This window comes from Protomyctophum parallelum (assembly GCF_964188405.1).
Source record: "Protomyctophum parallelum genome assembly, chromosome: 2".
NCBI lineage: Eukaryota > Metazoa > Chordata > Actinopteri > Myctophiformes > Myctophidae > Protomyctophum > Protomyctophum parallelum.
Genome location: NC_139699.1, coordinates 62,536,729 through 62,608,817, shown reverse-complemented (window position 1 = coordinate 62,608,817; position 72,089 = coordinate 62,536,729). Strand labels below are relative to the sequence as shown.

Genomic DNA, 72,089 nt, shown 5'->3' with positions numbered 1-72,089 from the left:
GGGGCACTCTAAGATGGCCGATTTAAAATATAAAAATATAAAAGCCTAACCTACCTATATCCTATAAACAAACTAACCAAACAATAATCAACAACTCTTAAAACATACTGTTATCAAAATGTGCAACTTGCAAGGGGGGCAATTAGTCTATTGGGGAACTTCTAGTCTTCTGTTCTTCTCAGCATGTGAACACACAACAGACCCACTCCTCCAGGCTTTCTCCCTTTACTGTTCTCCCTTGAATGAATTATCTGGCCCCATTTATAGCCACTGGAGCTCCACCCCACTCATTGACAGGGCTGGCACTGGTCAGGTAATTAAGGGCTTAAAGGGGACGTTCAAGAACACAACCATTATATGATATCACACAACAGCACAGCCCATTATGACAGTAATATAAAGGACACAAGGGAAAACAATATTACTGATTAACAGGTAAATAATAAGGCCATTATGAAACACAAAAAAGAAAGAAAAATAACACTTGACCCCCGTTACACATGTATATCACTGGTTACAATTATGATGATCAAGTATCACTTCCTGAACTTAGATTGAACAAGAACTGACTCAGCCTTAGACATCAGCCTCCTGCTGGTCTCCTGAGCCCTGATCCCTCCATCCCTCGTTTCCTGAGAATGAGAGAAGTATGTAGCAGAAGCCTCAGTCACCATGTTGACAACCCTCTCAATGCTCTGAGGCCAAAGCCAGTTGGGCACCTTCATGGAGGTGACAATGAAGGTCTTAATCGCTGAGGTGTTTAGTGTGCATGGTGAGAACAGAGGTGGCTCTGACATACCTTCTGACCAGCTAATCAATCCACCAATGCTGGAAGCATCATAATTGATCTGGTTCTTACAGGGTAGAACAATTACCGATTTAAAAATGCAAATTGATGTAGGTTAGAGTTGTCCTATCCAAAAAATAATGACATTAGGCAGTAGAGGCAGTTGCCTTGGGGCCCGTGGGGGGGAGGGCCCGCCCGGCCGGCGTGGTATACAGAGTATACAGTGGTAAACTGTATACTCTCTCTCTCTCTCTCTCTCTCTCTCTCTCAAACACGTTGTTAAAGGGATTGTGACATTAAAAAAAAGGTTTTGGAATTGTTCTTATTTCTTTTAGGTTTTCTAATCTCAATTGCACCCAAAAAACATGAACTTTTAACATTCAGTAGCTTTTCTGTGATCTGGGGTTTTCTGGCTCAAACAGGTGCTCTGATTTGTGATGTAAGATCCTGCAAATCCCATAATATGTCAATGGGATTTGCCAGCAGATGTCACTGTTTTCACTGTTTTGCCTGTTTTCATTGTAGCTCAAAAGGCTTCCAAACCCCAAAGAAAACTTCAGACCACAGAAAATCCACTGAATGTTCAAAAGTTCAGGTTTTTTGGGTGTAATTGAGGTCATAAAACCTAAAAGAAAAAAGAAAAAGAAAAAGAAATGAAAATGAATGTCATAAAACCTTTAAGAGTTTAATACCGTGACTAAGACTACATTTTCTGTCAATAATAAGCAGTGTAAAATGTAGTTAATTGGGAGGTAAAGGGAGACGATTTAGTAAGTATAGGGAGGCCCGGGCGGTCAATCTCACCTCAGGGCCCATGGAACATTCTGACCGCCACTGGACATGCAGTACATATACATGTATACATTTCTACATAATGGAGTGATTTTTACCCGGACAATTATATTTTTTGCAATTTTCATAATGTTGCTGATGTCTGAGGTGGGTGGGTCTTTCGGTATACCTTCATGATGCTCAGTGACATCATAGAAGGTTTTGTTTCCCTGCCCACGTCCCTGGTTTTTTCCTACAGGCACGTTTTACACTGATTTTGCCTCCCCATGATAGCCTTATGTTAAAAAGGGAAGATGGAACAAATGTTTTTGGAGCGCTGAACGTTCACTTTGACATGCTTGAGATCATTACCGTATCCTCAGGGTGAGAGCCCTCTTATCTCCTGCACTGAAGCTGACATGAACATGAAAGCTCAGGAGGGAAATTGAGGCATAATTGCAGAGTGGAGGGGAAAACGGTAATCCCTGAATCATTAGTATGGACTCTTATACCCCTCCTCCGTCATGTTCACCTCCTCCCGGTTGCTATTGGTCCCGCTGAGCCGGGCTGTTTATGCGAGACAGGAAAGCTCTAAACTCTCCCACACCCCCGGCTCACGTTGGGCAAAAGACCTACACTGTAGAGTGTATCATTTTTTGGGGGCGCAAGTTGCGGGACTGTGGGCGGAAGTACCGCTCAGGGAAATTACGTTGACTCTTTACAAATCAGTTCTCCGTGAATGAAACAAGTGTTGTGATTGGTGGAAAAAATATTGTATCCGGGGGAAATACATCTGACAGATGTTCTGGACTGACACTTCCGCTGATACGCTCTCTGTCTTAGGTTGTGACCAGGCTTTTCTCTTTGCAGATGAGTATGGCTGGGGCCGAGGCTATACCTCCGGCTCCTTTGTAAGCCAGAGGGCCTGGCCGTTAAAACAGGAGAACAAAATGCCACACACACACGCATGCATGCACGCACGCACGCACGCACACACACACATGCATCCACAGACAAGAGACACATTACGCATGGTAGCGAAGAAAGAAAAACTAAAGTTGAATAAAATAATTCATATTTACGCAATATGCACGCATGCAGATACAGAAGAGTGCCCAAACATGAACCCACACATGCATAGAAACATACAGTCCAAGAAATAAATACATAAAAAAAGTGTGTGTGCGCGTGCGTGTGTCCAGCGGTGTGGTTTCCGAGACACAGTGGCTGAGCTGATCCCCCCCACTACAGCTTCAAAGACATGGACCTTTCCAATGGAGGTTAGGTGACACACACACACACACACACACACACACACACACACACCACACACGTCATAAGTCTATACAGTACATTCACTCCTATTGTCACTGTCACTCTGTCACTTGTCATTTGTAGTTTTCAGGAATCGGGAGAATATGGAAAGAACATCACATCACATCACCCAATATTATTCTCTCAAGAACAGATTCCGAGCAGCGCTACTGAATCTAGCAGGGGCATTCAGAACGTGTATACATTGTTGTATACACTGACTATTGAAGAGGAGGGCAGAGGGTGGACCAAACAGGCCAACATCCTGTTATCCACATTCTATTGGGCGGCGCCCCCAGAGGCAAATTCAAATGGAAACATGCGGAAAAAAGCATAGGGTGCTGTTTTTTCCCTTCTTCTGCTGAGAGGCCCAATAAAAACAACCTGTCACCATGCTGTGATGACACTCTGTCACCCCTTCATTACACTGTGTTCACCCAAAGTAAACACTCGTCATGAGGAAGTGTTGACAGAGTGTTGGAGTAGTATGTTATTCGGACCACACTGTCACCCAACTCAAACAGTGTCACACCCTCTGTCAACTCCCGGTCCATCCTCCAAAACAGAGGAACACATCTCTCTCTCTATCCCAGGCACTGATGGAAGTACAAACATGCTTTACTTTAAGTAAATGTATTAATACCAATAAGTATTGGCATCAAAGTGTACTTAAAGTAGCCTACATAACATACGGAAGTCTTGAAATAGCAGGTCACCTGAGATGTACTGTAGTGGAGTAGAATTATTGAAAATGGGACTCCAGTAAAGTAAAGATCCCTAAAGATTGTACTTAAGTACAGTAGTTGAGTCAATCCTATAGGGTTTCTCTCACTTGCTGTTGTTTTCTGGGGCGACACGTTGCACTGCACCATGACCTGGCATAAATTAATGCTATATATACTACTTTCACTTCAGTAACTTTTGTTACTTTTGGGTCAATTTATTAATTTATTTATTGAGTAGCCGTTTAAAGCTTTGCGTCGGAATGTAATCATCCCATCGGGGCTAATTTCTCAACAATCACCGGCAACAATCCCTTCGATCTCAGGGAGTCAGGGATAATGTTTCTAGTACTCTGCAAAGTATTCTGGGCCACTTCTGAGACTTTTGTCTTTGTGATGAAACCAAACAGCAGTTGTGTCACTCACTGCACTGGCCCTGAAATAACAAGCGGACGTGTTAACCTACTAATTAATAATCATGAAATCAAAGAGACAAAAGCAGAGAGACGGACAGACAGTAAACCTACCATTTTCGTGAGGGCAGAGCTGCCCACAGCGCCGACCAGGCATATAGCGACTTAAATAAACAAACGCTTAATGTTTACATTCCTGTGGTGCCAACGAGACACCAAATGAACATGTCAACACCCTGAGCTGCATAAACGGATGTCTCTGTCCTACCAAATATTCCAGGACGGAGATTAATCAAAATACGGAACATTAATCATTTCATAACCGAGCGCACTGCTCCACATGCTGGGAGCGCCTGTCGGGCAACATTCCATGTCATTTCCGGTTGGAACGTCATCCAAAGTGGTCCCCCTCCATTTTAGTGGATGAGATCGAACATCTTAAAACGTGAATCTTGATCTAAATCAATGCTTCCAATTCTAACCAAAGATTGTTATTTTGACGGCCCATCGCGGTCCCGTCGCTTGTCGCGTTAGAAGTAATCATACCTCCCGTTATTGTCGATCCCCTCGGGGGTGTTTTGGCTGCCTTAATACTGGTAACAATCATCCCACTGAAGAGTGTGGCCGGAGGATTGGCCCTGGGCAGCGTGGGAGCCAACGCACATCCTGCTACACCTATTGTCAGAGTCTGCACTTATGTACTTTTACACCGGATTTGAATTTGAACCACGGTTTCCTGACATCTCAACATTTCTACTAATGAGCTAATTATCATTAATACCTTGTCTGCTTGCTCAGGGTATAAATTTAATCTTGACCATCAGGTCAACATTTGTCAGATCCTGCATGTCTAGGTGAGACATAAGCTTTGACACGATCCGAGTGGAATAGTAAGAGAGTGGCGACACTAGCGTTGACTCCTACTGTAACAATGGAATGCGGAAGTGCTCATTCTATCTCAATGGAATAGTTCCATTGTTTTTAAACTATAGCCCATAGGCACCCGCTTTGCAGCGAGATCAAAGCATGTCGCCACTCTCTTATTATTCCACTCACGAAATGTCTCAATAGAACAGTAGGGAACTAAATATAACCACGCCGATTGGACAAATTGACATTTTATTCATTAAAAAAGGTTACATAGGTGACATTCACACCAGAAAGCTTTACTGCGATTAAAACTAATCCTGCTGCACATTATAGGAAACTGCGCTTCGTTTGGCAGGTGTGAATCATCATTCGAATCCTAATGCGTATCAAATAACTGCATTCTACTTCGACCAAAAACGGGGGTTTCGCTTCACTTCCAACAGCACTTGATTTCGATTCGGTGCAGGTGGGAATGCAATCCGCAGCAAATAAAGGAAATGAAGCAAACAATGTGGCGGGTGAGGAGCTGAAGTGCTGAACACAGTTGGAGACGGAGAAGGCATATTTTACGCAGCGCAAAGATGTCCCGTTACCGTGGATAGACGTGGTCGAATGAGGAGCCTGAAGCCCTGATCGAAATGAGGACGAGTACATTAATCAATTGCTTAAGGAAACACATAAAAACACTGCAGTGTATAGACTACAGAATATTTTGTCTGTGCGTGCCGTAAACATGGACTGCTGTCACTGTGTGGGGACTGTGGAGTAGGGACTTTCATCTCGATAAACTTGTAAACATTTTGCGCTGCTGTCTGTTATATCAGTGCGCTCAGCGCTGTGCCTCCATGCCCAAAAGAACAGTGCGTGGCTGCGTGCGTATAGTGTGTGTGTGTGTGAGAGAGAGAGAGAGAGAGAGAGAGAGAGAGAGGGAGGGAGAATCCCAACTTCTCCGCCCATTCGCATCGAGTCTACCGAAGTATTAGGTGGTAATGACCTTACTGCCGCTTTAAGGTTTAATTTATACTTACAGCACAAGACATTCAACAATAATTTTAAGTTGAACATATGTGTAATATTTGTTCAATTAAAGGGTCAAAGTATAGACTAGCCTTAATATCACAGTTTACATTATTATTTTTCTAATAATTGACAAAAAAGTTTCTCTCCAAACTTCAAGGTCTGTCACTTGTTGTCTAGATTATCATGTCTGGTGCTGATGTCCTGTGGTCTGCAAACTGATGTTTTATTCATTCGAATGTGTGGTTGTTCAAATGTTTTTTCTCAGAATAATGGATAATTTGAAACAGCACCGAGGTGAAGGCTCCAAGTTGAACAGATTACCCAGTCGTATAAAGGAATGCTGAAGTGAAGCCCCTCCACTCTCTTTTTTTACACTTAATGAGACTGGATGTTTTTTAAGTTTGGGAGCGTATTACAAAATATCCTCTGGGGTTTGACATTGACTATAATAGTGAGAGAACAAGATGAGACAGATCTAAGGATGAAAAAAAAGTACGAAAAGAAGAAGGCACACGGATAAACAACGTACTCCTTCTCCATTAGGTTGACTGGATGAGTGTAGAGAGAGACAAGAAAATGACGGCGGTGAATGTGAGAGAGAGAGAGACAGGAATACAAATCATTGTTTATACCATACACTGCTTACAGCAAATGACCTCGGTACATAGAAATTCTGTTATATAAACAGAGCAACTAACTGTCATTCAGTTACATTTGAATAAATTGCTGCTACTTGTCGCAAATGTTTTGTATACTAAGTGAATGCAAAAACATTGAAATACTGCTGTCAACTTTCAAAAGTATCATAATGTATAACTATATCTGACAGAAAATGCACAATCTTTTTTATAGTTTCACAAGATAGTATTACCCAAAGTGTTAATGTAACACAGCTCTTATTTAATTCCTATTTATATATATTTATATCCAATATTTATTTGTAAATACATTGTTTTATTTTGATTGTCTTGTCTTGGCAATGTAAACGTATACGTTTTCTCATGCCAATAAAGCTCCTTTGAATTGAATTGAGAGAGACAGAGAGAGACTTATAGACCGATTCACAGAGGGGTGCCCTGGGCGCGGCCATTACTGAGGTGTAATACATGGAGCAGGTGCACCGTAGGCCAGGTGTAGCTAATCAGTGCTGCTGCACTCAATGGTACACCTCAGTAATGGCCGCACCCAGGAAACCCTCTGTGAATCGGTCTATAGGCAATTCACACTGAGACGGACTGAATCCGTTTAATTGGAACCGTTTCCGAATACGGTTGCCTGGTCCCCGATGGCCATGATTCACATTACCCAAGGTTTTAACAGCGCACCCGGGTACACTTGCATAACACACTTTAATCCTCCTGATGACGGTGTGCTTGATGGCTCGCGCGCACGGACACTGACCATCAACTGTGCGACATTGTCTCAAATAAATCCAGACACACTGCACTGTCAGCCTGCCTGCTATTCACTGTGTCAGTCAGTTCTGTGCTCCAGTGTATTAGTTTGCTATGGATTCTACTTTAGCATTATTATTATTTTGTTTTACTTTGGAAACTGTGCCAAGCAAAGCCCAAGAGCCACGTGTAGTCCGCAGAATAAGATCAGCGCGTACTGCGGTGCTGCGCGTATAAGCAGATTAAACAGGAGAAGGGCGGCGTTGAGAAATGCGCTGGTGTTACGCATCGTGCAGCGGCTGTTTTCTTTTGTTGACACTTGGCTCGTCGACTAGAGATTATGTCACATTCTTTAAAAAAAACAGTCCACTTCCTTCTTTAGGTACGCATGCATTCACATTGGAACGATCCGTATCTGAATACACTTCAACGGTCCAGAGACCCGCCCCCCATGCGGTCCCGGATCCCGGTTGGGCGATCCGCTCCCGGGAACGGTACGCATCATTCACACTACCACAACATCTGCCAAGTGGTCCCGAGTGCGCACCCGGGACCATAGTGTGAATCGCCCCAGAGAGACAGAGAGGAGTTATGCCGGACACGACAGGAATCAGATTTTAACTCAGACCCCTACACCCAATGAGGACCAGCGATTTACTGACAGCATCACAGTCAGAAAATAAGTGGTAGGAGTTCAAATGTTTCAGCCGAACGTGATGTTTGTCGAGTGACAGTAAAAGTAAAAAATAAATAAGCCTTAACACACATACCACAGTCTCCCTGATCAACTCTTCACTTGAGAGGTAGTTTTTGAAAGTGCACCTTTCTTGAAATGATTCTGAACCCATTCCAGGCATTAGTTTTGCATGTAAAATACTACTTGGGCCCTATCCACACAGCCCAAGGAGTGTTTTTCTTAGAAAACGAATGCTTGGAATGGATTCAGAATAATGAAAACCCTCTAGTTGGTCACATGCTACTTAAAGCATAATGAAATTTAGAACATTTTGCCATATACTGCTCGTTAATGGTACCCCAACTTTCAGCAGCTGTCAAAACTTCCCCTAGGGTGGCTGAATAGAAACCAATGTGGGATATGTAGTAGATTGTAGACACCTTTACAAACACATTGGTGAAGACAATTATTGGTAAGAAATGTATTCCCAAATTTGACATTATTATGACAATATTCTCCGACTATGATCAGAAATAACACGTAAAAAACACACAAAATCCCCATCAGTATATATATTGCGGCTTGAGAATCCACCACTCCTGAATAAAGTGCCTGGTGCTGGGAGTCTGGTGCAACGCACAGGGCCTGGCAGGAGTGGACCTGGTGAGACGTAGGAGGGGCCCGGACAGGTGTCAACCCACAGAGCCTAGTCCTTCCATGTGCCAGAATGGTACCTCCCAGTCCCGGCAGAGTAGTTCAGGAGGAACGGATTGTGTGGCCCTGGTTTTTCCCTAATGGGACTTATCAAGGGTAGCTACTGGGTCACCTGAGTGAGGGGTATGATGTTGCGAGACCCGAAACCCCGATGACACACATTATCTTTCTGGGGGAAAAAGCACTACAACTAAATGGACCTCTGTTGAATTGTGGTCACTAATTTAAACATGTGACCAGTGAGGACAATTTCCCTTCTTTATGATATCATGTCTGAAAAATGCTGGGATAAAATGTATTATGTATCCGGAGGCAGCCATGATGAATGAACAACAGTCACATAATCTTTTTTTTTTGGTTATCAAATGTTTTTTTATTTTAAGACAAAAATCACAATAATACACGTTAACAACATGAATGACTTAAAGAAAACAAAACACATATAAAACAACACATAACAGCAAAAGCAAGGAACACAAAAACAAACAATCCCCCCCCCCCCCGAGACCAAAGATGCCACAAAATGTCATTACTCCTACTACTGTGCAATGGAGACAAAAAATAAATAAATAATGATAATAATAATAATAATAATGATTAAACCATGCCCTTAACCAAATCTGCAATACCAGACCAAATCTCAATGTTTTCCTCTTTTGCACCATGCAATCTTGCTGTAGACATTTCTAGATAAATGATGTCTAGAAAGGTCAAAGCCCATTGGCGAAATGACAATGTATGAGGCGGTTTCCAGTGCGAAGCAACCATCTTCTTTGCGGCCGTTACGCCAGCAAAGAAGACACGAATACGGGTGTTATTTAATGGCAAATGGCAATTAAACATCATTTAATAAGAATAGAGATGGGGAAGGTGTGATGTTAACTTGTAGAATAGTCGAAAGGTTATCTTAATATTCCATTTGGTTGGTATACTGTCTCAGTTGCCACCACATGTTTAATTTGGCCTATTTGGCCTAATTTGGCCTATTTGTCAAAATATGTCTGTGGTGCCTGCTTAAACAGAGTGTAGTGAACTGTGACATAGATGATAGGAGAGTGGCCAAAACAGAGGGAATAGATGTAGTAGGTCATGACAGCCATGAGCAAAATAAAAAACCTATTCTAATAGAACAATAGCTGCCTGATTATCAGACTAAAGCATGAAGCTTAGTCCACTCATTGAGTGGGCAGGGTCTATGGTCTGGATCCATAACAATATTGTGCTCTTCATAACATTAATCCATAACTAATGGTGAACATGCAGGTCCCATGCTAATTGGACCTAATTGGAAAGCAATTTTATAGTAGGCTGCTTGGGTCGCTATGGAGGCTCAGAGACATTCCCATTTTAACTTATCTCAGGTAATCCATGCATGGGTGTGTTTGTCAAATGGGAGCTCTATTGTCTTTCTCTAGAGGTGTGTTGTGTTAAGTAGTAAATGTGTGTTCTGTCAGGTGTCATTAAGGAGCAGAGGGAGTCTGAGGAGAGCTGTCAGGTTCTGGAGTAATGGACGTCTTCTCCACTGATTGCTAATGCTAACAGGGATGGAGTCAGCACAAACAGAAAATTGGGAGCGATAACTTGATGGAGGTGAACAGACAGGCACAGCTGGTCACACGAGTGAGAGGGAGGATTGTGTGTGTGTGTGTGTGTGTGTGTGTGTGTGTGTGTGTGTGTGTGTGTGTGTGTGTGTGTGTGTGTGTGTGTGTGTGTGTGTGTGTGTGTGAATTTCTGTGGTCTGGGGTTTTCTGGCTCAAACATTTTCCTGTGGAGTGTGATGTAAGAGCCAGCCCATATGACAATGGGATTTGCCAGTAGATGTCACTGTTTTCACTGTTTTGCCTGTTTTCATTGCAGCTCAAAGGCTCCACAGACACAGAGAAAATCCTAGACCACAGAGAATCCACTGAATGTTCAAAGTTCAGGTTGTTTGGGTGGAATTGAGGTCATACAATAAATGAAAATTAATGTCATGAAACCTTTAACATAATTCTGATTGAAATGTCGAATACAGATACATTCTGACTGCATAACCACTGAACAAGAAAGATGCATACAGGTCAGCATTCCCCCACAACCCCATGTTGTCTCTACTGTAGACTATAGTGTTTGTTCTGTAAAATTACAGAACAAACACTATCCGCTTCAATTGTAATATCAGTCAGACAACTCACAAATAGATTTAACCAATATTTATTATAGAATGAGAATACAAGTGTGCATATGATATTTATCTTTGCATTCAGCTCTGTTGCATTTTCTCCCTGCTCGACACGATTAAACACCATCATAAAACATTGAGAGCAGGGAGATAGATACAGCTGTAGGCCTATACAATAAAAAAAAAAACATGGGGAACATAAATAAAACTTTCAGTCTTTGAGACTGAACCCTGCCAATCTGCCATGAAGCTTACAATGTCAAAAATGTGAAATAACAAATCAAATCAAATTTAAAAATAAGATTGTAAACTATAGCTACTAAAGACAACATGCGGCACAATATGTATTTCCTTAAAGCCTTAGTATTAAACAAATGTCCCTTTTTAGGGCATGCAGTCCAAATTGTTGCTCTTCAGTCTTCACCTGTCAAATAATGTTCCTACTTCCTGCTGGTGTTGTTGTTATTATCCGGGGGCTCAATGATAACCAAGGCATCACTGTAACTGTCTTCTTCTGCTGCTGCTGGGACGGTCGCAGTCTTTTTCCCAAAAAAAGGGATGTAGTTGTTGGGCGGGTTGCTTCCTTTTCAATTTAGCCTATAGGCTACTGACAGCAGCACACAGTGTAAACACAACTCTCTCTGCCTGACATAATGTTGAAATTGTGCACCACTGCAAATTAACAATTTGTTGCACCTGCGCCTTGAGATAGGGGATAGATACCGTCCGTGCTGCTAAAACATGATGGAGGAGGATGACATCGTCGGCTCTGGGCCGTGGAATAAACCTTGTTTTGACCAGACATGCTGATGGCGCGATCCAGTGTTATTGACAACACCAGCTAGCAACCCAATGCTAACTTGAGTAGCATTACGACTTGATCAATCAAAAGCACTATAAAAGACCAATATTGCCGTACATCAACGGCAATGGCGTTAAGCATAACATTTATCAATTGCCGTAGATCAATGCCAATTGCGTTTTATGTCTCTCTGTGGCTGATCGGTGCAGATTATTGAAGATCGATGAAAAAAAGGGAATATGCGCACTCTCTTGAGTATAGTTTCTTATGAGTTTCTTTATTAATGAGATGAGTACACAGCAGCAGCTCTACCTAGAGAAACGAACGAACATTACTGTTAATAGTATCATATGAGTTATGAAGATTTAAATTGTCTCCTGCTTCAAGGTGAAATGAATTAATTGGCAGGAGCAGGACGTACAAGGAAGTGGAAACAGGTGTGCAGGTAACGGTGACTAAATTAGACTATGGAGGTGGCCAAAGGGAATGGAGCAACATTAAGAGACAGATCATGACAGTCAAATGCATGCTGAAGGGTTGTAAAAACATTGTACTCGATCATTTCATCTTGTGAGAATCCTCATTTAGTTCCATTTAAATGAGAAAACAAGACAAGATGAGATATGAGATGAGATGCAATACACTTCATTAATCCCTGAAGGGAAATTAAGGTTACAGCAAATCAAAATGTCAAACTAGCTGCACCTACTGTAGGCTATTCTTGTATGCTCATGGGCCTGGCCTCTAGGGTTGACATCTCATAGCCTGGAGGAACAATTACTTTTTGGGATCTGGGATCACACTAGAATGGTTGGCACACCACGCCCCCCGAGGCTCAGTTAGAGTCCAGACCGTCTCCAATTGGCTGGCTGTTTCCAGAATGTATAATAACTAGAATATGTGTCAAGGTGCATCCTTAAAACTGCTTTATAAATAAGAGTTTATAAATAGATGGATAGAGATGGCCGTCATTATTCTTTTTACGCAAATTTGGAAGTTAATTCCGTTCAAGTTCAGTTTACGCTTCTCCCTCCCTCCTTCTCTCTCTCTCTCACACACACACACACACACACACAAATGCACGCACACACGGCAACCACATAAAGTAGCATAGTATTAAGTAGCTATAATTCTCAGCCTATTGCGGGCAGAAGCCTCTGGATTTTCTACCACGCTGACAGTGTGTCAGAGAGGCTCGCTCTCTAGGTACCGGCTGGCCCACTGTAAGAAACCAGATCACTGGCATCCAATTCGGCGAGGGTCAGCACTCATTTCAAGCAATTCATTTTTAATTGGGCTCAAATCTAAACCATTTTGTGATGTCAGCTCGGGCCATGCCTTTGCTGAGTGATTATATTGATGCTGTTCTTGTTATGGCTATGAAACGTTTGCTGTGTGGATGTGTTGATGCTCTGTGGTGTGACATAATAATTATTGTCAGTGATGAAACAATAATTTGACACGGTTGTTTGCGAGGAGATAAAGGCAGGTGGAGACACTACAGCAATGATTATTATCATCACTTACCTTTAATTTGTTTATTGTGAGTTTTACTTCAGAAAAGGAAAAAATATATATATTGTGGACATCATTATGGCAACTGTAGAGTAAGATTATAGGACTAAATGAACATTTCAGTCATTTTCAGTACGCTCGCACACACACACACACACACACACACACACACACACACACACACACACACACACACACACACCTTGGATAGGAGATGAGGTTAGCTGAGCATTATAGTCGAGGATGGTATGAAACGACCATGGTACTGTATATGAACCTCCGTCAATCTTTGAGATATGAGTTGAAGCTGGCAGTTTTTTTTACTTTGAGGTATCTAAACATAATTCTTTGAATCTCTTATGTGTATCACAAAACATGTGGATGGTATATGCTCTCAATGTTAGGTCAGCACCTTGAGTTGTTCAGTTATACAGTACTGTAGGTAGGCTACTTGTATGTTCAGATTTCAGTCCAGAAGGTGCACTTCCTCATTCCACTGACTTCCACGACTCGACTTCCTCAATGATGAAATGTGCATTTTCTCCCTGACAAGATGCTCATTTAATGGGAGTGGTTTAAGCAGGAGTCTATAAAAGCCTGCAGGTAGGCGAGATGTAACGGACGTGTGTGAGTTGCAGTAGCGGCAAGGGTCCCAACATGGGTAGTTGGATTATCAACCATGGATTTACATATCTCATACTGGTACGTCCATTTTACATGCCAAAATTGTACAAAACAAAGATTTGTAAACATTCAAGTGTCCAAATGCCGAACTTATTTACAGGCAGAATGAACCAATAAGCTTTTCCTATTGAACAAACACTATTTGTGATGTGAACATTTTTAACTTGACTTGCAGTCTGTCTTTTTTGGCCTCAATGGATACATATTCATCTCGGAGTATCTGCATTATGAATTCGGGGATCGATTTTTCTACACACGTCACCTTCTAGGGGTAGGTTAACCATTGTGTTTCAGCTGCATTTAACCAGTGACATCACTTATTCATGAAGAACTTAGTTTTAGTCGTATAAGTAATGCAGGCATATACTTTCCGCTGTCACTTAGGCCTATATACGTTTGAACTAATGACCCAGAATATGATCCAGTGAGGCTAGATGTTAATATTTCATTTTTGTTTTGCTGTCCAGGTCGCACTGCCCTTCGCCAGAGCCTCTGCAGCATGCCTCAACTTTGATTGCATGCTGATCCTCCTTCCAGTGTGCCGAAGCATGCTGTCCATGATCCGCGGCTCCATGCTCCATGTAAGATGCCTATGTGTACCGATTTGTGTGATGTTTGGATAAAAGCTGACAGGTCCAAAATATAGTCTCGGCCAAGCCGTTTGGCCTGGCGGAGACAATAAATGTACAAAATATATAGAACTAGCATATATGTACACACACACACACACACACACACACACACACACACACACACACACACGCATTGATGTTTCATTACACATTTTAAATTGCTTGTCTCAAACGTTCTGGATCCTTTCAGCATTGTGGCCGAAGAATGAGGGAACAACTGGACAAGAATCTCGCTTTTCACAAGTTGGTTGCCTATACAATTATATTAATGACATGTGAGTATATATTGTGTATATATATATATATATATATACACACACACAACATACTGTACACCTAGACAAATTGCCTTACAACTATAACCATGTGAAGACGCAGCCATTTAAATCTGGGAGAATACAATTAATTAGACAATATAAATATTTTGTATGAACATTTATCTTTTAATTAGAGAAATTAGAATAAAAGTTGGAACAGATTCAGTTTCACTCATTTATATTTTACAATGTTGTAACGCCAAAAGCAGCCTACAGAGTTTTTCCATATAGAATACAACTATGGTGGAACAAGTGGAACTCAAATACATTAACCAACATTATCATATCTCTTCTGTTCTCTGATAGTTGTGCACGTAGTCTCCCATTTGTTCAATATTGAGTTTTACAACAACAGCAGACGAGGGGAATATGATGCACTCAGCAAAGCCCTGTCCACCCTGGATGACACCCAAAACACGACCTACCTCAACCCGTTCCGCGACACAGTTGGTGTAAGTCAGCGGTTCTCAAACTTTCCTGTCAACGACCCCCAAATTAGTATGTGTTTTGACGAAAATATGTTTTGTCATTTGTGTTGTTAAAATGTTTCATATTTTGTCCAAATATTTTCAAGATTCTTTTGTAAATAGCAGATCTACAAGCTCACAATGCATCGCGATTGGACATCTTGAAGATGGGATATTTTCAAATAGCCTATGTATAAGGGTTAAAGTCGTTACATTCATCTTGACGCTATATTAACACATTTAGCTGGTGAGCTCCTTGAGTTGGCTCTGTGCATTTTCAAAGCATGTTTATTTTAATGACCAAAATCATTTGATTGTGTTCCAGCTTGGATCAATATAGACTTTAAGTACATTACTGTACATCACAGGTTCCAGAAGTTTGGGACACTGACGGTGGGGTTGCAAATTTATTTTCAAGATTGTATTTTTTACTTATTCAACAGAATGAGTGAAATACAATTTAACAATGATTACAAATACATTTAAAGGTTACAAAACCCTTACATAGCCCTAGGCTTAATACATTACATGTGCCGGAAAATGCGCACCAATGTGCATGCTTAGTGCTTACAGTATGTGCATAAAATTGCCTCCGTGGTTAGGTTGGGGTCGCGAGTAAATTGCAGCATTATTTTGGGGTCACAGGTTGAAAAGTTTGGGAACCCAACCATTACATCACAGTACATTAATGTTATGTTATCTGATCAATAATATCGTAGTGCTGTTTGTAGTGTTTTGCGAAAAGGTTGGAAATTGCTGAGGTATTGACTTGTCACCCTGTTTGACTCCTTGTGGCACAGAGTGCACAGCAGGCCCCGACAGTTTTTGCTGTCACGTCCTTCGCAGGTCTCACAGGTGTCATCTGCTCACTGTCTCTCATCCTCATGATTACATCCTCTACCCCGTTCATGAGGCGCAACTACTACGAAGTGTTCTGGTACACACACCATCTCTTTGTTGCCTTCTTCGGTGCCATTGTCCTTCACGGAGTAGGGTAAGGATGAAGGCAGGGAGCCACGTTATGTATTTTTGTTCTTTTGTCTGTCCTCTCATGTGGCTCAATATATTGCATCTATAGGCGCGTCGTGCGGGGTCAAATCACAACAGATCCGCCACACAATCACACAGTATGCAAGGATCGGAGTGAAGACTGGGGACGGATTCCTGAGTGCCCCATTCCTCAGTTTCGTGGGGGGTTTCTTTTGGTGAGTGTTAAAGCACAGTTCACTGTACAGTGTTCAGTTAAGTTAAGTTAGAGAAAAAGTAGCGTGAATATTTTGATGTAGACTCTGAAGTCAAATAACCATAACCCATTATTGTCCCCCTTATTAATAGACACCACAGTGGGTGGTTCTCCCCATGTTTCTTTATTTGTTTGAGCGTGTGCTGCGTTTCATCCACTACATGCAGCCGGTTCAATGCAGGAAGGTATGTTTGTGTATAAATCATTTGTTGGCCTTTAGGTATAATTTCCAGTTGTGGTAGCATGATCCATGTGCGCTGTGTCTGTCATGCACCCCATCACCAGATCGTGATGCATTCGTCCAGGGTGCTGGAGTTGCAGCTGGTGAAAGATGGCTTCAAGTCAGAGGTGGGACAGTACATTTTCCTCAATTGCCCAGCCATTTCCAAGCTTGAGTGGCACCCATTCACGATGACCTCTGCTCCTGAGGAGGACTTCTTCAGTGTCCATCTGCGTGCCATGGGGAACTGGACTGAGAAACTTATAAGTATGTGCGAGGAGCTTCCAGAGGGAGGTCAGGGTCCCAAGTGAGCATCTTTTCAAGTAGATATTTTACTATTTATATTGTGACTATATAGCCCAGCTTAGAACCCATTTGATTCAGTGATATGAATCTTGACTCCACCCAAACGACATGGCATTGTCACCATGTACAATCATTAATACAATGGATATAAAAACAGCCATTGTTTGCAGTTCCTTGTCCATGATCTATGATGTATCCTTCCTTAGAATACATGTTGATGGTCCATTTGGCACAGCCAGTGAGGATGTATTTGACTATGAAGTCAGCATGCTGGTAGGTGCTGGCATCGGAGTCACCCCATTTGCCTCCGTTCTGCGGTCCATCTTTCACAAAATCCAAGTCTCTGACCCCAAGCTGCGCACCAGAAAGGTAACCCATACCAGGTCTAACCTGTTTGCCTTTGTCCTTTCATTAAACAGGCACATCCTTTGTTCCGCTTTGACAGATGCTATGCCAGGTCTCGTGAATCTAAGATAAAGGAGGTTATTCTCAGACATTAACACTGTTTTCACTGTTGGAAATGCACATTTATTTCCTGGTTGCAGATCTATTTCTACTGGCTGTGCCGGGAAACAACTACCTTTGAGTGGTTTGCTGATCTCCTGCATATGCTGGAGAAGGAGATGGAGGCCAGAGGAATGGAAGATTTCCTGACGTACAAACTCCACCTCACTGGCTGGGACCAGAGCCATGTATGCATGTGTCTAGATAATGTAGCTAAGATGAATCACTTAAACCATCTAGACTTGGTCAACTGGACTGGACCTTGGTTTTCTCTGTAGTTGGACCGCTTATTTCTGTCTACACACTATGGGCCTTACCCCTTAGGATATCTAAACTTCTTTGGGATTTTTTCTTTTTTCCCACTTTTTTTCTACTTGAAGTATTTTAAACTGTTTTTCAAAATAGGGCAAAGAAGTTTATGCACTGGCGAAAATAGAGCCCCAAATCTCTTATTATTAGCCGTTTTACAATCTCAAAATGCGTCATGGTTGCGAGCGACGTGTCATGAGCTGGTAGATCAGCTATTTTTGGCTAATGTTCCGCCCAGAATAATGGATGTAATGCTGGGGTTCAAGTGTTTAATGCTACTTCAAATCTCATATTCAACCTACAGTGATTGAGATTCGTTATTCCTTACCTCTGTCAGGTTTTCTCCATTTGTCTTTACAGACTGCTCATGTGAAGGTCCATTTTGATGAAGCAACAGATGTGGTGACTGGTCTCAAGCAGAAAACCCATTATGGCAGGCCTAACTGGGACAAGGAGTTTGAACAAGTCCGCAAAGAGAATCCTAAGTAAGAATAGGGTTGATCTTCCACACACCAGTTTTCAATAATGTATCCCCCCCAGGTTTTCTGACTACAATTGCTTCCAAAAACCAGAAACTTTGAACGTTGAGTGGATTTTATGTGGTCTGGGGTTTTCTGTATAATTAGCCCCTATGGTTCAGTCCCTGGGGGGGAGGGGGGAGCGGGGACGTGTGCTCCGAAAACCTATCCGGGGTGGGCAAGGACGCGCCCTGATTGGCCAGTAGACAGCAGTCTGTGAAAACGCTCTCGCCAGAACATTATATACTTTTCTCTGCCTATCGTGTCACAATTAACGGCCCTGAGTCGACTAAGCAAACTTCGCAGCGCTCAACACGGCAACTCGCTCGCTTTAGCTGGCTCGGTGGTGTCTCACGTGGCCCAAGTTCACTTGAGACGGTGGGCCTCCGTCGCGGTCTTGTCCATAGAGTAATATGTTGAGGTCTAGTCCGCAGTTGTTGGAGGCGAGAGGCCGAGAGGCGAGAGGCACCTCCACGTTGGCCACAAAAGCGGAGCGTGGTTATAAGCACAACCTGGCTAGGATTTCGAATGTCGCAGCAGAGACGATGATTGACAGGCAAAGTCCCTCAACGGTGACATCTGCTGGCACATTATTTTTTCATTGCAGCTCAAAAGGCTTCAGAACATAGAGCAAAACCCCAGACCTATCCACTGAATGTTCAAAGTTCAGGTTGTTTGGGTGTAATTGAGGTCATAAAACCTAAAAGAAAAAGAAAAATCGAAGAAAATGAACGTCACGAAAGCTTTCGTATCGATACTGAAATTGATGTGTAAATAAAATATGAAAATAAGCTTGGCTAAATTAGCCAAATTAATCAATTTCCAGTTATGTTTATTTGCTAGCCAATTGCAAAAAATATGTTTTCCATACAGTGCATGCATCTTCAACATTGGGTCCAGTTTCCCTAGAGTTTAGTTCGAAAACTTTTAGTAATCTAAATATGCAATATCTAATTTTCATAATTGAAATGCAAAACGCTCTGAATGTCATGCCAATGTCAACATTGGTCGCAATTGATGTGCTTGCACTGACAATGTGTGTTTTCGGCTACATTCAGGTCAGTGGTGGGGATGTTCCTGTGTGGCCCTGAAGGCTTAACAAAAGTCTTGCAGAATAACTGTGCCAAATACTCAGATTTGGATCCTCAGAAGACAAAATTCTACTTCAATAAGGAGAACTTTTAAGCTGAAACAGAGAGGTTTGTTTCTGCTTTTGAAGGATGATGCTCAATGATTTGTAAAATCATTTATTTCTTCTGCTCTCTGTCTATGGTGGTGAGTGGTGCATATCAGAGAGAATGTCAATTAGATTTACACATTGTGTAGACATTCGTCATCATCATGGCAGGTTGATACTTTTGAAAGCTTTGCTTGTCTCAAGACATATGCACACATGAGTAGGGCTCCATTTCCGTCACCGCTAAACTCCTTATCCCTAAACTTCTTCGCCTTTTTTACTATTTTGCAAAACATTTTTGAATAGTTCAAATGGCCAGTCTACAAGCTCAGTAGTGTCAATGTAGATTGCCTAGTTGAACTAGGCAAAGAAGTTTAGGGATAAGGGGTTTAGCGGTGACGAAAATGGAGCCCCTAATGTTTCTATATTTGAAATCAGTTACATGCCATCATTTGTTGTATTCTTTTATTTTATTTTAAATACATTTTAACTAGGCCTACAAGAAGGTTCAGCTGTCACTGAATTTTTATAGGCTAAAAGTGTATTGAAGAATTCTTGTGGAGATTTGTTTAATGCATTTTGCCTTGTAACTCTGTTACATAATGTATGCCTGGAAATGTTTTCCTGGCCAGTTTAACCCCGCCACACCTTGGCTTTTGCTGAATTGCTCCCACTGACATATACAATGCCAAATAATAGTTCATTCAAGGCAATTGACATCTTTGCACTCTCAACATTGTACATTCATGTAGTGACGAAGCTATCTTGGCTAGATTACTGAGCTTTCATAAAACATGGATAAACGTATAGCCAGCATAACTGGTAAACCCTGACGTGCGGCTTATAAAACAAGAATAAACATTGCTGAACAGCACTGAGCATTCACTCTCCACACTTGTGCAGGGTACATTTGGTATTAAACATTTAAAATATGCTGAAATGTTATTATTGTTATATCATTCTGGTTGACTGTGCAGGGCATAGGGCATGCTTCATGGTCCAGCATCCACAGCCGTAGGTCTGTAGAGAGAACAGACTCAACAGTCGCAATTCACAGTGTATGAGCCGTTATTACATTATGAGCAGTTATTCCATTATGAGTTGCTACAACAACCCTACATGCAAGCACTCCCCCCACTTAAAGGTTTTTAAAGGTGTGTGTGTGTGTGTGTGTGTGTGTGTGTGTGTGTGTGTGTGTGTGTGTGTGTGTGTGTGTGTGTGTGTGTGAGAGAATTTCTGTGGTCTGGGGTTTTCTGGCTCAAACATTTTCCTGTGGAGTGTGATGTAAGAGCCAGCCCATAATGACAATGGGATTTGCCAGCAGATGTCACTGTTTTCACTGTTTTGCCTGTTTTCATTGCAGCTCAAAGGCTCCACAGACACAGAGGAAATCCTAGACCACAGAGAATCCACTGAATGTTCAAAGTTCAGGTTGTTTGGGTGCAATTGAGGTCATACAATAAATGAAAATTTATGTCATGGAACCTTTAACATAATTCTGATTGAAATGTTGAATACAAATACATTCTGACTGCATAACCACTGAACAAGAAAGATGCATACAGGTCAGCATTCCCCCACAACCCCATGTTGTCTCTCCACCTGCCTTTATCTCCTCGCAAACAACTGTGTCAAATTATTGTTTCATCACTGACAATAATTATTATGTCACACCACAGAGCATCAACACATCCACACAGCAAACGTTTCATAGCCATAACAAGAACAGCATCAATATAATCACTCAGCATTACAACAGGCCACGCAAAGGCATGGCCCGAGCTGACATCACAAAATGGTTTAGATTTGAGCCCAATTAAAATTTTCTTACAGTGGGCCAGCCGGTACCTAGAGAGCGAGCCTCTCTGACACACTGTCAGCGTGGTAGAAAATCCAGAGGCTTCTGCCCGCAATAGGCTGAGAATTATAGCTACTTAATACTATGCTACTTTATGTGGTTGACGTGTGTGCGTGCATTTGTGTGTGTGTGTGTGTGTGTGTGTGAGAGAGAGAGAGAGAGAGGAGGGAGGGAGAAGCGTAAACTGAACTTGAACGGAATTAACTTCCAAATTTGCGTGAAAAGAATAATGACGGCCATCTCTATACATCTATTTATAAACTCTTATTTATAAAGCAGTTTTAAGGATGCACCTTGACACATATTCTAGTTATTATACATTCTGGAAACAGCCAGCCAATTGGAGACGGTCTGGACTCTAACTGAGCCTCGGGGGGCGTGGTGTGCCAACCATTCTAGTGCGATCCCAGATCCCAAAAAGTAATTGTTCCTCCAGGCTATGAGATGTCAACCCTAGAGGCCAGGCCCATGAGCATACAAGAATAGCCTACAGTAGGTGCAGCTAGTTTGACATTTTGATTTGCTGTAACCTTAATTTCCCTTCAGGGATTAATGAAGTGTATTGCATCTCATCTCATATCTCATCTTGTCTTGTTTTCTCATTTAAATGGAACTAAAAGAGGATTCTCACAAGATGAAATGATCGAGTACAATGTTTTTCAACCCTTCAGCATGCATTTGACTGTCATGATCTGTCTCTTAATGTTGCTCCATTCCCTTTGGCCACCTCCATAGTCTAATTTAGTCACCGTTACCTGCACACCTGTTTCCACTTCCTTGTACGTCCTGCTCCTGCCAATTAATTCATTTCACCTTGCACCTCATTCTTTAACCTGACACCAGAGAGCGGTGCGGGCCATTTGTGGCCCCCGGGCCACCAGTTACCCATGTATGGCAGAGATATAAATGTAGATACCGCACGCTACCTTTCATTGGAGCGGTGCATCATCATTGCGGCCGCCATATGTTGTTTGGGAGAGCCGTGCTTCCTAATGCATGCATGCCCCACGTATGCCTATTGAAGCAGGAGACAATTTAAATCTTCATAACTCATATGATAGTAACAGTAATGTTATAAGATTCCAGGGTATACTCCCGAGTCCTGACTCAGGCATATTTCTTGCAGTGTAGTTACGGCCAACTGCTCTATAATAATGCTGGTGGCTCAGTGGCAATGAGGCGTCAATGTATTTATGTCTATGACCTACACACCATGACATTGATTATAGCTTTGTCCGATTTTTGTCCACTCTGACCTGTGACGAATTAGCTGATGAGTTTTTGATTGCCTACATTAGTGGCAGTGTTGTTACCTTGAGAATGTAATTAGCAGAGACAGTAAAAAAGAAAAAGAAAAGAAAACACATGCAGGGATCAAAGCATGAGGAAAGTGTGATGGGAGAATGATGGCTGTTGATTAATTGATCATTTAACTCCCATCGCTTGGCTATAGCATATAATATAATAATTATAAGCATATAATATATGCTATAGCGCATATTATGACATCTTTGTGAGAAACGCTGAGGAAGGGCTGCGTGCCGAATAACGTTCGTTTCTCTAGGTAGAGCTGCTGCTGTGTACTCGTCTCATTAATAAAGAAACTCATAAGAAACTATACTCAAGAGAGTGCGGATATTCCCTTTTTTTCATCGATCTTCAATAATCTGCACCGATCAGCCACAGAGAGACATAAAACGCCATTGGCATTGATCTACGGCAATTGATAAATGTTACGCTTAACGCCATTGCCGTTGATGTACGGCAATATTGGTCTTTTACAGTGCTTTTGATTGATCAAGTCGTAATGCTACTCACGTTAGCATTGGGTTGCTAGCTGGTGTTGTCAATAACACTGGATCGCGCCATCAGCATGTCTGGTCAAAACAAGGTTTATTCCACGGCCCAGAGCCGACGATGTCATCCTCCTCCATCATGTTTTAGCAGCACGGACGGTATCTATCCCCTATCTCAAGGCGCAGGTGCAACAAATTGTTAATTTGCAGTGGCGCATCATTTCAACATTATGTCAGGCAGAGAGAGTTGTGTTTACACTGTGTGCTGCTGTCAGTATAGGCTAAATTGAAAAGGAAGCAACCCGCCCAACAACTACATCCCTTTTTTTGGGAAAAAGACTGCGACCGTCCCAGCAGCAGCAGAAGAAGACAGTTACAGTGATGCCTTGGTTATCATTGAGCCCCCGGATAATAACAACAACACCAGCAGGAACATTATTTGACAGGTGAAGACTGAAGAGCAACAATTTGGACTGCATGCCCTAAAAAGGGACATTTGTTTAAGGCTAAGGCTTTAAGGAAATACATATTGTGCCGCATGTTGTCTTTAGTAGCTATAGTTTACAATCTTATTTTTAAATAAATGCCTAATTTGATTTGATTTGTTATTTCACATTTTTTACATTGTAAGCTTCATGGCAGATTGGTAGGGTTCAGTCTCAAAGACTGAAAGTTTTATTTATGTTCCCCATGGGGTTTTTTATACAGCTGTATCTATCTCCCTGCTCTCAATGTTTTATGATGGTGTTTAATCGTGCCGAGCAGGGAGAAAATGTAACAGAGCTGAATGCAAAGATAAATATCATATGCACACTTGTATTCTCATTCTATAATAAATATTGGTTAAATCTATTTGTGAGTTGTCTGACTGATATTACAATTGAAGCGGATAGTGTTTGTTCTGTAATTTTACAGAACAAACACTATAGTCTACACACTACAGCAATGATTATTATCATCACTTACCTTTAATTTGTTTATTGTGAGTTTTACTTCAGAAAAGAAAAATAATAATATTTTGGACATCATTATGGCAACTGTAGAGTAAGATTATAGGACTAAATTAACATTTCAGTCATTTTCAGTACGCTCGCTCGCACACACACACACACACACACACACACACACACACACACACCCTCACACACAGTACACACACACTGGACCCAGTGTGTGTGAAGAGATAGGAGGAAGAATTATGTTTGTGTGTTTATTTTTTCACATTGCATTGTGTTATGTGTGTTCACACTGATGACCTTGGATAGGAGATGAGGTTAGCTGAGCATTATAGTCGAGGATGGTATGAAACGACCATGGTACTGTATATGAACCTCCGTCAATCTTTGAGATATGAGTTGAAGCTAGCAGTTTTTTTTACTTTGATGTATCTAAACATAATTCTTTGAATCTCTTATGTGTATCACAAAACATGTGGATGGTATATGCTCTCAATGTTAGGTCAGCACCTTGAGTTGTTCAGTTATACAGTACTGTAGGTAGGCTACTTGTATGTTCAGATTTCAGTCCAGAAGGTGCACTTCCTCATTCCACTGACTTCCACGACTCGACTTCCTCAATGACGAAATGTGCATTTTCTCCCTGACAAGATGCTCATTTAATGGGAGTGGTTTAAGCAGGAGTCTATAAAATCCTGCAGGTAGGCGAGATGTAACGGACGTGTGTGAGTTGCAGTAGCGGCAAGGGTCCCAACATGGGTAGTTGGATTATCAACCATGGATTTACATATCTCATACTGGTACGTCCATTTTACATGCCAAAATTGTACAAAACAAAGATTTGTAAACATTCAAGTGTCCAAATGCCAAACTTATTTACAGGCAGAATGAACCAATAAGTTTTTCCTATTTAACAAACACTATTTGTGATGTGAACATTTTTAACTTGACTTGCAGTCTGTCTTTTTTGGCCTCAATGGATACATATTCATCTCGGAGTATCTGCATTATGAATTCGGGGATCGATTTTTCTACACACGTCACCTTCTAGGGGTAGGTTAACCATTGTGTTTCAGCTGCATTTGACCAGTGACATCACTTATTCATGAAGAACTTATCTTAGTTTTAGTCGTATAAGTAATGCAGGCATATACTTTCCGCTGTCACTTAGGCCTATATACGTTTGAACTAATGACCCAGAATATGATCCAGTGAGGCTAGATGTTAATATTTCATTTTTGTTTTGCTGTCCAGGTCGCACTGCCCTTCGCCAGAGCCTCTGCAGCATGCCTCAACTTTGATTGCATGCTGATCCTCCTTCCAGTGTGCCGAAGCATGCTGTCCATGATCCGCGGCTCCATGCTCCATGTAAGATGCCTATGTGTACCGATTTGTGTGATGTTTGGATAAAAGCTGACAGGTCCAAAATATAGTCTCGGCCAAGCCGTTTGGCCTGGCGGAGACAATAAATGTACAAAATATATAGAACTAGCATATATGTACACACACACACACACACACACACACACACACACACACACACACACACACACACACACACACACACGCATTGATGTTTCATTACACATTTTAAATTGCTTGTCTCAAACGTTCTGGATCCTTTCAGCATTGTGGCCGAAGAATGAGGGAACAACTGGACAAGAATCTCGCTTTTCACAAGTTGGTTGCCTATACAATTATATTAATGACATGTGAGTATATATTGTGTATATATATATATATATATATATACACACACACAACATACTGTACACCTAGACAAATTGCCTTACAACTATAACCATGTGAAGACGCAGCCATTTAAATCTGGGAGAATACAATTAATTAGACAATATAAATATTTTGTATGAACATTTATCTTTTAATTAGAGAAATTAGAATAAAAGTTGGAACAGATTCAGTTTCACTCATTTATATTTTACAATGTTGTAACGCCAAAAGCAGCCTACAGAGTTTTTCCATATAGAATACAACTATGGTGGAACAAGTGGAACTCAAATACATTAACCAACATTATCATATCTCTTCTGTTCTCTGATAGTTGTGCACGTAGTCTCCCATTTGTTCAATATTGAGTTTTACAACAACAGCAGACGAGGGGAATATGATGCACTCAGCAAAGCCCTGTCCACCCTGGATGACACCCAAAACACGACCTACCTCAACCCGTTCCGCGACACAGTTGGTGTAAGTCAGCGGTTCTCAAACTTTCCTGTCAACGACCCCCAAATTAGTATGTGTTTTGACGAAAATATGTTTTGTCATTTGTGTTGTTAAAATGTTTCATATTTTGTCCAAATATTTTCAAGATTCTTTTGTAAATAGCAGATCTACAAGCTCACAATGCATCGCGATTGGACATCTTGAAGATGGGATATTTTCAAATAGCCTATGTATAAGGGTTAAAGTCGTTACATTCATCTTGACGCTATATTAACACATTTAGCTGGTGAGCTCCTTGAGTTGGCTCTGTGCATTTTCAAAGCATGTTTATTTTAATGACCAAAATCATTTGATTGTGTTCCAGCTTGGATCAATATAGACTTTAAGTACATTACTGTACATCACAGGTTCCAGAAGTTTGGGACACTGACGGTGGGGTTGCAAATTTATTTTCAAGATTGTATTTTTTACTTATTCAACAGAATGAGTGAAATACAATTTAACAATGATTACAAATACATTTAAAGGTTACAAAACCCTTACATAGCCCTAGGCTTAATACATTACATGTGCCGGAAAATGCGCACCAATGTGCATGCTTAGTGCTTACAGTATGTGCATAAAATTGCCTCCGTGGTTAGGTTGGGGTCGCGAGTAAATTGCAGCATTATTTTGGGGTCACAGGTTGAAAAGTTTGGGAACCCAACCATTACATCACAGTACATTAATGTTATGTTATCTGATCAATAATATCGTAGTGCTGTTTGTAGTGTTTTGCGAAAAGGTTGGAAATTGCTGAGGTATTGACTTGTCACCCTGTTTGACTCCTTGTGGCACAGAGTGCACAGCAGGCCCCGACAGTTTTTGCTGTCACGTCCTTCGCAGGTCTCACAGGTGTCATCTGCTCACTGTCTCTCATCCTCATGATTACATCCTCTACCCCGTTCATGAGGCGCAACTACTACGAAGTGTTCTGGTACACACACCATCTCTTTGTTGCCTTCTTCGGTGCCATTGTCCTTCACGGAGTAGGGTAAGGATGAAGGCAGGGAGCCACGTTATGTATTTTTGTTCTTTTGTCTGTCCTCTCATGTGGCTCAATATATTGCATCTATAGGCGCGTCGTGCGGGGTCAAATCACAACAGATCCGCCACACAATCACACAGTATGCAAGGATCGGAGTGAAGACTGGGGACGGATTCCTGAGTGCCCCATTCCTCAGTTTCGTGGGGGGTTTCTTTTGGTGAGTGTTAAAGCACAGTTCACTGTACAGTGTTCAGTTAAGTTAAGTTAGAGAAAAAGTAGCGTGATTATTTTGATGTAGACTCTGAAGTCAAATAACCATAACCCATTATTGTCCCCCTTATTAATAGACACCACAGTGGGTGGTTCTCCCCATGTTTCTTTATTTGTTTGAGCGTGTGCTGCGTTTCATCCACTACATGCAGCCGGTTCAATGCAGGAAGGTATGTTTGTGTATAAATCATTTGTTGGCCTTTAGGTATAATTTCCAGTTGTGGTAGCATGATCCATGTGCGCTGTGTCTGTCATGCACCCCATCACCAGATCGTGATGCATTCGTCCAGGGTGCTGGAGTTGCAGCTGGTGAAAGATGGCTTCAAGTCAGAGGTGGGACAGTACATTTTCCTCAATTGCCCAGCCATTTCCAAGCTTGAGTGGCACCCATTCACGATGACCTCTGCTCCTGAGGAGGACTTCTTCAGTGTCCATCTGCGTGCCATGGGGAACTGGACTGAGAAACTTATAAGTATGTGCGAGGAGCTTCCAGAGGGAGGTCAGGGTCCCAAGTGAGCATCTTTTCAAGTAGATATTTTACTATTTATATTGTGACTATATAGCCCAGCTTAGAACCCATTTGATTCAGTGATATGAATCTTGACTCCACCCAAACGACATGGCATTGTCACCATGTACAATCATTAATACAATGGATAAAAACAGCCATTGTTTGCAGTTCCTTGTCCATGATCTATGATGTATCCTTCCTTAGAATACATGTTGATGGTCCATTTGGCACAGCCAGTGAGGATGTGTTTGACTATGAAGTCAGCATGCTGGTAGGTGCTGGCATCGGAGTCACCCCATTTGCCTCCGTTCTGCGGTCCATCTTTCACAAAATCCAAGTCTCTGACCCCAAGCTGCGCACCAGAAAGGTAACCCATACCAGGTCTAACCTGTTTGCCTTTGTCCTTTCATTAAACAGGCACATCCTTTGTTCCGCTTTGACAGATGCTATGCCAGGTCTCGTGAATCTAAGATAAAGGAGGTTATTCTCAGACATTAACACTGTTTTCACTGTTGGAAATGCACATTTATTTCCTGGTTGCAGATCTATTTCTACTGGCTGTGCCGGGAAACAACTACCTTTGAGTGGTTTGCTGATCTCCTGCATATGCTGGAGAAGGAGATGGAGGCCAGAGGAATGGAAGATTTCCTGACGTACAAACTCCACCTCACTGGCTGGGACCAGAGCCATGTATGCATGTGTCTAGATAATGTAGCTAAGATGAATCACTTAAACCATCTAGACTTGGTCAACTGGACTGGACCTTGGTTTTCTCTGTAGTTGGACCGCTTATTTCTGTCTACACACTATGGGCCTTACCCCTTAGGATATCTAAACTTCTTTGGGATTTTTTCTTTTTTCCCCCTTTTTTTCTACAAGCTCACGTGTCGATGTAGATCGACTATTTGAAGTATTTTAAACTGTTTTTCAAAATAGGGCAAAGAAGTTTATGCACTGGCGAAAATAGAGCCCCAAATCTCTTATTATTAGCCGTTTTACAATCTCAAAATGCGTCATGGTTGCGAGCGACGTGTCATGAGCTGGTAGATCAGCTATTTTTGGCTAATGTTCCGCCCAGAATAATGGATGTAATGCTGGGGTTCAAGTGTTTAATGCTACTTCAAATCTCATATTCAACCTACAGTGATTGAGATTCGTTATTCCTTACCTCTGTCAGGTTTTCTCCATTTGTCTTTACAGACTGCTCATGTGAAGGTCCATTTTGATGAAGCAACAGATGTGGTGACTGGTCTCAAGCAGAAAACCCATTATGGCAGGCCTAACTGGGACAAGGAGTTTGAACAAGTCCGCAAAGAGAATCCTAAGTAAGAATAGGGTTGATCTTCCACACACCAGTTTTCAATAATGTATCCCCCCCAGGTTTTCTGACTACAATTGCTTCCAAAAACCAGAAACTTTGAACGTTGAGTGGATTTTATGTGGTCTGGGGTTTTCTGTATAATTAGCCCCTATGGTTCAGTCCCTGGGGGGGAGGGGGGAGCGGGGACGTGTGCTCCGAAAACCTATCCGGGGTGGGCAAGGACGCGCCCTGATTGGCCAGTAGACAGCAGTCTGTGAAAACGCTCTCGCCAGAACATTATATACTTTTCTCTGCCTATCGTGTCACAATTAACGGCCCTGAGTCGACTAAGCAAACTTCGCAGCGCTCAACACGGCAACTCGCTCGCTTTAGCTGGCTCGGTGGTGTCTCACGTGGCCCAAGTTCACTTGAGACGGTGGGCCTCCGTCGCGGTCTTGTCCATAGAGTAATATGTTGAGGTCTAGTCCGCAGTTGTTGGAGGCGAGAGGCCGAGAGGCGAGAGGCACCTCCACGTTGGCCACAAAAGCGGAGCGTGGTTATAAGCACAACCTGGCTAGGATTTCGAATGTCGCAGCAGAGACGATGATTGACAGGCAAAGTCCCTCAACGGTGACATCTGCTGAGCAAAACCCCAGACCTATCCACTGAATGTTCAAAGTTCAGGTTGTTTGGGTGTAATTGAGGTCATAAAACCTAAAAGAAAAAGAAAAATCGAAGAAAATGAATGTCACGAAAGCTTTCGTATCGATACTGAAATTGATGTGTAAATAAAATATGAAAATAAGCTTGGCTAAATTAGCCAAATTAATCAATTTCCAGTTATGTTTATTTGCTAGCCAATTGCAAAAAATATGTTTTCCATACAGTGCATGCATCTTCAACATTGGGTCCAGTTTCCCTAGAGTTTAGTTCGAAAACTTTTAGTAATCTAAATATGCAATATCTAATTTTCATAATTGAAATGCAAAACGTTCTGAATGTCATGCCAATGTCAACATTGGTCGCAATTGATGTGCTTGCACTGACAATGTGTGTTTTCGGCTACATTCAGGTCAGTGGTGGGGATGTTCCTGTGTGGCCCTGAAGGCTTAACAAAAGTCTTGCAGAATAACTGTGCCAAATACTCAGATTTGGATCCTCAGAAGACAAAATTCTACTTCAATAAGGAGAACTTTTAAGCTGAAACAGAGAGGTTTGTTTCTGCTTTTGAAGGATGATGCTCAATGATTTGTAAAATCATTTATTTCTTCTGCTCTCTGTCTATGGTGGTGAGTGAGTGCATATCAGAGAGAATGTCAATTAGATTTACACATTGTGTAGACATTCGTCATCATCATGGCAGGTTGATACTTTTGAAAGCTTTGCTTGTCTCAAGACATATGCACACATGAGTAGGGCTCCATTTCCGTCACCGCTAAACTCCTTATCCATAAACTTCTTTTACTTTTTTACTATTTTGCAAAACATTTTTGAATAGTTCAAATGGCCAGTCTACAAGCTCAGTAGTGTCAATGTAGATTGGCTAGTTGAACTAGGCAAAGAAGTTTAGGGATAAGGGGTTTAGCGGTGACGAAAATGGAGCCCCTAATGTTTCTATATTTGAAATCAGTTACATGCCATCATTTGTTGTATTCTTTTATTTTATTTTAAATACATTTTAACTAGGCCTACAAGAAGGTTCAGCTGTCACTGAATTTTTATAGGCTAAAAGTGTATTGAAGAATTCTTGTGGAGATTTGTTTAATGCATTTTGCCTTGTAACTCTGTTACATAATGTATGCCTGGAAATGTTTTCCTGGCCAGTTTAACCCGCCACACCTTGGCTTTTGCTGAATTGCTCCCACTGACATATACATTGCCAAATAATAGTTCATTCAAGGCAATTGACATCTTTGCACTCTCAACATTGTACATTCATGTAGTGACGAAGCTATCTTGGCTAGATTACTGAGCTTTCATAAAACATGGATAAACGTATAGCCAGCATAACTGGTAAACCCTGACGTGCGGCTTATAAAACAAGAATAAACATTGCTGAACAGCACTGAGCATTCACTCTCCACGCTTGTGCAGGGTACATTTGGTATTAAACATTTAAAATATGCTGAAATGTTATTATTGTTATATCCTTCTGGTTGACTGTGCAGGGCATAGGGCATGCTTCATGGTCCAGCATCCACAGCCGTAGGTCTGTAGAGAGAACAGACTCAACAGTCGCAATTCACAGTGTATGAGCCGTTATTACATTATGAGCAGTTATTCCATTATGAGTTGCTACAACAACCCTACATGCAAGCACTCCCCCCACTTAAAGGTTTTTAAAGGTGTGTGTGTGTGTGTGTGTGTGTGTGTGTGTGTGTGTGTGTGTGTGTGTGTGTGTGTGTGTGAGAGAATTTCTGTGGTCTGGGGTTTTCTGGCTCAAACATTTTCCTGTGGAGTGTGATGTAAGAGCCAGCCCATAATGACAATGGGATTTGCCAGCAGATGTCACTGTTTTCACTGTTTTGCCTGTTTTCATTGCAGCTCAAAGGCTCCACAGACACAGAGGAAATCCTAGACCACAGAGAATCCACTGAATGTTCAAAGTTCAGGTTGTTTGGGTGCAATTGAGGTCATACAATAAATGAAAATTAATGTCATGGAACCTTTAACATAATTCTGATTGAAATGTCGAATACAAATACATTCTGACTGCATAACCACTGAACAAGAAAGATGCATACAGGTCAGCATTCCCCCACAACCCCATGTTGTCTCTCCACCTGCCTTTATCTCCTCGCAAACAACTGTGTCAAATTATTGTTTCATCACTGACAATAATTATTATGTCACACCACAGAGCATCAACACATCCACACAGCAAACGTTTCATAGCCATAACAAGAACAGCATCAATATAATCACTCAGCATTACAACAGGCCACGCAAAGGCATGGCCCGAGCTGACATCACAAAATGGTTTAGATTTGAGCCCAATTAAAAATGAATTGCTTGAAATGAGTGCTGACCCTCGCCGAATTGGATGCCAGTGATCTGGTTTCTTACAGTGGGCCAGCCGGTACCTAGAGAGCGATCCTCTCTGACACACTGTCAGCGTGGTAGAAAATCCAGAGGCTTCTGCCCGCAATAGGCTGAGAATTATAGCTACTTAATACTATGCTACTTTATGTGGTTGACGTGTGTGCGTGCATTTGTGTGTGTGTGTGTGTGTGTGTGTGTGAGAGAGAGAGAGAGAGAGAGAAGGAGGGAGGGAGAAGCGTAAACTGAACTTGAACGGAATTAACTTCCAAATTTGCGTGAAAAGAATAATGACGGCCATCTCTATACATCTATTTATAAACTCTTATTTATAAAGCAGTTTTAAGGATGCACCTTGACACATATTCTAGTTATTATACATTCTGGAAACAGCCAGCCAATTGGAGACGGTCTGGACTCTAACTGAGCCTCGGGGGGCGTGGTGTGCCAACCATTCTAGTGCGATCCCAGATCCCAAAAAGTAATTGTTCCTCCAGGCTATGAGATGTCAACCCTAGAGGCCAGGCCCATGAGCATACAAGAATAGCCTACAGTAGGTGCAGCTAGTTTGACATTTTGATTTGCTGTAACCTTAATTTCCCTTCAGGGATTAATGAAGTGTATTGCATCTCATCTCATATCTCATCTTGTCTTGTCTTGTTTTCTCATTTAAATGGAACTAAAAGAGGATTCTCACAAGATGAAATGATCGAGTACAATGTTTTTACAACCCTTCAGCATGCATTTGACTGTCATGATCTGTCTCTTAATGTTGCTCCATTCCCTTTGGCCACCTCCATCGTCTAATTTAGTCACCGTTACCTGCACACCTGTTTCCACTTCCTTGTACGTCCTGCTCCTGCCAATTAATTCATTTCACCTTGCACCTCATCTTTAACCTGACACCAGAGAGCGGTGCGGGCCATTTGTGGCCCCCGGGCCACCAGTTACCCATGTATGGCAGAGATATAAATGTAGATACCGCACGCTGCCATTCATTGGAGCGGTGCATCATCATTGCGGCCGCCATATGTTGTTTGGGAGAGCCGTGCTTCCTAATGCATGCATGCCCCACGTATGCCTATTGAAGCAGGAGACAATTTAAATCTTCATAACTCATATGATAGTAACAGTAATGTTATAAGATTCCAGGGTATACTCCCGAGTCCTGACTCAGGCATATTTCTTGCAGTGTAGTTACGGCCAACTGCTCTATAATAATGCTGGTGGCTCAGTGGCAATGAGGCGTCAATGTATTTATGTCTATGACCTACACACCATGACATTGATTAGGCCTATAGCTTTGTCCGATTTTTGTCCACTCTGACCTGTGACGAATTAGCTGATGAGTTTTTGATTGCCTACATTAGTGGCAGTGTTGTTACCTTGAGAATGTAATTAGCAGAGACAGTAAAAAAGAAAAAGAAAACACATGCAGGGATCAAAGCATGAGGAAAGTGTGATGGGAGAATGATGGCTGTTGATTAATTGATCATTTAACTCCCATCGCTTGGCTATAGCATATAATATAATAATAATAAGCATATGCTATAGCGCATATTATGACATATTTGTGAGAAACGCTGAGGAAGGGCTGCGTGCCGAATAACGTTCGTTTCTCTAGGTAGAGCTGCTGCTGTGTACTCGTCTCATTAATAAAGAAACTCATAAGAAACTATACTCAAGAGAGTGCGGATATTCCCTTTTGTTCATCGATCTTCAATAATCTGCACCGATCAGCCACAGAGAGACATAAAACGCCATTGGCATTGATCTACGGCAATTGATAAATGTTACGCTTAACGCCATTGCCGTTGATGTACGGCAATATTGGTATTTTATAGTGCTTTTGATTGATCAAGTCGTAATGCTACTCACGTTAGCATTGGGTTGCTAGCTGGTGTTGTCAATAACACTGGATCGCGCCATCTTGATCGCCGTGCGCATTCACACCCATTCTGTCTGTTTCTTTAAATTGCGCCTGTGTCTCCTAGTCTTTGTCCCAGATGGCATGTCTGGTCAAAACAAGGTTTATTCCACGGCCCATAGCCGACGATGTCATCCTCCTCCATCATGTTTTAGCAGCACGGACGGTATCTATCCCCTATCTCAAGGCGCAGGTGCAACAAATTGTTAATTTGCAGTGGCGCATAATTTCAACATTATGTCAGGCAGAGAGAGTTGTGTTTACACTGTGTGCTGCTGTCAGTATAGGCTAAATTGAAAATGAAGCAACCCGCCCAACAACTACATCCCTTTTTTTGGGAAAAAGACTGCGACCGTCCCAGCAGCAGCAGAAGAAGACAGTTACAGTGATGCCTTGGTTATCATTGAGCCCCCGGATAATAACAACAACACCAGCAGGAACATTATTTGACAGGTGAAGACTGAAGAGCAACAATTTGGACTGCATGCCCTAAAAAGGGACATTTGTTTAATACTAAGGCTTTAAGGAAATACATATTGTGCCGCATGTTGTCTTTAGTAGCTATAGTTTACAATCTTATTTTTAAATTTGATTTGATTTGTTCTTCATGGCAGATTGGTAGGGTTCAGTCTCAAAGACTGAAAGTTTTATTTATGTTCCCCATGGGGTTTTTTATTGTATACAGCTGTATCTATCTCCCTGCTCTCAATGTTTTATGATGGTGTTTAATCGTGCCGAGCAGGGAGAAAATGCAACAGAGCTGAATGCAAAGATAAATATCATATGCACACTTGTATTCTCATTCTATAATAAATATTGGTTAAATATATTTGTGAGTTGTCTGACTGATATTACAATTGAAGCGGATAGTGTTTGTTCTGTAATTTTACAGAACAAACACTATAGTCTACACACTACAGCAATGATTATTATCATCACTTACCTTTAATTTGTTTATTGTGAGTTTTACTTCAGAAAAGAAAAAATATATATATTTTGGACATCATTATGGCAACTGTAGAGTTAGTCCAGTACCTGCCTGTAGACCCTATCGCAATTTGGTGTTGGGGGAATTTCTCACTTGAACTGAGTCAATGGGTCCCTAGACATGAAAAATAAACGAGGTGCTTGTCCGCCATAGTGCCACGAATGGCGCAATGGCCACATCAAAAATGGCCGCCATTGGCTATGATGAAAATCCAACCTTTTTGTTTTTTAGTGTTTAAGCACATGTAATACATTCATTTTGACTAATTGTGGTGTGTGGACCATGAAAGGTCATAGTCAAGGTCATTTTGCTATTCCACAGACCTTGGCCATAACTTGTCCATTTTTAGGAGTAAGAACAGGAACAATAAGTCTATTTCAACTAAATCTGACTCTTAAAATTAATTTCTGATATTGTTTTGACCATTAGGGATCATCCTGTCATTGAATTATTGATGTTAATGTCATTTTTCAATAATTCGATTATGATTCTTTAGTCGCTTTTATTATATATTTTCATGATTTGTTTTCTTTACATAAACAAAATACATGGGCATGAGAAAAACAACAACAGCACCATATGTGCTGTGTGAATAAGCCCATTGTACAAAAGACTCTGTCCATGGCCCAAATGAGCCAATTCATTGCTATGGCAACCCCATAGTGGAGGTAAGTCAATATATCATAAGAATCGTTCACTTGATGGTACAAGCACCACATTTGGTACACAAGTGCTTCAGAACCTACTCTCTCAGAAAAGTACGATGTCCACTTGAAAAAACTAAATGGCCACCATTTTTCAAGATGGCCGCCAAATGAAAAGGGCCTTTTGTGGCGGTTCTGGACAACCGTGGGTCCGACCAACTCGAGACCGGGCACTGCACTCCCTGTGGGTGTGTGGAACGTGTGTGTCGAATTCGGTGAAGTCGGTGGGGCAAACGGTTCTCGGGTTACGTGGATTACAGATGTACAGACACACACAGACTTGAATATATGTCAATGGGCAATGCCCATTGGGTTTTTTTTTAGATGATGGGTAAGAAGAGAGAGATGTGATGTCAGGTGGTGTGGGCTAAGAAGTGGTCAGGGCTAAGATAAAGTATATGAGATGTACAGTAAGTGCAAAGAGAGATGGTGAGGGAGGGAGAAAATTATTTGTACCAATTGACCAGACAGTAGACAGTAGTGTAACAGGTTAAGGTGAGTATAGAGATGGAAATGTTCTAGCAAGTGAAGCCAGTGTATTTTGAATATGGGACATATGTGTCAGGAGTTATTTGTGACAGAAGGCTACCAGTGAGAGGGAAGATGTATACGATGGTAGTGAGACCAGCCATGCCGTACGGTTGGAAACGGTGGCACTGATGAAAAGGAGGCACAGCTGGAGGTGGCAGAATTAAGGATGCTATGGTTCTCATTAGGAGTGAAAAGGAAGGACTTGATCAGAAATGACTAAATTAGAGGATCAGCCCAGGTTAGAAGGTTTGGGGATAAAGCAAGAGAGGTGAGGTTGAGATGGTTTAGACATGTGATGTGAAAAGGAGGGATGAGGGTACATTGGGAGAAGGATGCTGAAGATGTAGCTGCCAGGTAAGAGGATGGCCAAAGACGAGGTTTAAGGATGCTGTGAGAGATGACATGAAGGTGGCAGGTCACAGAGGAAGATGCAGAAAACAAAACCAAAAGGGGTCCTCCCCTTTTCCCTGTGCGTGCGCGCGCACACACACACACACACACACACACACACACACGGTACTGTACAGTACACTACAGTATGTTACAGTACAGTACAGTATGGTAAAGTACAGTACGGTACAGTAACGTGCAGTACGGCATGGTACAGTATGATACCATAAAGTATGGTACAGTACAGTATGATGCCGTACAGTACAGTAAGGTACAGTATGATACCATACAGTAAGGTACAGTATGGTACAGTATGGTACCATGCAGTACGGTACAGTATTGTACAGTATGATACCATACAGTAAGGTACGGTACGGTATGGTACAGTATGGTGCCCTACAGTGCCGTACAGTATTATACAGTATGGTTCAGTACTAGTGATAGACCGATTATCGGCTTCGATATTCATGATTTTAATTAATATCGGTATCGGTGCTAAAACCAAATAATCGGAAAGAAACGACCGATTACTATATTTCTCATAAATGCGCAAACATGGTGAAACAACCACTTTCATTGAAAATCCGGTTTTGATAAACTATAGAACGGTGCCCGTAGGGCCTCTACAGCCCATTGGGCACTGACCTACTTGGTACGATGAAAGTTGTATAAATGAATGCCCCACCCAGATATTATGTCTGTCTCCCTTTTATGCCCATATATGGAGTTCTTTGTAAGGCATGCCCAAATAGGGAGTATATGCAGCCAGCTTGTGGAGTTCTGTCTTGTGTCAGGTCCAAATATGGAGTGCTGTGAGGTCAGAACAGGCCAGATCCATATATGGACACTGGGCATGGGCCCGGTCCAGAGCCCGGGCAGAGGCCTTTTTGGCGCGGTTCTGGACAATTACACACACACACACACACACACACACACACACACACACACACACACTTGGTGCATTCATAGATGATCGATAGATAGATATTGAAAATTATATATGCTGCTACAGTACATGTGCTGCAATTGATGGAGGGGGAAGTGTTACTGAAACGATGTTGGTGCTTCTTGCACCAACAATCGGCTATCGGCTTTTTGATTGTCCACTAATCGGTGATCGGATATATCGGCCAAAAACCATATCGGTCGATCACTATTCAGTACATCACAAAGGTATAGCCAAATATATGCAGAAATGCAAAACCAGTCTAATTTTGGTGGCCATCTTGAAATATCACCGCCATATTGGATTTTTGGATGGCTCGGTTTAAAAAGTTAAAGAGTTGACCAAAGGAATGTTCACGGCAAATGTCACGCTTGTATCACCAAGCGAACAACCGTTCCAATGATCTGCTAATTGCACAAATTCTGTGTGTGTCTGTACGTCTGTAATCCACGTAACTCAAGAACCGTTCGCCCCACTTCAAATTCGACATACACGTTCCACACACCCACAGGGAGTGCAGTGCCCGGTCTCGAGTTGGTCGGTCCAGAACCGCCACAAAAGGCCCTTTTCATTTGGCGGCCATCTTGAAAAATGGTGGCAATTTAGTTTTTTCAAGTGGACATCGTACTTTTCTGAGAGAGTAGGTTCTGAAGCACTTGTGTACCAAATTTGGTGTTGTACCATCAAGTGAACGATTCTTATGATATATTGACTTACCTCCACTATGGGGTTGCCATAGCAATGAATTGGCTCATTTGGGCCATGGACAGAGTCTTTTGTACAATGGGCTTATTCACACAGCACATATGGTGCTGTTGTTGTTTTTCTCATGCCCATGTATTTTGTTTATGTAAAGAAAACAAATCATGAAAATATATAATAAAAGCGACTAAAGAATCATAATCGAATTATTAAAAAATTACATTAACATCAATAATTCAATGACAGGATGATCCCTAATGGTCAAAACAATATCAGAAATTAATTGTAAGAGTCAGATTTAGTTGAAATAGACTTATTGTTCCTGTTCTTACTCCTAAACATGGACAAGTTATGGCCAAGGTCTGTGGAATAGCAAAATGACCTTGACTATGACCTTTCAAGGTCAAAATCACCCCAAATCATCAAAACAATATCAGAAATGAATTCCACACACCACAATTAGTCAAAATGAATGTTTTACATGTGCTTAAACACAAAAAAACAAAAAGGTTGGATTTTCATCATAGCCGATGGTGGCCATTTTTTATGTGGCCATTGCGCCATTCGTGGCACTATGGCGGACAAGCACCTCGTTGATTTTTCATGTCTAGGGACCCATTGACTCCCCCAACACCAAATTGCGATAGGGTCTACAGGCAGGTACTGGACTAAGTAAGATTATAGGACTAAATTAACGTTTCAGTAATTTTCAGTACGCTCGCACACACGCACGTGCACACACACACACACACACACACACACACACACACACACAGTACACACACACTGGACCCAGTGTGTGTGAAGAGATAGGAGGAAGAATTATGTTTGTGTGTTTATTTTTTCACATTGCATTGTGTTATGTGTGTTCACACTGATGACCTTGGATAGGAGATGAGGTTAGCTGAGCATTATAGTCGAGGATGGTATGAAACGACCATGGTACTGTATATGAACCTCCGTCAATCTTTGAGATATGAGTTGAAGCTGGCAGTTTTTTTTACTTTGTATCTAAACATAATTCTTTGAATCTCTTATGTGTATCACAAAACATGTGGATGGTATATGCTCTCAATGTTAGGTCAGCACCTTGAGTTGTTCAGTTATACAGTACTGTAGGTAGGCTACTTGTATGTTCAGATTTCAGTCCAGAAGGTGCACTTCCTCATTCCACTGACTTCCACGACTCGACTTCCTCAATGATGAAATGTGCATTTTCTCCCTGACAAGATGCTCATTTAATGGGAGTGGTTTAAGCAGGAGTCTATATAAAATCCTGCAGGTAGGCGAGATGTAACGGACGTGTGTGAGTTGCAGTAGCGGCAAGGGTCCCAACATGGGTAATATGCTGAAATGTTATTATTGTTATATCCTTCTGGTTGACTGTGCAGGGCATAGGGCATGCTTCATGGTCCAGCATCCACAGCCGTAGGTCTGTAGAGAGAACAGACTCAACAGTCGCAATTCACAGTGTATGAGCCGTTATTACATTATGAGCAGTTATTCCATTATGAGTTGCTACAACAACCCTACATGCAAGCACTTCCCCCACTTAAAGGTTTTTTCTCCACAATAGTGTGTGTGTGTGTGTGTGTGTGTGTGTGTGTGTGTGTGTGTGTGTGTGTGTGTGTGTGTGTGTGTGTACGAAACCCTAAAGGCACAAATAGGTGTGTAAATGCGAAATAGGTCAGTGTGTTGGTCCTAATGGAAATGCATCAGCTCAACTTCTCTCTCTTTGTTGTTCATTGAACAGAGGCTTTTACAGTATGTGGCAGCATCTAACTTGATACATGTTGGAGAGAAATGAAGTGCCCATGGAGAGGACACACATACATTTCCCATCATCCCTTTACTCCACCTGGCAAAGTAAGTAATTCACAATTCATTATTATAACATGTTGAGCTAAATCATAGCTTCAAGTAACATTAAACATGTAAGTCATAGCTTTAACCACTAATACACATGCTAAGATAACTCGGCATAAGCTCTTTTAAAGAGTGATATCTCATACAGTAGCTTAAGGTCTAAACATGATCAGATAAGACAGAGCAAATGTTTTAATTATCTCTCCAATTGTGGCATGTGTGTCAAATGCAGATTTATAACAAACATAATTTGATTGTCATGTGTTTTTCTTTGTTTTTTAAAGAAGAAATGTGCATCTTGTCTCATCATGAAATAAGTGTCACCTGTTGTGTAAATCCCAACATGAGTGTAGCCTATTCAATGTTAATCCCTCAGTGTTAGAAATGGTGGGGACAAGGGGTTGGCCATGGGGGGCAGACGTCACTTATCCACAGTCCAACATACGTGGTCGCTTAAGACTCATCCGTGGCTCTGACATGCGTGGCGGGTTAAGACACTTGTGTGGCCGGTTAAGACTCACCCGTGGCTTCCGCGTGCGGTTAAGGTTAGGTTAGGTTTTAGGGTAGGACGTCTGACCAAAGTAGTGTCGGACTGTTAGTATGCACCCGTTGTCCATGAGGCTGGAGGAGGAAGAGGAATATGAAGTAAGGTTGCTGAAGAGTGGAAGAGTAAAAGACTATCATTTCTGGTACAGAGCAAGAGATATCCCACAATAAAGATGTTCTATACAATAAATACATTAAGCATATACTCTATAGAGCAGTGGTTCCCAAACTGTGGTGCGTGCACGCCTTGTGGTGCGCGAGCGCCTTCTAGGGGGTGCACGACATGAAAAGGCTAATGGTGGTGTTATGGTTTTATCTTAAATATAATAACCTATTATGCCAATATATGGCAAGTAATGCAGAATAGAGCATATGCTGCATATATTATGCCATATTCAGGTTCATATACAGTATGTGGATAAAAAGGAAATACCTATTATATACTGTACCTAGTCTCTTTATAGCTATAGCTACTGTAGGTCGGAGGTAACAGGGGGTGCATCAGCTAGGTCGGGAGGTGACAGGGGGTGCATGGCCAAAAAGGTTTGGGGACCGCTGCTATAGAGTATAGTACGCTATTAGGAGTTGAAATATTATTATTATTATTATTATTGTGTTATTTTGTCTCAAACAAAATACTCTCTCATGATCTCTGTGTCCACTGGGAGGGTCTGTGATCAATGTTGCTCTCTTCTGTGGCCAATTTAAATTAATTCAGCAGCATTCTTTAAAAATCACACTTGTGTGAAGTGAGGGGTGCTCTTATTTCAATGCTTGTGTTGACACACTTGTCTTCAATGTTTGTGTTTACACAAAAACACTGAAAACTGGAAATAGAAGGGGCTTAGCACCCCTCAAAAATAACAGAGAAGAAATCAATTAGATCACTATGAAAGCTCTCCATGCAGACCAATGACCATATTAGGGCCTACCTATTATACAGGAGGGCGAGAGAACCCCCAGTGGGACCAGGTATGGAGGTAAAAGGAGAGCGGGAGATGGAGAAACGGATTGAGTATAGGGATGTCGACAGGAAAGGAAAGGGGGGTGTGGGATAAGGACGTGGAATGGGAATGAAAGTGACTGGTAACAAATGAATATAAAATGAAGAAAAGAGCCCTGCAGGAGAGGTGAAGGAGGTGTTCAGGTGCTTCCACTGGTGGCCACAGACAGGCAGAGTGAGACCTACACAAACAGGACATGACAGCACAAGAAAGAACTATAGAAAAAGTGCCCTTCTGTGCACGGGTCTCCACCAGGAAGATAGGAGTGTGTGTGTGAAGTTTGGCCAAATGTTTAGGAGTAATATATATATATATATATATATATTTTGTATGTGTGACACGACTAATTGGCCTGTTGTAGAGCCATGAGGCTGATTTGAAAACTGTCAAGTGGCATTTCTTCCTCAGCCTAGTGCAGGGGTAGGCAACCTCCTGCTCTAGAGCCACATGTGGCCCTCTCCCGTGGCTCCCAGTGTCACAATGCGAGGCAGAAGAGCTCAAATGCAACCAGTTTATTTACCAAAACTCAGGAACATACAGAACACTGCTGACTACAATAACAACCTGACAAAGGAACTGAAAGAAAAGGTCCAAATTCACAACGGCGCTTACCTCATAACATTACGTGACGTGGGCGGAAAGGCATTTACGTGGATTTCCCACATTCATTTGGAATTCATGGAAATGGCCGTGAACTTGACGCTCACGTAGGTTGGTCGGAAACTCCGTCAAATCCTACGGGACCTCTGTAGGTGGCGGACGAATCTACGCAAGCGTTCAGAAGGCTTTAGTCTTCATGCTGAATCAATAAATAGTTCCCAAATCGCAGATAAAATATGTAGGCATGTGTCCCTAACATTGTTCAGCACATACAAAAATGATAGCTGTTATAAAACATTACTGTTATGATAAACTTCTAAGTACTCGGACCCTCGTCTGGTTCTGGTGTGTGACGACCCGGTTGACATTTCCATGGTTCGGACAGACGGACATACGGGCAGGCCTGATCGGGAGAAGAGATTAACATGACACAGAGACTTGGGTCACATCAACTCATTCACAAGGTTTATTACACTTACAGGATCATATATATGCTTGGATACTACATGTCCTACTGACGTCACTGACTAGACATCACAATCACTGCCTGCAGCACGCGGCCTTCAGCGTGCCCCTAACAGACCTAGAGTATGCTACAGTTCAGGCAGTGCACTATACATATATATATAAGTACATTGCATATTCACATACAAGTACCAAGTATCATTACACAGCATATATCATAACAATAGCCTATATATAAAAGCAGAGTGCACTTGTATGCCTATGCATGCATTCTAGAGGCAAGTTAGCCTAGAGTCCCATAAGGAAACTGCCCCTGCAAGCCCCGACACCTTTTTATTTATTTATTAGGATATTTCTATAGCATGCGTGATTGCGCTGCTCACTTGACAACCTTCTCTAGGCTACTCGCAGTGCAACGCGTTGTGAGCTTGTAGGTCGGCTCCCGCGGACTCGCGCTGCATGTTAAAAAACAAACTCACAATTATAATAAGAACATAGAGGCCTGCCGCCTACACTTATCTGCATTCTGCACTGTGCGAATCCAACGTTGTTTAGTGTGTGTTAGTGTTGTTTAGTGAGTCAGTTCTCTGACTGTCGGTGTGTGTGTGTGTGTGTGTGTGTGTGTGTGTGTGGGGCGGACAGCAGCATGCTGCCGCTGAACCGAGTCCAATATGGGTGAAATTTACATTGGAAAATTAATATAACGGCAAGGTGAGCCCGGCCAGGACAGAACATGGCCCGGCCCCGACTGGCATTCTATGTTCTATGGCATTCTATGGTTCACAGACATGCCGGTCTGACAGACAGACAGCAGTCACGAGGGCTAATTAGCCCTATAAATCCACATTATGGCATCAGCGCATGCAATTTGGCCAGTCAGTTTTAAGCCAGCTCACCTTAATGAATTATAATATGGGCAACGTTGTAGCTGTGTAGGCTGTAGGCTTCTACATTGATCTCATCATGAGATCAATCAAGTTTGCCGTGTCCCGCGAATCATTTTAATATGACGACATCATGAAATGAATTTACATCTGACAAAGAGGATATAGGCTACCCGCTGTATAAAGGTTGTAATTTTAAATAGCTATGCCTACGTACGTGTATGTCCATGATCAGAACAAATCCATTCTCCACATATGTATTCAAACAGATGACAGTGAGATGATATTAATCTATTCCCCGCATGAATCAATATGCAGCTCTGATTAAAAAAATGTATCGGATATCTATTTTACTTCTGCAGGCGAGTGTTCGTTCTTTTTTTTTATAACCCTGCAGTGCATTCATCAGTAAGGGCTTATCATTGCCGAGTTGTAATATAGCATTTGGTCGTGTGGTGAACAGTAGCCTACAAATGTACTTCTTTCTCATTATGTGAAAGTAACTGTAACATCAGTTAACTTATTAGCGTTCTGACATTTAACAAGGAGTGAAGCAATGCGTGCCAAGTTGGCAAGTTTCGTTTATAATTATATACATATAACTCGCGCTGTTTGCTTTAACTACTTTAACTACTACTACTTTAACTACTCTACAAGCTCATCGCGCTGTTGTATAGAATTTAAATCCTCTGTGCCGGCTATGATGACGTATTTCGAGATTTCCTGTTGCCTTATATGGTGTAGAATGGGCGTGGATGTTCCAACTAACCAGGCGACACCAGGCGAATCGCTTGGGAAACATGCGGAAAGGATACACTCAGCGATCCGCACACATGAAGTGATTACACCAGCTTCTCTGAATAACACGTCATCTTAACGTAGCTTGATCGGACGGATAAATACGATATCTGTTTCCGCCACCGTTACACTCTGGTGTATTCATTTTTGAAGAATTAGGACCATAGGGAGTATATAAAGGCAGGGGAAAACAGGACACAGGTGAACACAACTGACAATCAACACTAGGATAGGCTAACAGGCAAACAGAACACAGGTGACTAGGGTTACACTAATACAGGGAGGTGAGACAAGGCAGGTGACAGCAAACAAGGCACACTACAAAATAAAAGCACACAAGGGAAACAACAGAAAAGTAAAACACCAACTAAAAGGAACACTAGAAAACATGTCACGGAACGTGACACCCAGTTGCTTGGGCAAAGAAGTATGAAAAGGAATAAGAGGTTTTATTTTATTTTTACATTTTAATCATAATTTATTATTGTAGTAGGCAACAACCCTCGGTGAGGCCTTTGGGAGGGCCATGTGGCGATTTGTACAAAACGGGCTACTCCTGAATACTTTAGAAGACAATCGTAGCCAATCAGGATTGATTATGAGAAATCAAACAAACCCGCCTTGATCACAAGTAATTTTAGTTGGCCTCCTGGTGGCGCTATAAAGAGCACATGTGAAAAATTCCAGGCAAAGGTTTTTCCTTGGCCTCTAGGGAGTGTGCATACAAGGTTTTACACAGATCGGTGCAGTTATAGGTAAAAACACTAATCGGCCAATTATAGCGCCACCATGAGGCTGAGTTGAAAAGTGGCATTTCTTCCTCGACCGAGTGGGAATGTGCGTGCCAAATTTCACGGAAATCACACGATGTGTTCATGATTTGCAGCATTTTGTTTGAAACGGAGCATTCCTGCAAACTTTGTAGGCTAAGCCAATCTTAGCCAATCAGGGATGGAGTCTGACAAATCTGAAAGACTCTTTTCGTTGAATGGCTCTAGAGAGACTGTGTACCAATTTGGGTGATGTTTGAACAAAATCTGTAAGTGTACTGTCCACACATTTGTGACTAAATTTGACTGAGGGACTGCCAATGGATTTTTTTATGGATGTCTGAAAGCAGGGAATCATAGCTTCAAATTGACATATTGGTTGTTCAGTTTGACCCACCAGCAGTTCAGTCAGACAACTCAAGGAGAATGTAATATATATATTTATTGAATATGAGATAAACAATGCAATATGATTATTATGGTTTGGCGATGTATTGGATCTGCTTTTTTAGGTACTCAGGTCAAGCGCATCAGTCCCAACCATAGGGACTCTGAATCCCCCGTACCTAAACAGCAGATCCAAGACGACAGGTGGTAGCTGGGGTGGAGGTGGGTGAGCACTTGTATACAGCAGCGCGAGTATACAGTATAGCAGCAGCAGCAGAAACAGAATGAGTGCAGCAGCACGCTGATACAAAGCAGTAAGCAAGCGGAATAAAGCGCAGGTTGTATGACAGCAGCACGCAGATACAACAGCAGTGTAAGCAAGCAAGAAGGCAGAGGAATGAAAACCTCTGGTTCAAGTAGCCGGTATGAGATTGGGTGAGCGTGTGATTGGCTGAGTGAACCATGTGGATGAGAGCATGATGCTGCGGTGGCCCAATTACCGGCCGGCGCGCTGACTGAGGTTCCCTGACTGAACTTGCTCTGCGCATGTCTACGACAGGCGCAAATGCTCATTTCAGTCAGACAACTCAAGGAGAATGTAATATATATATTTATTGAATATGAGATAAACAATGCAATATGTTTATTATGGTTTGGCGATGTATTGGATCTGCTTTTTTAGGTACTCAGGTCAAGCGCATCAGTCCCAACCATAGGGACTCTGAATCCCCCAACAGCGCAAAACATCCGAAACCCCCAAAAAAGCAGATCATCACCAGCCCTAAGCTATACATATGTGTACAACAGAGCACCTGTTGTTCCCTGAAACAGGAAGACCATACCGATATCCAATAGGACATGGATCAGACGTAGGTCATGCTAGCATTATGTGATGACTAGTCAATGTGTTCGGCCGTACAGCGCCTGTTCGCATTATGTGATGACTAGGTCAATGTGTTCAACAGTACAGCGCCTGTTGATCCCTGAAATCCAGGAGTTCTAAACGGTGTCCTGGTTCACTGCGCGCTGCAAAACCAACATGACCGCTGCACAAATAACCCAACCCAACCAGGATCACCGAAAAGGACATTCTATCATTATCATTAATATCTGAAATCAGTACCCAGTAGTCTACCACCTGGAGCTTCAAATTTTAGCTAGCAACATGATCGCATGCATGATCATGATGCGGCAACGCTGCGAGTTCTGCCACAGTAATATGCAAAATGCAGTTTAAAGAATTTATTGTACTTCTGTAGTAAGTAAGAAAAAACAGTAGCAAATAACACACTATTCACGACTCATTAGAATTTGAGCCTGTAAAATATCTTTTAAGTCTAGTCTAACATAGCTTTCGTATGCTGCAGAGGACCACCGGCCTAAGGCTTTGAGGGTGGAAGTTGGGACTTTTGCTGCCGCTGTAGTAGCTGCGCCGATCCTGAAGGAGTGTGACGTATAGCGATCAGGGGGCAGCCCACAGCCTTGACACAGGAGACGCAGCTTGTTGCAGAACCAAGGGCTGGACATGACTTTGCCAGAATCCGTCATAAACAGGGGCTCGTTGGCAGTTGCAGATGGACGGCATTGCAGATAGCGAGACATAGAGGAGAAAGGGCAAAGATCAGTGTTAGTTTCTGTTATTACCACGGATACTCCTTTACAAAATGGGTCTGATTTTGAGTGCTTTAGGTTGATGGTGAAATGGTGATCACAAAAAACCAAGTCAGAAACAGAAAGATCATGCATAGGATTGAAAGAAAAGGTGCTAGTGCAGAATTCACCGCATCTTAAAAACCCATAAAAGCGGTGAGAAAAGCTGATTCTAATAAAAGATCAATATAGGGGCTAAAAAATCCTTGACGGAGCTTGAGAATTAAAGTATTAAGTACTGAAACAGTAATAGGAAGGCGTTTGTCTTTAGACCCTGGAATTTGTTTTTTAAACCCATTGAGGAGGAGACGAACAGAAGGGTTGCCAAGTAGACTACTCACGGTGGGATCTCTGCAGCGGAGATGGAACTGAATGCCAGCTATAATGCCTTTGATGGAGGAGGGCTGGATTTTCCGAGATTCAAAACAGTGAACTAAGAAGGCGCATATAATAGAAAAGTTGACGGGGAGAGGAGCTACGCAGAAAGAGACACAGAAAGATGAAAAGTAGGACCATGCGGAGTCGTAGCTTTTTAATGTAGACTTTGACAAACCTAGTCTCATATAGCTCGCTGCTGCCGTTAAGTAATAAGACAAGGAACAACCTAGTCTAGTACGGTCTGACTGAAAGTTGGGCACTTCAGACCCGCTGGCATTGCCTCTGGGCACAGGGCATGAAATTCCTGGAATTTAAAACGGGACAAAGCATCAGCTACAGTATTCTCCAACCCTGGAATAAAAGCAGCTTTGAGAATGAAGTTATTCATGACGCAGGTCCAAGTTATGCGCCTGACTAACCTGTTAATGGCTGGAACGGAGGAGCGACCTTTATTAATAATGCAAACCGCAGCCTCATTATCAGGAAGGAATGTAGGCAGGAATGTAGACTGGCGTAGCGGTGGCAGGAGAAATGACAGGAACGGCGAAATGCGCGGCGGTGGATGGAGGAACAGCAGCCGCTGAACCTGACAGGTGGCTCACTGCGGAAGAAGCCGCGGGTGCTGACGTGGCTGCTGTTGCCGGATCCTCCAGTGCTGTGATTCGGTTGTTCATCCGATCCATGGATGATTTAATATCCAGCAGCGCTGTCAGGACAGCATCCTTCGCCCGGCTCGCCTTTTTGGTCGCTGGAGCGGAGGGACCGGGACCACCGGGTAGCGCCGATGAGGTATTTTTTCTTTTGGATGCGGCGGGGGGTGCTACTGGATGGGCTCTCGTTTCGCCCTCAAAAGAAGCCAGAAAGAAATCAAATAGCTCGTGGTGAGATATACCCAAGGGGGGTGAAATCTCACGGGAGAACAGATCCTCGAGGATCTTGTGCACCGGCCAGTCCTGGATGGACGCCTGCTTCTGGGCGATACGGCCGCTCCGGCGGACTGCATCTGCAGACTGGGCATCTACAGCCTGCGAGAACGCCAGGGATGGAAAGTCGAGGTCAGTCGTCGTGAAGTCTTCGTCCACGTCCGAGACCGAGTCGGGCTGCAGACCGCTTGAAGACATGGTGACGACAACCCCGATCAATAGCAAGAAACGGACCCGCAACAGGTAAGTAATATAATAAATAAATAAATATAAGAGCACTTGTATACAGCAGCGCGAGTATACAGTATAGCAGCAGCAGCAGAAACAGAATGAGTGCAGCAGCACGCTGATACAAAGCAGTAAGCAAGCGGAATAAAGCGCAGGTTGTATGACAGCAGCACGCAGATACAACAGCAGTGTAAGCAAGCAAGAAGGCAGAGGAATGAAAACCTCTGGTTCAAGTAGCCGGTATGAGAGATTGGGTGAGCGTGTGATTGGCTGAGTGAACCATGTGGATGAGAGCATGATGCTGCGGTGGCCCAATTACCGGCCGGCGCGCTGACTGAGGTTCCCTGACTGAACTTGCTCTGCGCATGTCTACGACAGGCGCAAATGCTCATATATGGGAAAAGTAGCCTACTGACATTCTGTACTCGAGTAGAAGTACAATTACTTGTGTAAAAAACTACTTTGGTAACATTACTGTTGTGGATCATGGTTCGATCGTGATTTATAGTTGGACTACCTTTCCTGTTTTAATGGGGATGCTGGTTTGGACAGGAGTGGACGAATCCAAGACCACAGCCAATGGAATATATGATGGTTTGTTTTGGTTTTTTCAGCAGCAGGTACTCAGGTAGTCAACGCGTCGCCCATCTACAGCAGCTGTTAAAATATATAACTGAGCGAGACTCCTCCCTAATCTCTGGCTTTACAGGCGTGTAACGATCCCAGGAACCGGGGGCAGAGACGTAGTTCACAGGTTGAGACTCTCTATTTATTCGTGAAGGATCAGTACAACACCATGATTGTTCCTCGTAACTCAGTGCTGATCACACACACAACAACATTCACCACAGCACATACACATAACATCCGTCACTCACTCCCCAGTCCCGGAAGTCCCACCCCAAAGTCACTCCTATAGAGCGTCTTAGTCCCGCCCCCTACCAGGGCCCAGGAACTTATTCTCCGTTCATTTTCCTCATAGACATTTCAAAAAGTATTTATTTAAAGACGTTTACGCCGTGGACAAAGCCAACTCTTGTCGTGACAAATCATGACAACAAACACCATTTGGGCCGAACAAATAATTAGAAAGAAGAAAAGAATGGCAGGTTACAACACTTTTTTTGTTGTTTTTCTTCTTCTTTGTAATTATTTGTTTGGTCCAAAATATTGTGTTTGTTGTCATGAGTTGTCACGACTCGAGTTGGCTTTGTCCGCGGCGTAACCGTCTTTAAATAAATACTTTTTGAAATGTCTATGAGGAAAAATGCATTGGGAATCATTTCCTGGGCCTGGCGTCGTCATGAAAGGGGGTGGGACTGCGACGCTTTATTGTCTGAAGCCATAGCCGGCCGCTACAATAGGCCTGGTGACAAAACTGTGATAGTCCCCTGATGTAGGCTGCAGCAGGACCTCAATTAAGACAGGGATGTTTATCATGTATGATTGGTTGATTGTCTGGCTGAGTGATTCATGAGCAGCTGGTTTACACGTACAAGTCTGTCTGAGGTTTTGGCTAAACTCATTTTACTGTAGTTGTTTGCAGACTTGCTTGTCTGTCTTGCTGTATTAATTATTTGTAGCCTACTGTATGCATAAGATATAACTGGCTGTCTGTCTGACTAACTGATTGATGCCCCCTGTGGATTTCCCAGTAGGCCTATGTTTTTTAGACTAGCTGCTTACATGAAAACCTTTAGAGATTTCAGTTGATACACATCAGAAAAGCATTGTTGTGTTGGTCTCAGCAGGGAGCTCACAGCTTTACAAGTTCAGGTGCCATGCAGTCTGGAACTAATGTAGGCCTACTGTAGCCTACTTACAGGGTCAAATACGACACAAGACTATTCTCCTCCCTTTCAGGGGCTGGAATTGAAGCATTTTCTGTATCTGGTTTTATCCATTATCATTGGCTCCTGAGAATGATGGTGTGAAATGGTGGCAATCCCTTCGGTTTCCGTTTTATTCATGTGCTACAGTGAGTGAGAATAACAACAATGAGGTTTTGAGGGAGAGAAAGATAGAGAGATAGATAGAGAGAGAGAGAGAGAGAGAGAGAGAGAGAGAGAGAGAGAGACGCATGCACGCACACACACACACACACACACACACACACACACACACACACACACACACACACACACACACACACACACACACACACACACACTTTATTTGCTGTGCCTGCAAAGAAGAGCCTAGGTCTTTAATTTGAGCAACACCCTGGCAAAGATGATTAATGGAACCCCCACATAGAGGAAGGTAATCCCCACATAGTGGACTATGTCTTCACAGGTGATTTAAAGCTATAATAATCCTTTACTATTGCTCTGCGGTTTGGAGGCCATTAAAATAATAGCACATGTGTCAGAGGAACACAAACAGTTCATTTTAAACAGATTCCCAGTCCAGGCCTGGTCTGGAACCCAGGGGAGCAATGCTAAGCTGTCATTTTACTGGCTGCTTGCACAGAAGAAAAATTGAAACGTTTACTGTAGCTCATCTCTCGTTTCGGGTAATCCACACAATTCAAGGAGATACATTGCTGGCTGCTACCTTTATGTGTTTTAATCTACTTATGCATAGATAATGCTTGTTCATCTTACAGAGCATATAATATTAGACAAGGTGAACGTGTTTCTTTTAATAAAAACCTTTGCATAGAAAGGTATCTGGGTTTGTTTGTGATATGGGGAAATTTAGAATCTAATGGAAACAGTGGGCCTCAGTAACCTGGTCGGCATAAAAGAACACTGCACTAGAGTGGTTCCGATCATATCTAACGGATAGGAGCTTCTCCGTAGAAATTGGGGAGGCCTCCTCCTCTCAAACTCCTTTTAAATGTGGCGTGCCACAGGGATCGATCCTGGGTCCCTTGCTATTCACAATTTATATGTTGCCAATTGGCAACATCATTAGGAGTCATGATATAAATTTCCACAGTTATGCTGATGATACACAACTGTACATCCCTTTAAAACCTGGTGTTACAGGTAATATACAACGGCTACTGGCATGTCTCTCTGACATAAAAAAGTGGATGTCACAAAATTTCCTCAAACTAAATGATTCCAAATCAGAAATTATAATCTTCGGCCCACCACAGTCCACCCTCCCATTCCACTCTGAACTCGGCACTCTATTCACAAATATTACACACTCAGCCCGCAACCTGGGCGTTTTCTTTGACCCTGACATCTCCTTCAACACCCAAGTCACCAAAGTTGTCCAGTCCTGCTACTACCAGATTAGGAACATTGCTACAATTAAATCATTTTTGTCACATGCAGACCTAGAAACCGTCATACACTCCTTCATATCCTCACGATTAGATTATTGCAACTCTGTTTATTCCAGTATGAGCAAAAATAATATAGCACGCCTCCAGATGGTGCAGAACTCTGCTGCACGTCTGCTTACAAACACATGAAAACGTGAGCATATCACCCCAATCCTGGCTATACCCTACACTGGCTCCTTGTAAGTTTCAGAATCGATTTAGAAATCCTATTAATCACTTTCAAAGCCCTACATGGACTAGCCCCCAGCTACATCACAGACTTGCTAACACCCCACAGGCCGGTGAGCAGACTCAGATCTGCTGATTGTGCCCTTCTTGTCCCACCCAGAACTCACCTTGTCACCCGTGGTGGCCGGGCTTTTGCGACACGCGCACCATCGCTCTGGAATGCCCTCCCCTTGGCTCTCAGGCAAGCAGAGACTGTGCCCGCTTTTAAAGGCGCAGTGAAACGGAAATGGTGAACAACATGAAAATGGTGTTTCCACATGAAACACCGGTCTGAAGTTTCTGAACCAATCAGAGCGTCGCATCCCTTCAGGCGATGGGACGGTAGCTAGGCACGTTAGCTATGCTATGAGCAACAGCGTGGTATGTGTTTGTTTATAAATCAGATGGTCGGCCAGCTACAACCAGTTTACTGTTATGTGGCTTATTTCTACCCTATAATGTTTTCGGATACATATTTTAGCGTGATGATTAAGTTGAAACCGAGTAATACACTGTCTGGATGTTATATTGAATGGTAATAAAAACGGAGGATTTCTGTAATCAGTAGCAGCTGTGCTGGATGGACAAGCAAATATGGGAAATTAAACGGGTGAGCTTCATTGTTATTGGCTTTTATCGATGTGTATCTCTACACGTCATCACGCAGCACGTTTTCGTTTTAATAAATAAATAATACAATCGTTTTATGGACCTTTGATATAAAAACACACAGAAATGAGAATGTTCACATTTTTTTGGCATCCATTGTTAGGTATGCCCATATAATGACCACGGATATGGTCTAAAAGTGTGAAAAACGTATTTTTCATTTCACTGCACCTTTAAACATCTTTTAAAAACACACCTGTATGTCAAATGCTTTTCTTGATTTCAGTTTTACTTATGTGTGTATATGTATGTAGGCATATGTGTATGTATATATTTATTTAGTGTTCCTTGATGTTTGTTGTTATGATTATATGCTTTGTTATTTCTGATTCTTGATGTTGTTTTTGATTGTTGTTTTAACCTGTAAAGCACTTTGTAACTTTATGTTTGGAAAGGTGCTATATAAATAAAATGCATTCATTCATTCATGCGCTAACCATTAATTAGAAATACTTTAGACCCACTTAGGAAGTTTTTAAGAAGTATTAATAAGTATTAAAGCGCCCATACATTCAAAGTGCTGACATGACTCTGGCAAATGATCTGAATTCTGAACACATTCCATGGATGGCCAACAGTTAGAGCGGTAACCAGACCATTGGCATGGTAGACCGGTCCCAAAATGAAGGAAAAAAAAGAAACCCTTCAGAAAATGACCCTGTAGGCATTCTCACAGGGTAGGCCTATATATATGATCTATATTATTTTTGTGTGCTGAATTGATTCCTGCCGTATATGCCGAGTGATACGAGTCACCGTTTTGTCACAAATTGAGTAATTAGCACAATGAATCACTAAAACTGGAAATGGCAATAATTCTGATAAATAATTATTTTTAAATTTAAATTAAAAAATTAACACATTAGCAGTATACTGTACTGTGGTTACTTGGGTGCTTGATGCTGTTATGGCTAGCCATAATTAGTATTTTTGTAGTTTTGTTTGTATTTGGTTTCCTTTGTTCTGAGATGGAGAGTTATGAGAGGTGGAGGAGGCAGCATGATTACTGGAGAGTGCCTGCTGCTGTGGAGAATTGGCCCATATTGTTCAAGGTGCATATAGTCTGCGGGTGGTTCAAGAAGAGCTAAACTTCAAGTCAACTAGTTCCTGGTATAATCCACAGTAACGTCTCCCTTTTCCAGTCTGTGGTCACTGGTTCCCACTTGCTTCAAGAGGTCCACTATTGTCCCTTTACGCAAGAACGCCTCCGCAGATGGCCTAAATGACTACCGACCCATGGTACTGACCTCAGTTATCATGAAGTGCTTGAGCGTTTGCTAAAAGACAACATCTGCTCCTCTCTTCCCACCACAATCAACCCATTGGTGGTGGTCATGGATATCAAATCCATCCTCTGCACTCAACGGAAAACAACAAACAATGCTTACAGGACAACAATTAGGACGATACACACTCATTATCAAAATAAAGAGAGCACTTAAATTTGACAACCACATAAAAGAAAGCAACCCAGACATGCTCCATAGACATAAGATAGCCCTCAACCATAGTGAAAACATACAGGGATATCCCCTTAGTCAGCTGGTCCAGGGAATCTGTGCACAAACGCAAGCATATATAGACTTAACCAGATTATAAGAAAACCAAAAGAAAGCTACCTGGCATACTGGAAAGAGACAACACCAAAACAAAGCAAAATGGAACGCTATCTATAGTAAGGGCATTTTATCAGGTATTTGACTAATCTGGGAACTAAATCGTTACCAAGAAATTTCTTCACCAATTGTTTCTAAATGTGTCTAATAACATGTACTAAAAGTTTGAAATTCAACTCCTGTGGGAAATTTAGTTATTAGCATAATATGTGACCATACCCATAACATCCTATATAAGGCCAAAAAGTCAAAGTTTAATCATTCTTTCAGTAGCATGTGACATATGAAACTAGGGTGTTTTCATGATTCTGAATCCATTCCAAGCATTTTCCACAAAAAACACTCTTTGGGAGGAAAACGGCCATAGCCGTCATCACAAATGTGATGAGGTCAGCACATTTGGTCAAGTGGATATGGCCTAATTTAGCCCAAGGAGTGTTTTTTGTGCAAAACTAATGCTTGGAATGTATTCAGAATACAGAGTGAGAATAAAGTGCCAATCGGCACAGGTCTCCACCAGGATTCTTCCTCAGCCTAGTGGGAATATGCGTGCACAGTTTCATCGCAATCGGACGCTGCCGAGTTGTGGCCATTTGCTACTCCTGAAAACTGTAGGAGCCAATCGTGGCCAATCAGGATGGAATATGAGAAATCAAACAAACCTGTGTTGATCACATGACTATGGAGATCATGTGTACCGATTTGCGTGAAATTTGGATAAAATCTGAAGGAGTAATAATAGAAAATGTGTTTTACATATGTGGGCCTCCTGGTGGCGCTATAAAGAGCAGATGTGAAAAATTCCAGACAAAGGTTTTTCCTTGGCCTCTAGGGAGTTGGCATACAAAGTGATCCACAGATTCGTGCAGTTAGAGGTAAAAACACTTTTCGGCCAGTTATAGCGCCACCTTGAGGCTGAGTTGAAATTGTTCATGTGGCATTTCGTCCTGGGCCTAGTGGGAATGTGGGTGCACAATTTCAAGGAAATCACGCGATGTGTTAATGATTTGCAGCATTTTGTTTGAAACTGAGCACTCCTGTGAACTTTGGAAGCCAATCTTAACCAATCAGGATGGAGTCTGAGAAATCTGAAAGACCGGTTTCGTTGAATGGCTGTAGAGACTGTGTACCAATTTGCGTGATGTTTGGACAAAATCTGTAGGTGTACTGTGCAAAAAGTTGTTTTGCACAAAGCGGCCTCCTGGTGGCGCTATAACAGGCCGTTCTGGAAAGTTTGGGGCAGAGGTTCATCGTTGGCATCCAGGGAGTGTGTGTGCAAAATTTGGCATCGACCGGGTTAACGGTGGCCGAGATTAGCTACTAACGGACGGACGGACACACGGACACACGGACGGACACACGGACGGACGGAGTGCAAAACATACTCTCCCCACATGGTGGGGGGCCTGGTGGAGACAACAATGTTTTTTTTTTATTCAGGTGTGAAGTGTAGACATTCCTGTCTCTGAGAATTTAGGAGTCTACAAAGGGACCCTTGTATATCTAGAGTAGTTCTGACCTATACTATACAATGATGAATTTGGTTTAATTTTATACGGAATTATACGACACTACTAGCACTATAAAGAGAATGGAATGCAACCAGGACTACTGCCTGTATCGAGTAGACCTTTAGACCTACTGTACATGCACCCTTTTGTATACTATTGAAATAGGTTTGAGGAAAAATTATGCTATTTTCCCTTTGCATATAACGATGCATATCTCTGTTTACACAATGCTGTACCCCCTCCAAGTGTATATACTTTCCCAATTAAATTCAACAGTTGTATTATATGTTGTATTATATTACACTTGCTTTGGAAGTAAACATATGTTTTCTCATGCCAATAAAGCTCATTTGAATTGAAAATGGGAAACACCTCACCGTCAGCACCAGGCAGAGCCCCACAGAGATGTATACTGAGCTCTCAACATACAGCTCTCAGCTGTACTCCCTTTACGCACATGACTGAGGCATGGTCAAATTAGCCATTGGGCCAATGGGGCCATATGGCCCAGGAGCCCTTGGCTCTCAGGGGCCCTTCAGGGAAAAGGTAATGCTCAGTAATGGGTTTGAGGCCCTGGAAAAAGCTCCTGGGGACCTTCATTGGCCATTGACTTTGTTAAATTTAGGTAAAAAAAAATGATAAAAACAACAAAAAACTCAAAAAATCTGCACACATGCGTGCTAGGGGGGCCCTGGACTGAGGGACAGCTCCGAAATGATTATCACGTTTGCCCACTATAATGGTAGTGGGTTCGCCTGATCTCAAGTGATGACAAGAGAACCTGACTGGAAGAGGTTGCAGTACTGTTGCAGTGGTGCCAGGAAAAATAACCTAATTTTGAATGTCAGAAATACAAAGGAGATGATTGTGGAAGAGGTGTTATACTCCCCTCTTCATCAATGGGGCACCAGTAGAGGGCAAGGATCTTCATGTATATCAGTGTTGTTTATACTAAAAAGGAGGTGGTGCCCCCAGAGGCCAAAACAAAGATTTAGTTCTTCAACTTCCCAGGACTTGACCGGGAATCACAAAGTCTGTGGCAAAGAAGGTGAGACAATGCCTGTACCACCTAAAGCAGTTATGGAAATCCAAGGTGTCCTGAATTCCATCGACTGTGGAGACACCTTGAGACACAGCAAGCCCTTGAAGTGTCTCAAAACCCGGCGCTCGAGGTTCACAGCCCTGAACAATGAGATGGACACTAAACAAGAGAACAAAAACTAACAAAAAACCTAAAAGGTAAGTGGTCAAGGACAATAGATGAAAGAATAAAAACATAAAAAAGTGAAAACAAAATATAACAAACATGCATTCAAAACTAGTTAATATTGTACAGATTGCTCAAATGTGACTGCACAGTGTACGTATACAAATTTGCCTTACTGCACATTCTATAAATCCAGACACTCCCATCCCCAAATGTGCCTTTATCATGATGTCTTATAAATGCATTATTATAATTTATTTAATTTGAGTTCTTTCTTTTTTTCCTCATTTTACTTTATTTGTATTGATGTTGTCCTATCATGTCCAGTATTATGCTATTTTTCTTTAATGTCCAGTATAGAGGGTATGCTTGTGACATCATCATCATGCCCGGAGGTTATGCGGAAACGCCTGCTTGCTTCTTGATTCTCAGTTCATACTGGGTAATGTCCACTTTGCTCTGTAATTGCACATTCTTCTTAGCCATTCTTCCCCCATGGTACTCAGTTCTTCCTGGTTGAGGTCCAGGTGCTCCTGGAGTTGCCTATTATTGTTAACCGTAGTCTGATTTAATTCAGCTAGTCCCTGTCTCTCCTTTTCCCATTTTCCCTCCTCAATTAACCAATGAGCATCTTTACTTCTCAGTTCTTCCTGCATGATCTCCAGTTTCTTCTGGAGTTGCCCATTCTTCTCAACCAAAGCCTCCTTTTCTCCAGCTAGTACCTGTCTCTCCTTTTCACATCCCCCCTCGCAACATGCACAATTTGTTTGTAGTTCTTCCACTGCGAGGTCCAATTGCTGCTGGAGTTGCTCATTCTTTTTAACCAAAGCCTCTTTTCCCCCAGCTAGTCTCTGTCTCTCCATCCTCCATTTGTCCTCCTCCATTGACCAATGAGAATCTTTGGTTCTGAAATTTTCCTGGCTGTTGTCCAATTGCCTCTGGAGTTCCCAATTCTTCTTAACCAAAGCCTCTTTTTCTGCAGCTATTGCATGCCTCTCCTTCCCCCATATCTCCTCCTCCATTGTCCAATAAGCACCTTTGTTTATCATCGTTCCCAGTTCTTCCTGGGTGAGGCCTAGTTGCTTCTGAAGTTGCCCATTGTTCTTAACCAAAGCCTCATTTTCACCATCTAGTCTCTGACTCTCCTTACGCCATTTCTCCTCAGCTATTAACCAATTAGCTACTTTTGTTCTAAGTTCTTCCTGGGTGAGGTCCAGTTGATTCTGGAGTTGCCCATTCTGTTTAACAAAAGCCTCCTTCTCTCTAGATAGTCCCCGTCTCTCCTTCCCCCATTTCTCCTCTTCCATTGACCAATGAGCATCATTGGTTCTTAGTTCTTCACGGGTGAGTTCGAATTGCTTCTGGAGTTGTCCAGTCTTCATAAACAAAGCATCCCTTTCCTCAGATAATCCTTGTATCTCATTCCCCAATTTCTCCTCCTTCATTGACCAATGCACATCTGTCGTTCTGAGTCCTTCCTGGGTGACATCGAGCTGTTTCTGCAGTTGTCCGTTCTGCTTAACCAAAGTCTCCTTTTCTTCAAATAGTCTGTGTATCTCATTCGCCCATTTCTCCTGCTCCACTGTCAAGTGAGCATTTTGTGTTCTCATAGATACCAGTTCTTCCTGGGTGACTTCCCATTGCTTAAGGATTTCTCGATTCTTCTTAACTAAGGCCTCATTTGCCCCATCTAGTTGTTGTCTCTCCTTACCCCATTTTTCCTCCCTCTTAACCAAATAAGCATTTTTGGTTCTCAGTTCTTTGTGGGTCAGTTCCAATTGCTTGTGGAGTTGTCCAGTCTTTGCAACCAAAGCATAATTTTCTTCAGCTAATCCCTGTATCTCTTTCCCCCATTTCTCCACTTCCATTGACCAATAAGCATCTTTGGTTACCAATTCTTTCTGGGTGACATTCAATTGCTTCTGCAGTTGCTCGTACATCTTAACCAAATCCTCCTTATCTTCAGCTAGTCCCCGTCTCTCGTTTCCCCATTTCTCTTCCTCCATTGACCAGTGGGCATCTTTTTTACTCATGGTTCCCAGTTCTTCCTGGATGAGTTCCAGTTTCTGAAAGAGTTCCCCGTTCGTCTTAACCAAAGCCTCCCTTTCCCCAGCTAGACCATGTCTCTCGTTTCCCCATTTCTCCGCCTCCATTGACCAATGAGCATCATTAGTTCTGAGATTTTCCTGGGTGAGTTCTAGTTGCTTCTGTAGTTGCCCCGTTTTCATAACCAAAGCATAATATTCCTCATCTAATCCTTCTCTCTCTTTCCCCCATTTCTCTACCTCCATTGACCAATGAGCATCTTTGGTTCTCAATTCTTGCTGGGTGACATCCAGTTGTTTCTGGAGTTGCCCATTCTGCTTAACCAAAGTCTCATTTTCTCTAACTATTCCCTGTCTCTCGTTCCCCCAGTTCTCCTGCTCTACTGTCCACTGATCATATTTTGTTCTCATGGTTTTCAGTTCTTCCTGGGTGAGTTCCAGTTGCTTAAGGATTTCCCCATGCTTCTCAACAAAAGCATCAATTTCTTCTCCTAGTTTCTGTCTCTCCTTACCCCATTTTTCTTCGGCCTTTGAACAATTAGCATTTTTGGTTCTCAGTTCTTCGTGGGTCAGTTCCAATTGCTTGTGGAGTTGTCCAGTCTTTGCAACCAAAGCATAATTTTCTTCAGCTAATCCCTGTATCTCTTTCCCCCATTTCTCCACTTCAATTGACCAATAAGTATCTTTGCTTCCCAGTTCTTCCTGAGTGACATTCAGTTGCTTCTGGAGTTGCTCGTTCAGTTTAACCATAGCCTCCTTTTCTTCGGCTAGTCCCTGTCTCTCGTTTCCCCATTTCTCCCCCTCCATTGACCAGTGAGCATCTTTTTTCCTCAGGGTTCCCAGTTCTTCCTGGGTGAGTTCCAGTTGCTTAAGGAGTTCTCCATTTGTATTAACCAATGCTTCCTTTTCTCCAACTAGTCGCTGTCTCTCCTTACCCCATCTCTCCTCCTCCAGTGACAAATTAACATTTTTCGATCTCAATTCTTTGTGGATGAGGTCAAGTTGCTTTTGGATTTTAAATTTATTATTAATCAAAGTCTCTTTTTCTATAACTAGGCCCTGAATCTCCTTTTCCAATTTCCCCTCCTTTGTCAAGTGTGCATCTTTGCTTCTCATTTCTTCCTGTGTGAAGGCCAGTTGTTTCTTGAGTTTTCCAGTCATCATAACCAAAGCATCCTTTTCTTCATCTAATCCCTGTCTCTCTTTCCCCCATTTCTCCATCTCCATTGACCAATGAACATTTTTGGTTCTCAGTTCTTCCTGGGTGACATCCAATTGCTTCTGAAGTTGCCGGTCATTCTTAACCAAAGCCTCCTTTTCTCTAACTAGTTCTTGTCTCTCATTCCACCATTTCTCCTCTTCAATTGTCAAGTGAGAATATTTTTTTCTCATGGTTCCCAGTTCTCTCTGGGTGAGTTCAAGTTGCTTAATGAGTTTCCCGTTCTTCTTAACCAACACATCCTTTTCTCCAGCTAGTCCCCTTTTCTCCTTCCCCCATTTATCCCCCTCCATTGTCCATTGAGCATCTTTGGTTCTCATGATTGTCAGTTCTTCATGGGTGATGTCCAGTTGCTTCTGGAGTTGCACATTCCTCTTAATCAAAGTCTCCTTTTCTACAATTAAGCCCTCTCTCTCCTTTCCCCATTTCTTCTCTTTCATTGAGCAATGACCATCTTGGTTTCTCAGTTCATCCTGGGTGAGGTCAAATTGCTTCTGGAGTTGCCCATTCTTGTTAACCAAAGCCTCATTTTCTTCAGCTAGTCCCTGTCTCTCATTCGCCCATTTCTCCTCCTCTATTGTCCAGTGAGCATCCTTGGATTTCATGGTTCTCAGTTCTTCCTGTATGAAGTCCAGTTGTTTCTGGAGTTGGCCATTCTTCTTAACCAAACCCTCTTTTCCCTCAGCTAGTCGTTGTATTTCCTTACCCCATTTATCCTCCTTCATTGACCAATTTGCATCTTTGGTTCTCAGTTCTTTCTGAATGAGATCCAGATGCTTCTGGAGTCTGGAGTTCTGCCTAATAAAAGACTCCTTTTCTTCAGCTACTTCCTGTCTTTCGTTTTCCCATTTCTCCTCCTCCAGAGTCCAGTGAGCATCTTTGGTTATCATGATATCCAGTTCTTCCTGGGTGATGTCCATTATTTTCTGCAGCTGCCCAGTCTTCTCAACTAAAGCCTCCCTTTCTCTAGCTAGTTCCTGTCTCTCCTTAATCCATTTCTCCTCCATTAACACATTACCATATTTGGATCTCAGTTCTTCTGGGCTGAGGTCCTGTTGCTTCTGGAATTGTTGTCCATTCCTCTTTACCAAAGCCTCATTTTCTCCAGTGAGTCCCTGTCTCTCCTTCCGCCATTTCTGCAGCTGTTTCTTGTCACTGATCCTCTTCCTGGGCCTATTTTGATTATGTTCCCCAGCTTGCTCATTCTCCTTTTTCCATCTGTTGTGTTTCTCGGAGGGACTCTCTTTTCGTACATTGATCTCGTTAATATTTTCCAACATATTTTGGGTTTTTAGGGATGTCTTGTCAATTCCCTTGAACTCATGCTCATGGAGCGTCTTCTCCATTTTTTCCTCATCCAACGTGTGCTTATTTTCAAACATGTTTTCCCCAAACCTTCCAACTGAAATAGGACTACTATCAGTATTCCAAAATACAGAACGTCCACACTATCAAATACAAATTGTGAAATTACATTTGATCTCATATATGCAACTACATAAATGTATTTATAGAAACTGAATAACAACTAAATAACCTTTATAGCTATATCAATTTATCAGAGATTTTAACACTGATGTCCTGTGGGGCATGACGTAATGTAGATAGCACAAACCTTTGCCCGATTATGGAAACGTATTGTCACATGTTGTATAATCCACACCAGCTGGTATTCAGCCAGAGTTTTTGGGAGGACTTGAAGCTATGGCTAAGAAAGCATAGTGCTAATAGTCATTTGCATACAGCTCAGAATCTGTGCTGTTTTAAATCCCTTTGCTTTCAATGCATAGGCTACTCCTCTTAATGTATTTACCATGTTTGTTTTGAGGGCCAGCTATGTCCAGCTGTTGGTGTATGTGTACAAACTTTGTCCTACACAAACTCATTGACAATGAATGGACAATTTTGAGTGTTTGCATGTAACACAAAACACAAAAATTGAAGATGAAGGTGAGGACGCAAATTCCGATTGGCAACGGATTGTTTTATGATCAGGTTCAGGTTCATTTATTAGTTTGTCCCCGAGGGGCGATTTGTTGTACAGCAAAGCATTATAACAGGCAGACAACATCAATCACATAAAATACTGTAAAGACACATGGTACAAATAAAACAATAAAACAGAAAGTCAGTTCAAGTTATCAGTGTAGCATCCAATAATACATATATCAGCCTAATTTAATTTGTATTGGTGCCGAGTGCGAAGCTTGAGGTTAATTGCGGACCGCTACAGATAAACTGTGGATATTAACCTACCAAAGGCTACACCTGGAACAACAAGTCTATGCGTGGTGTGTGCAGAGCCATGTGAAACTATATTCTCGTGCTGTATTTTGCTCTCCATTTCATGGTCATGGAGGAGAGAGAGAGAGGTGTGAATGGTGAGAAGAAAGTAGGCTATACAGTGGGTCGCCGTGTGCATATATGGCTCTCTCCTGTTTAGGTAATAAAAGGCGCACCCTTGACTGCATTTGTCACTGTGCCTACATGCCGACAAGTGCGCATGTGAACTTTTATTAGCCTACATTATAACGTGACATTTATTATACACCTCGAAAATATAGCCACTCTACAAGCTCACAAGTGGTTGTGGACACTTCTATATAGGTCTGACTCTGCTATTGCTGCTGTGCAGGACTTGCCAAGTCGCCAGAGCAATGGTAAAGTCTAAAGTGTCTATACATTTTAAATTATATGGAGAGAAAAGTCGAGAGTCAGGATTTGGAGAATTACGCTCATAGTGTGACATGCTGACAGACAATGAAAGAAACATGTTCCACTTCCACTCACAATTTAGGTGGCTTTTAAAATGTGGTACTTATTCCTTCATTAAAAACTATGATTGGCACAAGTGTAAATATAAAATCAAATATAATATAGCCTACAATTGAAACCTTCTACTGCAGTGATTTTATCCTGTGTTCAATGCGTTTATGTGTGGACTCAGATATCTGTCGTATGGGCAGGGATTTTTTCTAAAACCAAGGACGGAAATATCCGTTTAGCAAAAGATCCATATATGTGTGGCCTGGGCCTAAAGCAGCGTATTTCTATTGGGCCTTAATTTGACTCAAAGGCTTTCAGCTTTCAGGAAGAAACAAAAAATACACAGGGAATACATATTTGAATATTTTAACCACACCTGAGGGCCTGAGTAATGTTAATTAACTCCATAGAAATATATATAAAAAAAGAAAAAGTACAAAACTATGTTACCCCATCTTTCACATATTTGTTTGGCATGAACCGTATATTATTTTGCATAACTGTCCAGGAACTGTACAGTTATCTCTGAACTGCAAAACAATTATCATTGTGCCACTTCATATTCCTCCAGTCGTCACATCTACCCACTGTATGAAGCTTCAGAAAAATGGGCATGTTAGGTTAGCCTAAATCACCATAAACTACCGTCCCCTGTTTTCAAAGGCCAATAATGAAGTGCCAGCCCCTGCCTATGAACATGCCGTTTTGTGGTGTTTCATCAAGCTATTTGTGAGTTGATCGATCATTTGCAAAAGGCTACAATTATTTGTCTTGAACTGAGATACATACATTTTACTTCCTTGAACTGATCTATACATTGTATGTAGAAAGATTTTGTGTTGAAAAAATATGTGTAAAAGATTTCTTGAATTTGGGTTTTGGTCAAACTGAAAACAGGGCATCCGATAATATGAAATTTGAACGGGCCTGATAAAATGTTGTCTTTGTTCAATTGATTGTTATAGGACTTCCCTTTGGACTGTGATACATTTTAAAGAGTCTCTCGGATATTTAGACAAACTTGGAGAAAAAAGTGAAGCAGCAGAATTAAGGGAAGAGGGAAGATGTTCCTCAGAAGGTCTTTTATTTCAAAGTACAGCACCAGAGTAGAAGTCAGCCAATCTCCAGACGTTTTCAGCCTTCGGAGTGGCACCCAATTTCAGATTCAATTTTGACTAGTTTATATAGGCTAAGTCACCGTAAACACAAATAATGGCTGCAGTGGGCTCAGTCAGTGACCGCCACCCTGGAAGAGTGTCAAACGTGATGTAACTGCTGTGGCTGACTTTTACCAATAATTGATTGGATGATGGACAAATGCCTGGATTTGAACTTCATTTCAACAACGGCTACAAACAAGGGATTAGGTCATTATTCACAGATCCTGAGTACAAGATACACCTCAGGACAAAGGTAGTATGTTATAGCATGACCATAATTCTGCTAAGATTCATAAATTAGTTAGCCTGGCTCCAGCCCTGAATCGCTAACCACGCATTAAAAAAAATATGTTTCGGCGATTCAGGTCTGGTGACTCTGCGGTGTCAGTTTGCATCGAAAGCCGATCTGGCTATTAAATTGCCCCATGATAAATAGTTTATTTACAGAAACAACAGATTTAAAAAACATCATCATCCAACATATTTTACTGTGTTTGTTTACATGCTAGTATAACTCGTTGACTGTCTTCGTTTGTTAGCAACCGGGTTAGCCATAGCCACATCATGCCACAACAAGGTAATCTGCTTTCCTACCATTTTGATGGTTGGTATGAACAAATCGCCGAAGACTACCATTTTGGGTTTCCTCCAGCCATCGCCACCACCAAACAACTTTGTAGAATGCAGAGGGCACTGCATATCCACTACCTATTTCTATCCTATCATCTTTGATTCTCAGTTCTTCATGGGTGAGGTCCACTTGGTTCTGTATTTGTATACTTCTTAGGTGAAGTCCAGTTTCCTTTCGAGATTCCTTTTCTTGTTAACCAAAGCCTCTCGTCCATTTCTCTCTTTCACCCATTTATCCTCTACCAATAACCAATTGACATCTTTTCTCCGTTTTTCCTGGTTGAGGTCCACTTGGTTCTGGAGTTTTCCATATCTTATTAGCCAAAGCCTCCTTTTCCCCAGCTAGTCCCTGTCTCTCGTCCCTCCATTTTTCCTTATCCATTAACCACTGAGCATTGCTGGTTTTTAGTTCTTCCTGTGTGAGGTCTGCTTGGTTCTGGGGTGGCCTGTGCTTATCTTGTCTCTCCTCTGATTTCACAGGAGTGTCTTTGGTTCTCCGACCTTCCTCGGTGAGGTTCCACTTGGTTCTGTAGTGGTACAGCTTTCTTGGCACCGTTATAAACATGGTTCTCACTTCTTCCTGGGTATGATAGAGTTGTTTCTGGCTGAGGTCAAGTTTGTTCTGGAGTTGCCTATTCTTAACAAAAGCCTCATGTTCTCGAGCTAGCCCCTGTCCCTCCTTCCATTCTTCATCCCCCATTGACCAATCAGCATCTATCGTTCTCGATTCTCTACGTTTTTCTTGGGTAATGTTCAATTGCTTCTGAAGTTGGGCATTCTTCTTAACCAAAGCCTCATTTTCTCCAATTAGTCCATGTCTCTCTTTAACCCATTCCTCCTTCTCCATTGACAAATGAGCATCTTTGGCATTTACTTCTTCCTGTAGCTGCTTCTGGAGGTTCCCATTTATCTCAAACATAGCTTCCATTTCATCTGCTAGTCCCCGTCTCTCCTTCTCCCATTTCTCCTCCTCAACTGACAAATTACCATATTTGGTTTCCAGATCTACCAGTTCTTCCTTTGTGAGTTCCAGCTGGGTCTGGAGTTGCTCATTCTTCTTAACCAAAGCCTCATTTCCTCCAGCTAGTCCCTGTCTCTCCTTTCCCCAGTTAGCCTCCTCCACTGACCAGTCAACATCTTTGGTTCTCCTTTCTTTCTGGATGAGCTCTAGCTGCTTCTGGAGTTGCTCATTCTTCTCAATCAAAGCCACCTTTTCTACCGCTAGTCCCTGTCTCTCTTTCTCCCATTTCTCCTCCTCAGTTGACAAGTTATGTTTTCCCAGTTCTTCCTGGATGAGGTCCAGCTGCTTCTGGAGTTGTTCATTCTTCTTAACCAATGCCTCAGTTTCTCCAGCTAGTCCCTGTCTCTCCTTCCTCCATTTGTCCTCTATTGGCAAACCATCATCTTTGGTTCTCATTTCTTCCTGAATATGGTACAGCTCCATTTGGAGCTGCTCATTCTTTTTAACCGAATAATAATTTTCCTCAGCTAGTCCCTGTCTCTCTTTCCCCCACTTATCCTCCTCCATTGACCAATACTCAGCATCTATAGCTCTCTCTTTCAGTTGTCTCTGGATGAGGTCCAGCTGCTTCTGGAGTTGCCCATTCATCTCAAGCAAAGCCTCCTTTTCTGTAACTAGTCCCTGTCTCTCCTTAACCCATTCCTCCCTCTCCATTGACAAATGAGCATCTTTGGTTCTCATTTCTTCCTGGATAAGGTCCAGCTTCTCCTGGATTTGCTCATTCGTCTTAATAAAAGTCTCCTTTTCCACAGCTAGTGCTTGTCTCTCCCTCTCCAACTTCTCCTCCGCCATTGACCAATAAGCATGATTTGTTTTCATTTCTTCCTGGATGAGGTTCAGTTGGTTCCAGAGTTGCCTGTTCTTCTCAACCAAAGCCTCATTTTCACTAGCTAGTACCTGCCTCTCCTTCCCCCATTTCCCCTCCTCCATTAACCAATGAGTATCTTTGGTCCTTACATTTTCCTGGGTGAGGTCCATTTCATTCTGGAGTTGCCCATTCCTCCTAACCAAAGCTTCCATTTCTCCAACCACTCCATACCTCTCCTTGCCCCATTTCTCCTCCTCTTTTAACCAACAATCATCTTTGGTTCTCAGTTCTACCTGGGTGAGGTCCAGCTGGGTCTGTAGTTGCACATTCCTCTTAGTCAAAGCTTCTTTTTCTTCAGACAGTGCCTGTGTCTCCATCTGCCATTTCTCCTCCTCCTTTAACCAAAAATAATCTTTAGTTCTCAATTCTTCCTTGGTGAGTTCCAGTAGGTTCTGGAGTTGTCCAGTCTTCTTAGCTAAAACCTCATTTTCTCCAGCTAGCCTTTGTATATCCTCCCCCCATTTAATCTCCTCCATTAACCAATGAGTTTCTTTGGTTTTGAGTTCTTCCTGGCTGAGTTCCAGTTGATTCTGGAATTGCCCATTCTCATCAACCAGAACATCCTTTTCTCTAGATAGGACCTGTATTTCCTTACCCAATTTCTCCTCTTTCATTAACCAAAGAGTCTCTTTTGTACTAAGGTCTTCCTGGATGAGGTCCAGTTGGTTCTGGAGTTGCCCGTTCTTTTTAGCGAAAGCCTCCTTTTCTCCAGCTAGTCCCTGTCTATCCTCCCCCCATTTCTCCTTCTCCATTAAATAACCAGTTTCTTTGGTTCTCAGTTCTTCTTGGATGAGTTCCAGTTGGTTCTGGAGTTGCCCAATCTTCTTAGCCAAATCTTCCTTTTCTCCAGCTAGTTCTACCTGTCCCTCCTTCTGCCATTTCTGACTGATCATTTTCCCGAGCTCCTTCTGACAGATTAAATCCTTAGTTTTCCACTGGCCGTCCAACTGCTCAATCTCCCTTTTCCAGGTGTTGTCGTTCTCAGACAGACTCTCTTTAAGGGCAGATATTTCTTTATCCTTCTTTTCCAGCAGCTTTTGGTTTTGTAAGCGCATCTTTTCCATTTCCTGGATCTCATACGCTCTGAGCGTCCTGTCCACTGCCTGCAACTTGTCCATTTCCTGTAACTTGTATTTTTTGTTCTCTGTTATTGTGCTCAAAAGAGAATGCTCTATCATTTTAATCTTGTGCTCTGCAGCGACTAACTTTCCAAGCAGTTGTTCTCTCTCCTCAGGCCAGTTATGGTATTTTGTAAACATCTCGTCAAACATTGCTGTCTCTTTTTGGCTCTTCTCTGAGTAGGGTTTCGCCCAAATGCCATTTGACTTAGACATCTTTACTACTGTAGTTCTTTAAGGTGCTCTCCCATTGCCTGTAATATTTACATAGAATATAACACAGCTAGTCGACTATTATTATATTATTAGAACTATTTTATATTAGGATAATACTATTATATTAGAATAATAATAATACTATCATTATGTCTATCATTCACTTATCAACACACTTCATATTCTCCAAATGTGACAGTACCTGCTGTGAAACACTGATATGGTATAGGACGTGACGTAACACATATGTAGCACAAACACAGTCAATATTTGGGCAAATGGACTGCCCATACAGTGGCAGGTATGAGGTATCAAAAGGTGTACTCAGTTGAATGCATACTGTATCTCCACCAGGCCAGGTGGAGTCTATGAAGTCTATGACATCTATAAACCTCTTAAAGTTATAATTTTTTTGAGGGGCTCCTATATGCAGCTTTTCGTCCCGTCACGGCTTGCATTTGCCATTGACAAAAATATGACGTACATTTGTGGCAACACAAATGATTAAAACGAACAAATTAAATGCCATTGACAATGAAAGGAAAATTTACGTCATATGTAGACGAGCAAATCGGCTAACCAATCACATAAATTCAGTTGTCATCTTGTCATGGTGAAAAGATGAGTTTTTTTAAAACATTGTATCATGGTTAAAAGATAATAACATAAGACAAATTAATTCATGAAGAAGTATATTCATTTTTGTATTGGATGATGTACAACGAGCCCCCCTCACTTCACAAGGTGTGATTTTTTGAATGTCAGACACCATTACAAAACATGAGACAAAAATAAATCAATAGAAATAAATAATAATATAACAAAGTTTGACATGTTTTCTTTCTTTTTTTTGTGTTGACATTAATGTTAAGTAGATAATTAACTGTACCTAGCGAATTAAACTATTGTAATTGATTGTGTGTGAAGAATAAGGTATTCTAATACTACGGTATGCTCAACGGGCCTGAAAGTTAAAGCCCAAACTTACTGGGCCCAAACTGGGCCAGCCACAGGCTCGGCCCCGGCCCGAATCATTTCCATAATGTTAGGCCCGAAAACCCGAAAAGGCCAGAGTGAAAAAAACTTATATAAATAAATAAAACGCCACTAGATTGCCGCGGTGCTCGGCGGTGAGTGTGTGAGAGAATGGACTGTCTTATAGTCGCCAAAATGAATGATTTATGTACTCACACGTTGGCTTTTAACGTCAGATAATCAGATAATATAGCAGTAAGGAAGATGAGACTATATAGCTGGCCACTGCCACCGACATCAAGAACTCCCGGCCAAAAAGCTTGTACTGTGGGAACCACCAACACACCTCGATCGAGAGGACGTCCCACTGTCCCACACCTACCTACGTGGAGGTACTAAATAAAGATGCTGTTGCAGAAAGCACAAATGAGCTGGCCAGATGTATGGAGAACCTAGATGACTGGAGACGCTGATGGAGGGCTCGTCTGAGGACGGCATAGCGAAGAGCAGCTATAGATAGATGTAGTGTACATGTAGACAAAGATACTTTAGATAGATATACCGGTAGATATATGCCTATAACAGTACGCTACAGATGGGACATGTTCATGTTGTCTCTTTAAGATCTTTGTATTGCTTTCTCTTCCAATCATAAACCCAACTCCAAATCCTACATTGCCAGCAAGCAACTCCTAACCAAACAGAATATCAATAACCCTCCCCCTTTAAGAAGTAATGGCCAGCCCAGCTCGGCTATGAAGGGGACTTTGTTTTATGAAAGGCCGGTGCGAGGCTCTTTGGTGAAACTTAGAATTGATTTGCAGAAATATCCCCCACCCTCACAAACCCACCCGCTTATGATTAAAAGCCATGCATCATCAGATTTTGCTGTATGCTGATGCCAAGGTCATTTGGAACATAAGAATGATATAGTCTTGACTGACGTTAGCCCCCTTTCCCCCTGAATGGGCAGATGCTTTGCTTTAGAAAGTAGGTTGCCAAGCGTCTGCTTTGATAACCCACAGGGGCTGGCTGAGAGGAGTTGGCAGGCCTGGAAGGAGAAACTCCCCGTGCATTTGCTCTGTGTGGATGGACTCTGCCACATTACCATTTAGAGCAGTGGATCAAAGGTCCGGGGACCCCCATAGGTCCTCGGGGGGTTCCAGGGGGCCCACATCAAAATGAGAATCAGTTTAGACAATTTAAACCTGTTTATTTCAACAGTCTATCCGCTATTATCATTTTAGAATCATTTAGAATCATTTTAAAGGTATATTCAGTGATTTCACTCAAAAAACCTTAGGTTTCGTTTTTGGCTGGGACCTAAGCCTTTCATCCAATCAGGATAGAGAGCCAAAAACGAAACCTAAGGTTTTTTGACCCCCAGGGGTTAACTGGGGACAGGGAGGAACTCCTTATATGGTCAGCACACTCTATAGTAGAGAGGATTATCACAACAAAACAAAAAAAATAAGTGATATTTGAATTAAGTGAAATCACTGAATATAGCTTTAACATTTTAACACAAATCTTGGGGCTCCCTGGCTGGAACCCCAACATATTTTCAGATGGGGGTATGCATATGAAATACAATCAGGGGGTCCTTGACATGAAAATATATATACCACGCACACACACACACACACACACACACACACACACACACACATAATATTTATAATATTAAAATAGTTTTGAACACAGAATGAAATTATTTATTGTCACGATTCACTAGGTTCCTAGTGCCTGCAAGGAGGGCAAGCAAATGTGTGTAGTAGGCAGTGCGAGGATGCATGGATATCACACTAATTTATTATGCTAAGCAGTTCACTTCCTGTGACTTCTGCTGCTCACGATACTGGATAAAAAAGAAGCTAACGAGGTTATCAAAGATTTAATAGGGCTGTTATTTGTATATCGCATGGACATGGTCAGCTTGGTTTGATTATTTCCAACACACTTCTGCACATAACCAGACACCTCACATTTCCTTGGCTGATCTCATATGGCATGACAGGGCATAGCGCAAAAACAAAGACAGAAGAGAGAAAAGGTACTCTAAATGGCTTTTTATATACTTTGACAACAAGGCATGCACACCAACAATCTGAGCGAGGTGTCCGTCGGTTGCACGTTGACTCATAGTGCCAATTCGAGTTTCATACTGATAGGGTTATGCTTTTTATGGCATAGGCAGCTCCCGGCAGGATCCGCCAGGAGAACCTATGTGCAGCTGCGCGACATGAGACTAATTACTTAAGAGTGACAGAGAGAGGAGCGTGTGTGTGTACATGTGTGCGTGTGTATGTCAATTTTACAAAGGTGCAGATGATCAGAAATCAGCAGAGAGTGAGCAATGTTTGCGCTACTCTATGCCGAATTGAAGTGGACTCAGA

The 72,089-nt window shown here is 42.1% G+C and overlaps 2 protein-coding genes across 2 annotated transcripts in view; both read left to right on the top strand.

Moving 5' to 3' along the window:
• LOC310854736 (NADPH oxidase 2-like) overlaps nt 1-19,544 on the top strand; it is a gene marked incomplete at both ends in the record, with an annotated part of 20,119 nt that extends 575 nt beyond the window's left edge. The window contains 10 exons of the mRNA XM_083759409.1: nt 14,311-14,424; nt 15,134-15,244; nt 16,060-16,253; nt 16,338-16,464; nt 16,595-16,687; nt 16,788-17,029; nt 17,235-17,397; nt 17,574-17,720; nt 18,202-18,326; nt 19,418-19,544. Coding sequence (XP_083615535.1) covers nt 14,311-14,424; nt 15,134-15,244; nt 16,060-16,253; nt 16,338-16,464; nt 16,595-16,687; nt 16,788-17,029; nt 17,235-17,397; nt 17,574-17,720; nt 18,202-18,326; nt 19,418-19,544 — 1,443 coding nt within the window. The remainder of the gene's footprint in view (nt 1-14,310; nt 14,425-15,133; nt 15,245-16,059; nt 16,254-16,337; nt 16,465-16,594; nt 16,688-16,787; nt 17,030-17,234; nt 17,398-17,573; nt 17,721-18,201; nt 18,327-19,417) is intronic.
• A 5,357-nt stretch (nt 19,545-24,901) lies between these two features.
• LOC310854735 (NADPH oxidase 2-like) lies at nt 24,902-30,637 on the top strand (the record flags this gene model as incomplete). Its single annotated transcript, XM_083759408.1, has 12 exons — nt 24,902-24,946; nt 25,104-25,199; nt 25,401-25,514; nt 26,244-26,354; nt 27,170-27,363; nt 27,448-27,574; nt 27,705-27,797; nt 27,898-28,139; nt 28,343-28,505; nt 28,682-28,828; nt 29,339-29,463; nt 30,511-30,637. The coding sequence occupies 12 exons, from the start codon at nt 24,902-24,904 to the stop codon at nt 30,635-30,637; spliced, it is 1,584 nt and encodes a 527-aa protein (XP_083615534.1).
• Between the last annotated feature and the right edge of the window lie 41,452 nt (nt 30,638-72,089).